A 72089-nucleotide genomic window follows, 5' to 3' on the forward strand; every position below is an offset into this window, starting at 1 on the left:
CGAATTTATTCACAATCCTAGTCTTCTCCCCACTTCTCGATTTTTGCGCCATCATCAATGCCTTCTCTTTATTTATTCACTTCCTTTGGGAAGAAAAAGAGGAGAGAAACAAGTGAGGCAAAAAATAAAAGAAATAGGTAAACATGAGTGGTTTGATGGTGCCTTAATGGCCGTGTCTGTGCCTTGGTGCCGTGGGTTAGCCTTGGTGGTTTTGAGCACCGGTGGTTGGGTTGTCGGCATTTGTGGCTGTGGGCTTCCCCATCGGATGCGACGCCCTGAGCCTTTTACCGTTTGTATCTCTGTTCTTACATTACTCCACTTTATTTCGTGATATCTATTATAAATCAGCTTGTATCTTATATGTGTTGTAAGATCCACAATTATCATAATAGTTTATCTTCGATGATAATTTTGGGCTCATCACTATATAGTGAAAATCCAACAATAAAATTATGATTTTAAACGAACTAAAAAGAGTTTAAAGGAATCATTGGGGCAAAGGGTGTGGGATCGGACATCTACCCTTTCACGACACAACAACCAACAATCTATGTCGACAAAATCCAAAAAACTAACTATGATGATAGAAAAGCAAGATGACTTGCAAGAATGTCCATTCATTCATCATATATGGTGGTGGAGTTTAAGGCAAGGAAGGTGGTTTGTTGGGAGAAACTTACGTACATATTCTAACGCTTTCTGCTAACTACAGTCATATCGCTTAAATCTCGTGAGTTCAAACCTCATTCAAAATGCGAAACGTGTGATGTGAGCATTTTGAACCAGAGTGGTCGGTCATGATATTTGCTCCGGTAAACTTTATGTTTTATTTACTAATATGTTCGTGGGGTTGTGTTATCAATATTTCAATGAATTTTGGAGAAATGAGTATTCTATGACGGCTACGTTTCTTTCAATTAACCAAACACAGAAAAGAAAGGGGAAAAAATTTAAAAAAAAATTGTGGGTTATTATCTTCTTTCGTTATAACATGAAATTTTATACGTAAAACACATGGGATTCTCAAAATTTGAAAATTTGAGTCCGTATAAATTAAAATATCTATTTTGATATTGAAATTTCAAATTTAAATATGTCAAATTATTCATAAACAATTCACATGGACTGTATTTTTTTTTTTCAAATCTTATTACACCTTATATTTTAATTGATATATAGATGCAATGTGTCGAAAAATGATATCATGTATTTTATTAAAAAAATTCAATGCGCTGTACATGAAAAAGAAAATGCACAGTACCACGGAATAAGTTACGATCAATAGCACTTCCCTAGTTGTAAGAAATAACAATGTAACAACACCGCTACCACAACAACAACTTGTCTTAATCTTTTTCCGTTTCTGATAGAACAAATGTGTGTTAAACTTCACACCTATGGAAGAGTATTTCTTGACATGCCAAGTTTGAGTTCCTTTTCACTCTCATGATCAACGTCCTCGTCCTCCTCCTCAATATAACACCTCGTAGTCAATGATTGATATTTGACTTTTTCACGAGGGTATAATTTGATCATGACCAGGTAGAAAACTATTGAGAGCACGGTCAACAAGATCAAGTACATTCCGAATTCAATGTTCACAAGTGCCTTAGCCCGGTCGAGGACCCGATCACCGTGGCAGAATACAGCGTCACGGCCGGATACCGTCTTCAAGAAACACCCTTTCGGTATCCATTGCGGCGTCCACAGCATGATGCCGGTGACAATCAGCCAAACACCTTGGAAAACCACACTAAAGGCCTTGACAAATGAGACCAAGAAGCTCTTGGGGTAGGCAATGGATAGAAGAGTAGTGGTAAGAGACACAAATGTGAGTATTTGGAGCAGCCAGTGGTACTGTCCTTCAACTCCCATATGATCAGTTGAATGGAGGTGGAGAATGAGGAGCTGCTGCGAAAACGCAACGGCCTGGAGGAAATGGAGGAGCCCGTCTCGGGCCGGTGGGGAGATTATGTCGAAAAGGGTGGCGAAAAGGGCGTAGACGAAGAAGGAGAGGGCCATGATGGAGTGCTCGATGTGGCGGAGGTTCTTGGAGGGGATGGTTCCGTCGGGCGATAACGGTTTCCGTCTGACGAAGAGCTCCACTGATATGAAGAGGAATGTGACTAGCATGATTGCCATGGGCTCTAGGTATCTGAGTGATCTTGTTGAGAGAGGGTACCATGGGTGTGTGCGGTAGGATTTTGGGTTCAGAGAATGGTGTTTGATGCAGTTGAACATATGCCAAAGGCCTATGATCAAGAATGCAAGTCCTAGTACTACATGCCCTGATGTTGCCCCCATATTTTGACAATGCAGCCCTGCTTGTTTGTGATGCTTTTTGGTAGAGATAAATAGAGGGGTTGGGGGTGGGGTGGGGTGTGTGTATATATATATATATAGTGTACAAATACATGTATAGAAGTATAAGGTTGTTGGATGAGACCAATGAGGAGTTTACACTTTGTATGATCATCATCTTGCCTTATACTGAAAAATGAAGCAGTTAAAAGGGACTTGCTGACAAAGGAAATTCTGCTTTAAGGAAGAGTTGCGCATCATTGTGACTTTTGTAACGTGTCTCACCAAGACACGTTTGAAGATGGTTGTAATTGTATTTCTCGTCCCGTAATTTAGATTAATATATTTTCAGATTCATTGCTCAAGGAAAAATTATTCTCGTAAATTTAAAAATTATTATGTTTAATTTATTTACCAATTTCCGTTAAGAAATTGATGAAAAATACCACATGCAAGTTACACGGTCGTTTTTTCCCAACAAAAGTCAAATCTCATACTGAAGCTCGCAAGAAAATTGAAATGAAACTTCTTGCAAGTTATGAGAATTTTTTTTTTTGAAAATTCTATAAGTAATAGGACTAAAAGCATATAAAAACTAAGTTACGAGACAAAAAATATAATTTATTTTGCAATTATGAGACTATTTTCGAAAAATTTATATATAATGGGACTAAAAATGTACCGAATTTATGGACGAAAAATACAATTTCTCCTTACTGTTGAAACTACTATTGTTGTTCGTATTAACGTATATGTTTATTCTACTTTGAGTGGAGAAGAAATTGAAAATGCATATTTATTAGAGGATAAGGAGACCAAGTTTAGAGAGTTTTGTGCGAGTTTTAAAGAAGTGTGTTTTTCACTTCTTAATTCAAAAAGTATTTTTGAATTATTTGAGATGCCATTTTCTTCTTCTGAAAGTGTTAAGAAATACCAAAAATTATTTTGACTTTTTGTAAATAAATTCAACTTTATTTTTTACTACTTTACTCTTATTGTAAATAAATAATTTTAGTTTATTTTTAAAATTTTATATTTAAAGTTGATATTGAAAATTTAAAATAATTTGAATAATTTAAAAATAATTAAATTTACACTTTTACATATTAAATATTTTATTTGCTATATTATCTAATTATATTATTTCTTTTATCATGAAAAGTATTAACTAAATAGCTATGATTAATTAATAAAATGATTTTCTTTTTGCATTCTCATAAATTTAATTATTGTGTATGAATCAATAATTATATTACTCAGTGAGAGCATTATTAAATTAAACATTCACTTTTCTATTAATATTTAAAAAAAAAAGTTTAAATATGAAATAGACTAATCGAAATAAAATTTATTATTTTTTATAAAAAAATTATTTATTGATAAATAAAAAAATGCAGATATAAGCAAAAGTAGTATCTTAACAATGGTGACGAAATAATCTTTAATCAATCTGCTTTTTACTCGTTTTTACAAGCAATACCTATTTTTTATTCTTTTCCAACTTTTAACTTTTTCTATAAAAAATCACTTTTCTAAAAATAAAAGTTTTTCCAAACACTCCGTTAGTACTAGCGATGGCAACACTGGGTTGAGAAAAATTGTAATTTTGATTTAAAAAATATAGAATGATTTGTAATATTAGTTTCATACTTTCTGAAACATTCAATATTAAAATTATTAAAAATTCAAGAAATGGTTTTAATTATTTAACTAATTTGGATGATTAGAAAATTTTTGTTACGTATTTTTAAAATAAATAGATTATATATATTCTTTAAGCCACATTATAATTAAGAATTTAGATGTAAATAAGACATGCTTGTTATATATTTAATTTGAATATTATTTTTATTTTATAAAAAAAATTGAATATATATAATAAAAAATATATTATATATGATCATATCAGTACCATATCGTATTTAAATTTTTTTAAAAATATTTCGTATTGTCATTATCTAAATCGTATAGTGTTCGTGTCCTTACGTCAAAGATTCGAGGTAAGACTAACCACATCAAGATAGTTGTGAAAGGGCAAATTCGTCCTTGCATATGCAGACACTTTTTGGTCCGAGGTGGGACGATCCTATTGGTTGCCTGACAAAATCACGTAGGAGTACCTAAATTTCCCTTTTTAGCCCCATCCTCGTATTGGAACCTCACTCCTCCTCTTCGCTCACAAATGAAAAATCGAAGTGTAAAGTAACAGAACAGAGCGAGAAGAAAATCAGGAGCCAAAAATTTCAGCAAACAATTTTGTAGAAACCAGAGAGAGAGAGAGAGAGAGAGAGAGAGAGAGAGAGAATTCTCTCTCAATCTACTTCCGATTCTCGGATTCTGATGTTTGTGAAATACTTCGTCTGATACATAGATATATCTAGATTGATTGATTTACAGTTTTTTGGTGATGGCGTGGTGTATAAAGAGTGTGAATAGATCGGCGTCGTCGGCGTTCTCGCCGGACGGTGTGTACATGGCGGCGGGGACTATGGCGGGGGCGGTGGATCTGCAGTTTAGCTCCTCCGCTAATTTGGATATATTCGAGCTCGATTTTGTGTCGGATGATCGGCAGCTGATCTTGGGGCGCCCGCGAATTCTGAGGAGTATTCGCTTGGCCTCATTGCTGGTGGCCTCGTTGATGGAAATATTGGTCTCTGGAATCCTAAGCCTCTGATCTCGTGAGTTCAAACCTTCTAGATTCTTTGCTGTTGTTTCCGGGTGATAGAGTTATTTTTGTTCTGTTGAATGTGTTCGGGTGTCCATCCATGCGTTTGATGGAAGTATGATTAGCGTTGTGGTTATGAGTTAGGACATCCGAATTGGATAATGTGAGATTTGCGATTGCTTAATTTTGTGAAAATGTGCATACGCAACTAACCTGCGTCTCTGTTTGTAACTTCTCTTCTTTCTCTTGTTAATTTCCTTCAATGTAACCGAATGCAGGAGTTAGAATTCTGTTGACTGATTCTTTTTATTCTAGTGGACGTCTTATTTTTCATGTAGAGTTACTGACTCATACAATTGTGGTTTCATTTGATTATTGCTACCTTTGGTGGACATTTTCCAAGTGATGAAGATTTGAAGTACTTCTGATGAATTTGTTTTTGAGTCATGACTCTATATGCATGTCTTGTTTTTGTTGGTTACATATGAAGAAAGGAAGTCTGTGATTTTTCTGCTCTTCAGTCTGTTCTTAAGATTTTTCTTGTGCTTGCTTATTGTTGTTTTTTCTCCTTCGGATGCCATATTATTTTTCCAGCCTCATGCGATGGGGAAAATGCTGCATGGCCACAATTAATATGGATAAATTCTTCTTATTTAGGGTTCTGTGACTTGCGTCCTATTTTCTGTCATCACTAGTGTAGTTAAGGACTTCTATGGCCAAAACTCTGAGGAAAATTGCTTAGAGTTTTGTAACTCTGGCTACTTGGGTTCAAAATGAAGTGATATTGATTTTACATATTTCAGTTCAAGTGGCTTACTTAAAATTAGTTTTTCATGGTCACATAAATGCCCAACTTCCTCGACTATGATGGACATTTCTAATATGGCTGTTACTACATAAAGAATTCTTAATTAATTAATTTCTATTCCCTCCTCTGCAAAACTTTGGGGATAATTGAACTAGCACAGAGTTTTAGAAGAGAGTTAGAATAGTATAAGATTGCTCTGATTTTTATGTTTTTGCCCTCCTTTGGAAATAACTTCCACTTTAGGGAATGGTATCTTATTTGGAACATACTAAGAATCAAATGGGAGAATAGTTTGGGTTAGAGTTAGGTGGAGTATTAGATATTTGTCTGGTGAAATATTGTATAAAACATTTAAAAGCATCTGGGGTGTCCTGATGCAAATCTAATTTAGAAGAATCACTAGTATTCTGCAAATAATGCTTGAGGAGTAAATATTTGGTTCTAGAATTTACGGTTTGTGCTACTATGGGAACGCATACATATATGAAGAGAAACATAGTCCAATAATGAACAAGGACACAGTGAAGTGCTTGTCACACTCGAAACAACATCTAAGCAGAAACTAGTCTAGTGATGCTAATCTGTATAAGCACTAATTCTTTATAGCCACTTTCATCCAATTGTTAGTTTGCATGCAGTGGCTTTACTCTGAGTATGATTTAGTGCTTGATTTGTGTCAATGTATTTCGTAATGCGATTCATGTCATCTTCAGTGGTCCACTATCACCTACCAAATAGCATGCTTTTAATTCTTTTTCGTCAGAAATCATGCTTGGTTGGTTATCTAGTGTTATGTTTGATATTTATCTGGATCAAGATAATACCCCCTTGTCCTAGTATTCTGGGTTGAATTTGACATGATATAGAGTTTTAGATGAAAGTTGGAAAAATAAAAATTTGGTGTGTCTTTACACTATTACCTTGAAAAGCTAGTGCCGAGAATTGGTGGTGCACATCATAGCTTTACATTGGAGAAAGTTTCTTGGCGAGACTTTCCATTTTGGGAAATTGTAGCCTTATTCTGTGAAGGCTGCAAAGAGGAACCAAAACTATAAATTTGGATTAGAGAGTAGATTGTTACTCACAAATGATTCTCTTCAATTTTTTATTTGAGTTCAGATACCTCAGTCTTGTTGCAGCTTAGTATTGCTGCTGTCTTAATTTTTTTCTGATCCATATATTGACTATTAGTTTTATGATGTTTTTTCTGTTTCCAATCCCAGCCCACATAATAAGGGTTCTGATACAAGTGAGAATGCTTTTGTTGCGAGTCTTTCTAGACACAGAGGGCCTGTAAGTTTGTGCTCTTTTTATTCCTTATTTCCTTTGCATTTTCGCCTTTACTTGTGTATTTGATGAGTTATTGTTGCTGAGTCGGTTTATAATACACTGCTCAGGTTCGTGGCTTAGAGTTCAATTCTCTTTCTCCAAATCTTCTTGCCTCTGGGGCTGATGAAGGTGATATTTGTATATGGGATGTATCCAAACCATCAGAGCCAAGTCATTTTCCGCCGCTCAAGGTGTGCAATTGATTAATTTCTCTGGATTTATCTTAAGACTTTCAAAGTTAACTTTGCATAGAACTATTAAGCAGGAACTTTGTTTGCCAGTTTCCATATATTTCTTAGAAACAGATGCCGGGAATATATATAACTGAATTTAGAGGTGACTCTGGTCAGTTTGAGAGGTGAATTTTTGTTATGGCTATAGGAGTGAAAATTCCTAGCTTAGAGGATTTGAAAGCTCAAAGGATGGAGGTCTCTTAAACCTACCTTGGTACTCTGGGTTCATTTCTCAGTCAGTATTCCTGAGAGCTTTCTTACTGGTATGAGGAGGATTTCTATATGATATATGGAGCAAGGAGTCATTTGCCTCCTAAAAAGTTTCTCCAGATATCTTGAACCGTCTTGTTGTTGTGTCTGTGATGTCTTGTCGCTAATATATGTTCCTGAAATTGACATAGTTTTGATTTTATTTATTCCTTAAGGAGATGAAGGTCTTTCCACCCACCTTGGAACGCAGTTAGGTTCCTTTTCTTGTTAGCGTTCCCTGGAAAGTATTTTTAGTTGTCTGAGGAGGACTTTTATATGATATATTTGGCAAAGGAACCATGATGTTCTTGCCTTCAAAGTCAAACTTTACCCCTTAAAACTTTTCCTCGGAATTTTTTCCCCGTCTTATTTATGTGTCTGTGATGTTACAAATTGTGTTTTGACTAATATATATTCCTAACATCTACATTGTTTTGATTTTGTATTGGATATTGGATAAGAAAGAGAGGAAACCTATTTGTACTTCAAATGCAATATTTCCTCCAGTCCATATTAGTTGAGTTTGCCTAACCTATACTCATCATCCTCCCCTCCTCTTTCTTCTTACCAAACAGAAAGTCAAATATCTGATCTTCCCCGAAACCCTGAGCTCCTCCAATTCGTTCTCCAACCATCCATCCAACCGTACCCATAGACTTGATAGATTGAGCACAGTACAAAAGCATGTGCCTTTTTAAGGTTTTAGTTCATTATGGATGAAAGATATTATGTTTAAATTAAATAGCTGGCCAAACTTTAGTATCTTAATATGTTCTTTCTCATGTCAAATATTTTATGGCATTGTGGGCTTGAATTTTGCCTGATCAAACATTTTAGCATAATAACCTTGCATTTGTGTCTCCTACTGAAGTTCCCACTCCAATTTAAAGAAAAGGAATAACCCATAGCAAGCTATACATGGGAAAATACAAAGGAGTTTTATGTACTTGCAGTAAAGATATGAATCTAAGAATACAATGGGTTGCCTTCTCCATTCTAAAGAGTTCTTAAAGGAACTGATTTTCCTGTGCTTACAAGATCTTCGATCTTTCCTTTATTATTCCTTTGGAACCACTTGTTCCAGGCAATAGGATTACAGCTTCAGCAGCTTCTGTGGTCCTCTTTCAACGTCACTGGACCTCAAACTTTAGCGTATGTTTCTGAAATTTGCTGGACCTATCTAGTTGGAGTATTTGGTAGAGCATATCTACTATGAAATAGTATGTGAAATCCATCACATGAAGGCTGGAGAATTTTGCAACACCCCTATAATCGTTCATTCGGAGCAGGAGAACTAATTCCATGAGGAAAACATATTTTGAGCTTTGGCTTTGGTAAACATTTTCAGAAAATGGCTAAGATTATGACAATGATTTAAAATAAATCTAACAAATTGTAAGTTCTGAACTGGATATAGTTGTTGGATTAAATGGACAGTTGAAGATATGTTAAAGGCAACAACAAGAACAGAAATAGAAGAAAGAAAGAGGAAACCAGCAGGGTGGCAGGGAAAGAAATTTTCTTTTCCTTCCCTTTTCTTCCTTATTTTTTCCTTTTCTTTTTGACCAGAGGGAGACTCACTCTCTAAAGAGAAGGAATAGAAATTCTTGAAAGAAATTGGACAATATAATTTCCAAGTGGCATATTTAATGGAATGGTACCATTGCAGCATTCTGGCCATTAAACATCTCATTAATTTCAAAAAGCCAAATAAATTCTTTAAACTATTCATTTAGAACCCTGAAGTGCTTTAGCTCATTTTTTCCCCTCATCTTCTTGCTCCTGAATTTCAATCTAATATCCCTAAATTTTAGGTCTATTTGTCCGTCATTTCATATCCAAGACTCTTTAATGGCAACTCAGACTTATTTAACTGTTCCACAGGCTACTGGTTCTGCAACACAAGGTGAAATTTCCTTTTTGTCGTGGAATAGCAAGGTTCAGCATATACTGGCCTCCACTTCATATAATGGGACAACTGGTAAGAAGGATGCTGTTCAGTATGAATTATGCCCTTGACTCTTGCATTGCATTTGAATAATAGGCATATCTGTAATTTCAGTGGTGTGGGATCTGAAGAAGCAAAAGCCAGTAATAAGGTAAAAATAACTTCCTATGAAATGTAGATGCTGGGTTGTTAATATTTCAACCATTGATATGTACGGGGTTCCATCCCCATGTTCTGATCTTTGATATGGCCACATTGCAGTTTCTCTGATTCAGTTAGAAGGAGATGCTCTGTTTTGCAGTGGAACCCAGATGTTGCTACTCAACTCATTGTTGCTTCAGATGAAGACAATTCACCTTCTCTCAGGGTAATGAATGCATTAGCTCTTAGTTGAGCTTCTTGGTATAAATGCTATATATCGATTCTGCTTAAACTTACTATCATTGCAATTGACTGATGTCATATTCAGCTGTGGGATATGCGGAATATAATGTCTCCAGTGAAAGAGTTTGTAGGGCACACCAAAGGTATGGCATCTCTCTGGAGTTTCACTTCCAACATTTTAGAAAGTTCTGAATTCACTATTGTTTGTTGATCATTTATTTCTGATTTCTCAAGTAGATTGTATCTTTTTATGGCTTCATGGTTTGAAGGTGGAAGTGGTCAAGTTTTTATTGTTTGCAGTTCACTTTGTTGATTATTTATTCTTATATTCTCATCCTTCCACTCTTTGGTCATTCATCTCTACTACTCAAGTTCCTTCTTTTGGAAAGATAGCTATGCAAGAACCATAAATATTTTGGAGCTAAGTTGTTTAACTGTCATATAGATCTTCTACAGAAAAGCAAACATGGAAAATCTAGCATCGATGTAAATCGGTTTCTCTTCAATTGATAACATAATTTTATTGTTTCTTCTTACTGATCATGGAAGTGGGAGTAATAGCACTAAAGTTTTCCTAAAGTCACATTATGTTGGAAACAGATTTTTATCCCAACTAAATTTCATCTGCTCCTGTCAAAACAGTCGAGCTTAATAGGAGCACACCCATTGACTCATAAGATCTAGGCTTGACTATATAAATAGGTTATCATTTACATCGTTTGGTGTATGGTGTTGTCTAGTGCAAGTTCTGCCAAATACCCTTCTGTTACCGATCACATAAAGGAGAGACCACTGCTCGCCATAATTCTTTGTGAAACTTCTGTTAAGTGGAGGAAACTCACAATGAACTTGAGATTAGTCACTGCAATTGAAATGTGTCGTTGCGTTACATTGACTGAGGCTTGACAAAATTTTTATGCTGGCTGATCCGTGCTAGCGTAGTTGAACACTCTTAAGTTCGTTTACTACCAGAGAATTGGTAATGGCAGGACCATTTCATATCAGCATGATCCTATAAACACATGAGATACTGTAGCAAATTTGTATCCTAATGCATTTCTGGAAATAGGGACATGTAATTTCTTGTATTTGTGGGCCACTTGTTGGAAATCAAATGTTGATTTTAAGAGTGTGATTACTACCTGCCATTAGTAACTTGTTACAACATTACATATCCTGGATTAATGTAGAAATGTTGTTTTTACTGCCATCCTCTCTCTCCCTACTTTCTTATATTATTTTCACTGCATACTTGGGGTAACTGATAGGGCGAGGTTCTTGTTGCTGCCAGCATCTGTTACCTTTTTTTTTTTTTCCCTTTATTTGCTTAAGTTACTTTTAGCTCTTAATCACATCTTTGTTATTCTGATGACCATGCCTTTGATTCATTAATAATTCGTTAAGTTATACCTGTGTAGGCATTCATTTTGGTTTATATTTATGCATCTCTTGCATTCAGGTGTCATTGCGATGTCATGGTGCCCTATTGACAGCTCTTATCTGCTTACCTGTGCCAAAGATAACCGTACTATTTGCTGGGACACATCATCTGGAGAGGTGAACTTTTTTATTGCCTAAGTTTCTTATGCTTGTACATTTTATCGTAATTTCGTTTTTCTTCATTCTTTGAGCTGCCGTTGCCACGTGGCGGTTCTATATGATGTTTTCTGTAGATTGTTGCTGAATTACCTGCTGGAACGAACTGGAATTTCGATGTGCATTGGTATTCTAAAGTTCCCGGAGTCATATCAGCATCTTCATTTGATGGGAAAATTGGCATTTATAATGTAGAGGTTATTTCCTATCCCCTGCAACTCGTTCGATATGTCGTCTGATCTTTCATATAGATTGTTGGTTTAGATGATGCAGTGAATGACAGAAAGGTGGACTTTGATTAATCTTACAGATCTTTTTAGGTAGCCTCTTGGGTTAGCATTTAATAACAGATGGAACAAGTATCTTTTTCATTATAATTTCATTATATCTTTCTTATTATGCATCAGAATAGAAGTAGTCTTAGAGAGACCTGACTAGTTAACTACAGGCATTTTTTGGCTTTTTTGGCCTCTCCAAGATGGAAGTTATCTTTTCACATAAGGCAGGCAAGAATCAAAATTTGATTACCTGCTTGATTGAATTTGTGCTTATGTTCTGTGATAAATAGAGCATGAACTAGTTATGACAATAATTCAGAGTACCAGAATATCTTCTCTATTTACTTTTCTTGGACTTGCTTATTCATTTTTCCAACATTTATGAATTTTCTTTCTTCCTTGTGACTGTGATACCTTTTCAAAATGCAGGGTTGTGGTCGTTATGGTCTTGGAGAGAGTCAATTTGGTTCAGGTATCACATTTCTTAGACTGTAGAAAGTTTGTGTTGGCTGCCCCATCTACATGGAGAAATGTGAGAATGAGTTATTGTTCCAGCAAAAAGCTCCTAGCATCCACGAAATGCATTAATTAGGTCATGAATATTTTCTCCATGTATAGTATTCCACCAAAACTTTCAGCTTTTGCCCCTAAGACTTGTGGCAGGAGATACTTGATGTTCCCAGCTTTAAGAACATTTTAATAACATGGTATCGCTCACTTTAAGTTTTAAGAAGCAACAGCATTAAGTTATTTTTAAATCCTTCCAAATTTGTTCCTTAATTGCCTAGTTTCTCTATGAATTATTTTTTGTATATTATCTAGTTTGCTGTTGGTTAAAGTGATGTCATTTTGCATGTTCTTGCAACAATATCAGCAAAGTGGAGTTTGATGTCCACTTGGGGAGAGTAGTAATAGTGAGGATGATTTCTCTGGTTATCCATTTTTACTGAAAAACTTAATAGGTGTGATATTTCTGGAGAGTTTTTCCTTTATTGTTTCACTATTTTCACATCATAGTGATGAGATGATTGTCATAGTAAAGTTGTCTAGTTATGCATGGCCAAGTTGGGCATTTACTAATCAGTAGTTCCTTTAGATCATCATGTCTTGTTCTAATATTTACTTTTTTCTGTTATTCTTCCTGTAGTTCAATTTCTAATTAGCTATTGTGTCATGTGGTATTATTTTCTCCTTTCAATGTGTTAAATTTAGGTTGTTATTATTATACATTTTATGTCTATGCAGCATCATTCAGGGCCCCAAAGTGGTACAGTTGTAAAGCCGGAGTAACATTTGGTTTCGGAGGCAAACTTGTTTCTTTTCACTCTACTGAATCTCGAGCTGGATCTTCGGAGGTACGCCGAGGAGTTTTAAATTGTTAATTTCTCTCCACATACTTTACAGTAACAAGAACTCCTTTTCAGGTCTATGTGCACAACTTAGCTGCGGAACATGGTTTGGCAAGTCGATCTTCTGAATTTGAAGCTGCACTAAAAAATGGTGACAAATTGGCGCTAAAACTTTTGTGTGAAAGGAAATCTCAAGAATCTGAGTACGTCTTCTTTTTCCCGGGCTTAGGCTATTATTAGGTGTGAGTTTGGCAATATCTTTTCTTTCCCCCTAAAACTTATTATCCTAATCAGATCTGATGAGGAGAGGGAAACATGGGGCTTCATGAAAGTTATGTTTACCGAGGATGGGACTGCAAGGTCCAAGCTTCTCTCTCATCTTGGTTTCGTTCTGCCTGCTGAAGAAAATGGCATAAATAAAGAAGTCTCGGAGCAATTGAATGCTCTTGGTCTTGATGAGAGACTGACTGATAAAGAAGGATCTTCTGGAAACAAAGAATCTACCTTATATGCAACTGACAATGGAGAAGATTTCTTCAACAACCTTCCCAGTCCCAGGGCAGATACCCCCTCTTCAACTTCCAAGAATGAATTTACTGTTCCCGACTCGGTAAAGGAGTCCAAACAAGAAATAAATGACCAAGAGGAGGCTTCTGATCCTTCATTTGATGATGCTGTACAACGTGCTTTGGTTGTTGGGGACTACAAGGGCACAGTTGCACAATGCATTTCAGCAAATAGATGGGCAGATGCTCTGGTCATTGCCCATGTTGGTAGTGCTGCCTTGTGGGAGCGCACACGTGATCAGTTCCTCAAGACAAGTCATTCTCCATACCTAAAGGTGGTAAAATAGTGCTGCTTGGATGTCAATTCGCTGAAATTCTTTCTGTGTTTGTAATTGTGGGTTCATATCTTTTTGCTGGTTGTTTATATGGCTTTATCTAATATGTTGTACCTCAGGTTGTTTCTGCCATGGTAAACAATGACCTCATGAGTTTAGCGAACACAAGGCCCCTAAAATCATGGAAGGAAACACTTGCTCTCTTTTGCACTGTAAGTCTTTTTGCTCCTAGCAATGCAAGCTGTGCATATGATGCTTCTAAGTCTAGTTGCATCCTATGCAAACTTTGATCAGTGAAACTTCATATTCTAATGGTGAAAATACTAACTATTTTTAGTTTCTGGCCCTGTAATGACCTCTATATATATTTTATGAGTCAATTTGGCATGTGCCATATCATCCCATCACTTAAATCCATATTCTACTCATTTCTTTTTTAAGAAATCCAACTTGTCAGCTTTGAGCATTTTCTTCAATGTCAATAAAACTAATAAAGTGTGTTGTCAGAGATATCAATAAAGAAATGCAGATGGATAGGCATGTAGGAAATAGATGGATAAGTATATGTATTTGTGCATCTGATGAACAATTTTCTAGTCAAGCACAAGCTAAAATTGTGGTCAGTGTGTCATGAACTGAAACTGAAACAATATCAAATGTATGGGAATAAATTTACAGCTTACATCTTTGGATGCCATGTCAGCTATCACATTTATAGTGACTGAAGTACTATCCTACTTTCCTGATACGCCATTTTGTGGTTACAATAGACTTGGCTTTTAATGTTGGAAAAGAGCGAATTGGCCTTCCATGGTATAAATTGTATTATCATATTTTTAAATGTATCTCTTCTGAGTTCGCATGTCTTACTGGAGCAGAGTTGTAGTATAGATAGAACCTGAACATGTGATTCTGTATCTCTGTGTATTTGGCACAAGCTTTAGCGCCTGATGATTTTCTCTTTAACGTTGTTTTGCACATTCGGTCATTCAGTTTGCACAGTCAGATGAGTGGACTCTATTATGTGACACTCTTGCTACAAGACTCATGGCCGCTAATGATACGGCTGCGGCAACACTGTGTTATATATGTGCTGGAAATATTGATAAAGCAGTGGAAATGTGGTCAAAGAATCTTACAACAGAGCATGACAGAAAACCCTATGTAGACCGCCTCCAGGTAAGAATACATTGGTTAAACGTCATTAGATGACACTTTATGGCAGACAGTGTATATGACTTGTACGCTATAAATCTATTTTGAAGGATTTAATGGAGAAGACTATTGTCTTTGCTTTGGCTACTGGGCAGAAGCGATTTAGCACTTCATTATGTAAGTTAGTTGAGAAATATGCTGAAATATTAGCAAGTCAAGGGCTTTTAACTACAGCGATGGAGTACTTAAATCTTCTGGGAACCGAAGAATTGTCTACTGAACTTATGATCTTACGTGATCGTATAGCTCTTTCAACTCAGGCAGGTGTGTGTGTATGCTCTCTTTTGCTCTACTATTCTCCTTATTAGTGTTTGCAACTTTTGTTTTCTGGTGAAAAGTTCCCCACAAAAACAAACCACCTCAAACCAGATTGTGCTGCCAGAGAGTTATCACGTGGCTTTCATAATTCAGTATGGCCATCTGAAAGAATCATGTAGGCATATTGAACATATACATTTTCTTTTCAGCTGCAGCTAACAGGCTTCAATCCTCATTTACGGGATGAAAGAATGTTTATCTTTCCCCACGTGTGGAGCAGGAGGGTCAAATACTTCAGCATCATACACGCATCATTAAAGTTCTAATAGAACTATCTCAGAGTTGTTTCTTTGGTTTGATTTTTTAAAATAAAAGTTAAAATAACTTGAGCATAGAGGTATTTCCTGTCTCTAGCAATACAGAAATGGATGTGGTGGAAAGGGCATTTTTGCTCGAGTATTAGGTCGTTACTGAGTCTTACTTGTATACTTTCCCTCCTGAATACTTGCACATATTTTTCGTCCATATTTTTTATTCTTGTCTCAACTTTGTTTATAAATTTCCCTCAAAATCCTAGTAGGACAGGTAGGGAACATTTTGCTGAACTTACTTTCTGGCTTCAATTAGCATGAAATGGTCAATCTTTATTACTCTTTTGTACTTTCAAATTACCAACAAATACAAATATTGCTACCAAATACTAACTTGGTCTTTTATTTGTTTGATATTGTTTTTTGTTTTTACTGCAATCAATATAAACAATGTGTGTCTCTATATGGGATTATGAATATGTGATGCTGTCTTATCAACGCATCACTATCAGACTTCTTATTTATTTGATGTCATTGTTGGTTTACTGAAACAAATGTGCATCTCATTTAGCTCTGTCTATGACTATAAGTAACAGCATCTTGTGAATGCCTCTGCTACAATGGTTTAAATGGTATAGCTTTAAACCTCTATCTGCTAGGCTTAATGTATCCAAGCGCTGCTGTTTAAAAATGTTCTGCAGATAAAGAGATTGAGAAGACTATTGCTTATGACAATACTCACCTACGAAGTGGATCTCCATATAGTGCTGATCAATCAGGTTATGGTGTTACTGATGCCTCTCAGCGTGGTTATTATCCAGTATGTCTTCCTGCTTCTCAATGTCCGAAATGCTTTTCTGGTCGATTTCTGATTCTTACTTTGAAACATTGCTTTCATTTCGTCGCCGTCAGGATGCGGCACCACCATCCCAGACACAACCGACTGTCCCAAGCAGTCCCTATACTGAAAATTATCAGCAGCCATCTGCTGTTCCGTTTGGCAGGGGTTACAATGCTCCTCCCACATTTCCACAAGCTAGTACACAGCCTTCCCTATTTGTTCCTTCTCCGGCAGTTCCACCTCCAATGGTGATAGTCTGATTTGATTTATTTTGTGAATGAAGTTGATTCCAAGTGTTTGCTCGGACTAGTTCGGTTGTTTTTGAATGGATATGTATGTGTACTTTACAGGGAAACTTTCCTCCACCTCCTGTTCATTCCCAGCCTCCTGCGAAATTTGTTCCTGCAAACCCTCCTATGTTGAAGAACTTGGAGCAATATCAGCAGCCATCATCTTTGGGTTCTCAGTTATATCCAGTATGCTGCTGCACCTATTACTTGGTTTCGTCTTGTACATTTGACCATCATCCTGAGCTTGCCTCGTGTGAATTACACAGGGTGCTGCTAACTCTAACTATCAAGCTGGTCCTCCGGGGGTTGCTGCATACGGTGCTACCTCATCTCAAGTTGGTCCAACTCCCAGGCAAATGATGCCCCAGGTCTTGGCTCCTACTCCAACACCAAGAGGTTTCATGCCAGTCAATAGTTCAGGGGTTCAAAGACCAGGGATGAACCCAATGCAACCTCCTAGTCCTACTCAGCCTGCTCCAGTGCAACCACCTTTTACTCCTGCTGCTCCCCCACCAACTGTGCAGACAGTTGATACTTCAAAAGTACCTGGTACCAATTCTTTTCTCAGATGCTCCTCCATTTGATCTGTGTTAGGGATTACTTCCTTACGGAATTTCTGCAGTAGCGTGCTTTGCATCGTTTTTGTTATTTTGGTAGAAGAGGTCTATTTCTAGAAAAAGCAAACAACAGTTTGAAGATGATTGGCAGTTCTCTCTTAATTCTTTTTGTCTTTGGGTTAGAAATGGGGAGAGCAGAATTATTCAATTTGGGAATTTTATTCCTCTTTCTGTTTCATGTTGGATGACCACTATGTTGCTCACTGCTGCAGACTACTTAATAAGGCATGACCAAATGTTGGCCAATAGACAACGTTTAGATCCCCACTTGGTAAAGGATTTAGAAAAACCTGACAGTGTTTCTTCATGGAGAAAATGACAACTACGTGTCTGGGGTTGAGATAAATTCACAGGAAGAATGCTATACTACAGCGAGCATCCCTTGCTTGCTCTTTACAGGTCCCAGTATTAGCATTTGGGTCCGCAATCTTTGATCCATTTCCAATTGATGTCCATCCCAAAGGATAGATAAGGAACCACGACTGAACTATGATTTGTAACGAGACCAAGTCCCATAACTTTCTAGAGTCCAATTTAAGAATTATGAAACATCATACTACTCGTTTCATGTGTGCCTTGAGCTATGGTTGGTTTGGTGTATTCTTTCTAAATTGACTTGATTTACTTGGATGGTTTCTTACCTAGGTTGGTCATGCCAATTAGGTCAGTCAAGTGACTCAAGTCTATTCTGGTTCTCTGGTCTTGAGGATTGAGACAGCTTATTTCATACAACAACCTGTTGAAGAGAGCCAGATTAAGCAAAACTTTATTATCTTTCGTCTTTCATTATGCTTAATTACCTCCCTCATGTTTATATATTTGTTCCCAGATTATGCTTTCTCTTGCCAAACAGGTTTCTGTAATTAGATTTTCTTATGCTCATTGGAAGACACATATGCTTTATCTTTAAGTTGAGGCACAAAATATTCTATTTGCTTGGCTCAACAGCAGCACGAAAATTTGTATACATCATTTTCTCTCTGGAATGACAGTGTCGAAAATTCCTGATGAATATTATTTATTTTTTAAATCTGCTACAGCACAACAGAAGCCTGTAATTGCAACTTTAACAAGACTATTTAACGAGACAAGTGAGGCATTAGGAGGATCACGAGCAAATCCAGCTAAGAAGCGGGAAATAGAGGACAACTCAAAGAAGCTAGGTGCCTTGTTTGCGAAACTCAATAGTGGAGACATATCTAAAAATGCAGCAGAAAAGCTTGTACAACTCTGTCAGGCACTAGACAATGGTGATTTCGGTACTGCCCTTCAAATTCAGGTAGCAGCCAAGAAATGCCCAATAGTTCTACCTTTTTCATATACGATCAATTGATTGATATGAAACTTTGTGTTATGATGTGGTATAGGTGCTTCTCACGACAAGTGATTGGGATGAATGCAATTTTTGGTTGGCAACACTCAAAAGAATGATCAAGACCAGACAGAATTTAAGATAAATTATTAGATCAACTCCTCAACTTGCAAAACTTCTCGTTAGCGCCAACTTTTAGTTGCGGAATCATGTTTAACCAAACATTTGTACACAAGAACTGACAGCCATTCCCATAGGGCATGCAGGTTTTGGTTTTACCTTTATCCTTCTCTTTTACCCCATGCTTTAACTTCATCCAATTTCTTGAGAGCAGTTTGAGAAAGGTAGTAGCGAGGACAGTCATGTGATGGTTGGGTTAAGATATGTATACATCTTTATCTTTAGCATGCACTGTTGTAATGTCTCCCAAAAGTCCGGCTTTCAGAACTTCACGTATCAATTTGAGTGAGGCCGTTAGATTGTACTGTTGATTAGATCAATAAAAACTTCCCTTCTTTTATGTTTATCTTGGTGATTTTGCTACAACAACATTGTAATATCCGAAGTTACACATGGTGTCCGATAGTTGGATTGTGGTTCTGTCTTCTATTAGACTGTGTATAACCTGGTATAGTTACATTCGCTAGAGTTGTTGCCTTCTATGCTTGTTGAATAGGTCTATGGTTGAAACTTAAACTGTTCTTTCAGGATCAAGAACCTTTCACTACGGAAATGTCCGTCGCAGACCCCTTTAAAGTGTGAGTCGATGACATGATCTTTGTAAAATCTGTTGGTTGTAAATACTTTTGATGCTGCTAAATCTGAGGGCATTGCATTTTGGAATTTCCGTTTGTTGTTGTTCCCTTTTAATTTCTGCCCCTTTCCTCTGACTTACAGGCAGCACAAAACTAAGGGTACACTCTGTTCATGCTTTCGAGATTAATCACAGCAAACCTCTTAACATTTCAGAAAGTCTCAAGAATGCAACACTGAAACCCAAAAGGAATTGGCATTTGACATCTAATGACATGTAAACATGTCTAGAGACTATTCTCTCAAATGGAAAATACCGTAATGCATCTGCAATGATTCCATATGGATCTTCAACTGTTTTGAGGATTTAATTAGTTTAATGCTAGTCGTCTTTTACGCAAGCCCACTTATTATCAATAATATTTTTATTTCGTATACATTACACACTCAAAAGCTCTACTTATTAGGCCCTTCATATAAACACTAACGAATAACAAGGCTCGACCTGCAATTCCAAAGGCCCAGAGGATATACTAACAAATAAATTAAATCATTAGCATTTATTCTTATTATTAAAGGCGTTTGAAGAAATTCAGTTTATTAATGTTTGTTCACGCAAAATTATAGGAATGTATATGATTTGTTTTTTCCCTGTAATGTAAGGATCTCATTGGTGCACTGGAAACAAGAGTAGTGTACAGAACATGCACTATTGAGATACGGCCCTCTTTATAAATAACAACTGTACGTATAAGCTTTTTTTTTTTTTTTTTTTTTGGGGAGAGAGAGGGTATAAGCTTGTTCAAATTATAAAAAAGATATTTTTTTTTTTTTTTTTGTTTTTGGGGAGAGAGAGGGTATAAGCTTGTTCAAATTATAAAAAAGATATATGATCAATTTAATCATCCAAAACCAAAAAGAAAGAAAAAAAAGCTGGATGCTCACTTCAAAGTAATTTAACCCATATAGAATGATAATCTTGCTTATTATTTTAGATAGTTACTGATAGGGAAAACACAACCATACTAACTCTAAAGGACGAATTTGTCCTTAAAAAATGAGAAAAATCCTGAACGCACCTAAGGATTCATGCCTTTCACCTTTGGGTGTATGAGTTGTAGATCTCCTAGTAACTTCTATCCTCAAATTGTGCCACGTGGTCTAGGTAAATAGCAAATAGATGATTTGGCCTTAAAAATAAATTTATGTTACTTCACTTATTATAAGGAACATTTACTATAGTTCACTGACATTAAATATTCCAATTTGAATTATTCTATCTCAATCTCAAGCTATCTAAAATTATAATGCACAAACACTCCAAAAAATTATTCGATGTTGTGCCAGACACATGTCAAACACGACATAGTGTGTTCAAAAATATAAAGAAAAGAACATGGCATCGACCACTCCACGACCACACCTATTGGCGTGCCCGACATGTTTAGTTTATATATATATATATATATATATATAATTTCAAAAGGTTTTAGGTGGATTTTTAGGGGGAAAAAACGAGTTTTGTGTTTAAGAAAAGAATTAATTTGCTCCACTTGAACTAAAAGTTTAATGATGAAATTGCTAAAAATTCGAGAGAACGTCATTGATGCGTTCAAAAAATACACGAGTTCAACGGATATGGACTATGCTCAAAGTTTGGGCTAAAACGAATGCAAATCCTGAAGGGGAGACCTGCAAAAAAGGCATTAGCACTCTGACGCTCAAGTCAATCTCGAATTTAGAAATAAATAATGTAAATACAAATTATGATGAGAAATCAAGATGAAATTCGTAGGAGAAATTATAATCAGAGTGCAATTCGAATGCAAAAACAAGAATAGAGAATGGTTTTCCAGATTGTAGAGGGTGTCCCCATTGAGGGACTGAACTTGTATATATAGAGGGGGCATCCCCCTCTGCTGGGACTCTGACATTACCTTTATCCTCGAAAAAAAAGGGCGAGATATGTGGCAATAAGACAGGATTCGATCTTATTTTCAACTGATTAGCTCACAGCAACACGTCTTTGCCTGGGGAGGACTCCTATTTCGCGGGGAGTCCTTTCTAGGTTTAAGAATCTTGGGTTTTGGGGGCGCCTCCCTTCTCCTGGGCTGTCCTAGTTGCTAGAGGGGTCCTCCTAAGGCTGCCTATTAAGTGTTCTTGGGCCTCTCATGACTTTGGCCACCTAGGATGTTACGGACCGACCGTGTGAAGGTGGTTACGAACACACGGCACTTGACCTTGGTAGTGTAACGATGGAGAAGGGCAATATTCTCAAAGCATGAGAGGTGTTCCTATAGATCCGTGGTTCCATCGTATTCCGGCAGGCCGAGCTCCTTTCAGTTAGGGGAGTTCTTCTGCCATGATTTCCACACTGAAGAGGATACCCTGTTGCTTCTCTGAGGGCATCCCCACAATTTGGTACTGGACGTCTTGGAGGCCTTTTTACAGGCATTCTAGACGTGCGAGCCACTGAGGAGGGACGTCCTGCTGTGCAGGGGCAGGGGATACCTTTTGACTCTCTTCCTTAGGGGCATCCACGTCGAATCGAGCTACTGCGTGGCCTGGGACTAGTGTCACCATTTGCTCCCGTATAGCCGTCGTGGTCATCTGTTGTATGGTCCACAGGAGTTCTTGGGGGAGCCCCCCGAGGAGGTGTCTAAGGAGGGAGTATGGTGTGGAGGCTCAGTCAGCGGATCAACAGATCTGGGGGGTCTTGGGACCATCGCCCCACTGGCGGTGGCCGCCCTTCTAACGAGACTTAAGGATGTTTCTGCAGCAACTTGCAAAACCTGAGCATTGCCAGGTGCCTCTACAACCTTTTGCTTGTTTGCGGAGTTGCTAGGAATGTCCGTTGTTACTCACGTTTTCAACTCTGTGTTCCCACAGATGGTGGCAATGATGCGTTAAAAGACGCACGGGTCCAATTGATACGGACTATGCTCAAAGTTTGGGTCGAAGCGAATGCAAATCCTGAAGGAGGGACCTATAAAAGAGGCATTAGTACTCCGACACCCAAGTTAGTCTCAAATTTAAGAATAAGTAATCATAAATATAAATCATGATGAGAAATCGAGAAGAAATTAGTAGGAAAAATGGTGATTAGAATGCAATTCGAATGCTAAAGTAAGAATAAAGAGTGGTTTTCCAGATTGTGAAGGGTGTTCCCATTGAGGGATTGGACCTGTATATATAGAGGGGACGTCCCCCTCTACTAGGACTGTGCATACTACCTTTATCCTCGAAAAAGAGGGCGAAATATGTGGGGATAACCAGGTTTAATCTTATCTTCAATTGATTAGCTAACAACAACATGTCTTTGCTTGGGGGATGACTCCTTTCATGTGAGGACTCCTATTTTATGAGAAGTCCTTTCTAGGTTTAAGAGTCCTGGGTCTTGGGGGCGTCTCCCTTCTCTTGGGCTATTCTAGTTGTTAGGGGGGGCCTCCTAGGGCTGATGTGGTCCAATGTGGATGCTGACCTCGAGGTTGATGAGATGTCACGTGGGATAGTGGACTGCCACGTGAGTGGGTCTTTTGGGCCGAATATTTGTCGAACTTTGATCATGGTCCGAGCAAGGGGATGCCTTCAGCCTCCTACCTTTGCCAATCTTTTTTTTGGGGACCCCCCCTGCAAGGCCGTCTATCTAGTGTTCTTGGGCCTCCTAGGATGTTACGGTCTCTTGTCCCTTTCTTCTTTTTGGATCGCTTTGGCCTCTTTGGACTAGCTTATTTTTGTGCACATCAGTCATGATGATCTAACTAATTTGAATTATTAGAAATTTCTCATTGCGTAATTTTTAAAATAAACTAATTATGTATATTTTTTAAGCCACATTTGGTTAAAAATTTAGATGTACGGCATGCTTATTTTATATTTTATCTTAAATATTTTTCATATTGCATATTTTAATTTTATGAAAAGTTCAGAATATATATAATAAAAAAAAATATCCTTGTCGTGTCCTAATTCTTTTATATTTTTTGTGTTGTCGTATCATGTCTCTGTATCCGTGTACATGGATCATAGAACTTAAATATTGAAAAATTTTAGTTAAGGACCCCCCAAGAAGTCTAACGAATTTTCTTTTCTCAGGATCCATACATTATTCGAGTAATGTGGAAGACATCTCAACTCTCGAACTTGGATACAAACTAATTGCAACTCAGATGCCCATATGTAGGGCTCAAGGTGCACAATGGGCCAGATCGGGTTGGCTCAAGACTAGCACGGACCAGCCCAAGGAAGCCCGACCCAATACCAGCCCACTACTGTTCATGACGGGTCCTGATGTGGTCCTGTGGCTTTAAATGAGCTCCAATTTGGTCCATTTATAAACTCATGCCCAATTCATGAACCTGCTCAATTGATGCCCGAATAGGCCTGAATATATCTATTTTCTTTTTATTTTTTATGCAATAGAGGTTTTCTTTTGAACAATTACTTAAACTTATGGTTGTATTATGAAATAAAATAAATAATAAATTAAATCACAGAAAAATCATAACTATAAAAAATAATAGTTAAGATTATATAATATATGATTATATATATTGTGCATCCCTAAAGTATACTACCTTCATCAATTACCCCCTAAATTAAAGAAACCTTCAATTACCCTCCTACCTTTGTGATAATCCTTTAAATTAAATGAAAAAGGACAAAAATGCCATTGACTATTAATAATATGCTATATTCACTTAGTGCCTTCTATAGTTAAATATATTAATCAATTTGACTTCAATTTTTTATTCATTTATGATGTTAATAACATGAGCGTTAGCCTATCTTGCAGTGACTCCAGATGAGTGAGACTCACGTGCGGAAATATAGAAGATCTCTTTTAAGATCAAACAATCCATCGAATTAATATTGGATTAGTCACATATTGATAAGATCAATATTAATACTTTTAAATTAAAATAATTTTATAAACTTGTATTTGTGCATTACACTAAATATAATTTTAAAGACAAAATATTGCAAGTAATCGTCGAGCCTATTGTTTTGGATCCAAATGTCAAGTGAGGTAATTCGGGAGTTAATGAGGTAATTTTTAATTTTTTTTTTTTGTCTTTCTTTGTAATAACTCTATTTCACCCTTTGACCTAACTTTATGTCCAACATATTAGGCCTGTCAATTAGTGCGTAATATCTGGACCCAGATCCAAACCTATTTTGATAGTTATGACCCCTATCTGTACCTAATATTTTTATATTAGATCAAAATTTGAACACATATATATGATAATATATTTTTTTTATTTGGGTAGAGCCTACACTTTAAAATACCAATAGGTAAAATTTAATATTTTAAAATACTTCTTTATTCGTTAATTTAAAATTAATGAATTTTTGAACTTTTGTTAATTATCAATACCACTATTTATACACTCAAATTCGAAATAATTAATTTATTTAACATTAATTTATAAACATTGTAGTTGGATAAACTTTTCAAATTGATTAATATATTTAGCAATAAAGGGCATTAATGTGAATATATCATATTATTAGTTGTTAAGAGTATTTTCATCTATTTTTATTTAATTTAAAGGATTATCCAAAGATGTGGGGGAGGGGTAAATGAAGGTTTATTTAGTTTACGGGGTAATTAATGAGGGTAACATACTTAAGGGGTGCAAAATATAATTAAACCCTATAATAACTTAAATAATAATTGATGAACAAGCTTGTAATAATAAACTTAAATGATAATATACTAAAAAAAATTAAAATAAACTTTGAAAAAAATAAACAAAAAGCATTAATGAATTAAAAGTATTGAAAGTTTTGAAGTAGAACCAATAAAGATAATAATTTTAAGAATTTTAAAAATATAAAAGAGCTACCAAAAAAATTAGTTTAAGAGAATAAAGTGAAACTTATATACCATGTACTATTGTTATAAAAAAAAAAAAAATGAACCGACAAATCAGACTGAAGATCAGGTGGTCTTAAGCCACTAGGCTGGGTTGGTCCTAAATTTCAATACCTAGGAGGCTTAGGCCAACTCAATTCACTTTTTATTAGTTAAACTGAATTCTGGAGTGAACGAACGTAATTCAGATTACTGTGTTTCTTGATGTAGGGCTCTTGCACCAATCATTCGAATTCTCTACTTTAAATTAATATTGTATTCCGTATTCCATATATATATTTATATATATATATAAATGTAAAATTTCAAAAATATTAAATGAATTTTACATTATTGTAGCTTTGTGTTCTACGAATGTTGGTATATATTTATTTTGTTGAATTGAATTAATTGTTGAATCTGAATAAAGTGAACCACTTATGCCATTTGGATTATTAAAAGAATTGTGGGGGGGGGGGGGGGGGGGGGGGGGGGGGGGGGGAGAAGAAATGTGGAGGAAAAGATAATAAATAAAGAAATAAACGACCTTTTAACGGTCAGATAAGGCAAGAAACAGCTCTTTCCCAAGATTATGGCGAGGCTGTTGTCAAGAACATTCAAATCACTCAAACCCCATTCAAATTCTCGTCCGACCCATCTTCCCTTTGCAAACCCAACAGAAAAGTCGCGTAAGCCATCTCAGATTTTACCCCCATCATCATCGATCAACCCCTCGTCATCTGAATCACCATCGATTTCAGGATCTTCTTCCAGGAATTCGTGGGCTGTGTATCTGATACTCTCTACCAACTCTCCCATCAAGACTTATGTTGGTGTCACCAATAATTTCTCTCGCCGGTACGTTCATTTGCCCTATGTTTGCAATCGCAGTGTTTGTGTGTGCAAGTGCGTATTTGCTGGTCTTCTCGTTGGGAAATGATGTTTAGCATAGTTAGGATTCAAAGAAAATGCATTTTGAGTTTAATGTTTTTATTGGACGAATAATGTGATTGGAATTGTTTCTCGCATGTTAATTTATATATCTGTGTGTATGTGTTTGTGTGCAGTTAGCGATCATGATTGGAAGTTCAAAAACGAGGGAAAAATGAATTTAGTATATGGAAATGGCAAAATCAGCAACATCTGTTTTGTAAGTTTAGGGTGCATTTGGATCGATGGATTTACATTTGAGGAAAGGATTTCAAATGATCTCATTTAGAAAGAATTTGAAATCCATTAATATTTAACAAACACATAATTCAGAATTAGAATGGAAGTATTTGAAATCTCTTAAATTTAGAATTATCCAAACAAATTCAGAGGATTTGTTATTGAGGATTTGAAATTTATAATTTTAATTCCTTCATTCCAAATGCAACATTAGTGTATTTCTTCAATGTATTCTTTGTTTTCAATCTTTATCTCCTCTGATATTTGTGGTCTAAAGTGTCGTATGGAAAAAGTTTGCTTGCCTAAAACCATTTGTCGGCTTTTGGCTAGCATGAGGGATTTTTGTTACTGGGCTTGAATCTGTATTTGTAAATACTAAGTAGTGTCTCCGAGGATTTGCTTATGATCTTTCACCTTAGCTGCCTGCCCCCGCTGCCCCTTTTCCTGTTCACTAAGATTGTTACTTTTGTAGCTTGAAACAACACAATGGTGAAGTAAGAGGTGGTGCAAAAGCATCCCGTGCAGGAAGGCCATGGATTTGTGCATGTCTTATAAAAGGATTTCAGGATAAAAGTAAAGGTAAATTAGCCGATTTAGAGTTCCTGTAAGGTCAGTAGGTCACTACATACATATGGTATCTTGGTGCCACAATTCACATTCTTACATTTAAAATGAGCACTATGTGTAGGTAATATTGAGATCTGAGTGCTATTTCAACATTCTCATTTTACAAGGGAATGCCAATTTAACAATGAGCTGTGAGCAACACTCGAAAACTTCACCTTTGTAGTTTGTTTCTTTCTCTACTTGTGTTTTCAGCAGCTCTTCGAACTATGATTTTTGCCTTATTTTCTGTGCAATCTTCTTTCTACCTCAACAATATGCATATTAGGAATGACTTTGCAATTTAGTGTCTATCAATCTTATGGTGACAGTCATTCTCATAAGATATGTTATCCTTGTAGCTTATGAATTTGAATCAAAATGGAAGAGCTTTTCTAGAAAATTGCCACGCAAAAGAAGTAGCAAGAATCTAGAGAATGCAGACAATCCACAGATCTTGCTATTACAACACAGATATGCCTCTCTAAATCAAGTCAAGGATGTCATTGATTGTAGCCATTTGGAGATAGATTGGCGCTTGGATCCGATGTAATCCATCAACAGTGAGTCTACTTTATTCAAATAAATTGTCAGTTAATTTCGATTTACTCTTTAAAAATTTATGGCAGCATATTTTGGCCAGTCTATGTCATGACCAGTCAATTAGACAAGGTGAAAACAGAATTTGGTGTTGTTTTGGTTTAAGCGGAAATCTGACGACCAGATGAACATAATAGTAGTTTGCATTAAGTATCAATTACCGAACTGCTGAACATGCAACATCCGATGTGTATATTCTTTTGTAGATGATTTTAGATAAGCAAGTTGCCGCTTGAGAAGCATTTATGGCCTTTCAGTCTTTCTAATCTTGCGATCCTAGTGTTTGTGTTTCCTGATTGGAGGAGTTTCTCTCTCACACAGAATAAAAGGCATTTGATGCACTTGCTTTACCAAATAGTTCTTGATTTGGGAAGTAATAATGAACAGGGTTTCAGGCTCCAAAACGTTTAGATAAAAGTATTTGTATAACAGGATGCACATACTAAGGTACCAAAAGCAAAAGTTTGGTTGACTAAACTACAGCTCCTAAGATATCCAATTATTTTGTTATCATTTTAACCACTACTTCTTCAAGACCCATCTATACTTCAATTGAAGCTACTACTTATTGTCTATATAAATCCTTGAATGAGTACTGAATTCTTCATATCCTGTACAATCGCTTCTATTACTGGAGTGGTGAGGAGATAACATAGGAAGTGAAAAGCTCAAAATTTGAAATTATGAACTAGATCCACAAACAAATTGGGATATCTTTTCATCCATGATGATCTTGAAAGTACTAATTCTGTCAAGTCCTTTCTCAAATAACAGTTCCTTTTACCGTCGGGAGTATGCCTCTATTGGGACAGTCATAGTAAAATTAGGATATTAGGGAGTTCAAATGTGAAAATACATCCTCTTTCAATCTTTTGAAGAGCGGACTTATGTCATTAGTCCAGTTTGCAACTGTTGTTCTCAATTCTGTAGAAAGATTCATCAAATTGTAGTGATTGTATCAGGCCCAACATACCCTAAGTTGTTCATGACTTTATTTATTGGATTAATAACTATGAATTTTGTTTCTAGAGGACATCCTGCAAAGCGGAGGCACATGAATTTAGTAAGATATGTTCAAAGTATTAGCAGGTGATCTCATTAAGGTGCCTTTGCAATATATCCACACCTAGTGCCTTGTTTCCTAAGTCAACTAAAATGAGGAAATAGTTTGAATGAAAAATGAGAGGCTGCTGTTAGTGACATTCCATTTATCGAAACAGGCGGAGCATGTATTTCTTTAATCAACATTCAAACTTGGATTTTCGTTGGAGATTATATGATCTGATGCAGACATACCTGGTAGTATAAACAGTGTGATTCAGAGTGCCCTCTTTGGAGCTAATGATTGTAGATAGCAAGAAAAGAAACCAGAACGTGTAGCTTCTCTCTCTCTCTTTCTGTAATTTTTGTGCGAGTCCATAACCTACCGACTTAATTGAATTCTAATTCACTGCCACGATTGACTGCTATATATCCTGTTCAAGAAAGCTTAGAGCTAATAGTAAGAGTCTATTAGCTGAAAACTCCTTGCTTGAGGATGTACATACAAATCTTTCAACAATGACTATATTCAAAGTTCCTGCTTAGAGCTGTGGTTAATGTTGTTCTGCAGGCCTGTGGCTGCAAATGAAAAGACGGTGGGTGGTGCTGTGAAGTCCTACCAGACGAGGAATGTCTCTTCCCAGTCCCCGTTGCTGTACATAACTCTGAATTTATCTGAGTACCATTAGCAAATGAGTGGCTTGGTCCAGACTGTCTGGTTCACAAACCAGAAATGGAACAAGATGGTTTCATGATAATAGGTCGATCGATTTGTTCAACTTGTCCGATGTCCGTTTAATGTTATGGTGAGTTATAATAATTGTAGAAGAATGTACTGATAGTAAAAAACACAGAAATGGAACAGGATGGTTCCATGATTATAGGTCGATCGGTTGCATGATTGATTATAAGAGAACTGTTCTTAAATAATTATGTATAGAAAAAATAATTATGGCATTTTGTATCGCAATTTCACAACTGAAAATGCAAATTGTAGTTGATTCCAAAACTAATTTTATTCTTAAAGTTGATGGAAGAGTTAAAAATAATTTAATGAGCATAGGTAATTAGATGAAAAATATTTGCGGTGGGATTATAAGCTATAATTTTATTGAAATGGGGTTCCCATTGAATTTAATCATCAAAAGTGATTATGAAAAAAAAGAGTCGTATCCCACAAGAAATTATGTTTAAATTTGAAATGAGATTTTGAATTGTTGGATCATAGGGCTAAAGGGGCGTTTGAACTGATTCCTTTTATTCCACATCATTGTACCTTCAACTGATTCACATCTTCATACACTTTGGAATTAATGAAATTTAGATTTTATTTTAGAACATAAGCTCTAATTTAGACCATAGAGTTTATATGATGTTAGTAATAATAATATTTATAAATTGAAATTTTAAAAAAGTTTGTTATTAATAGATCAATCATTAATTCATGCTCTAAACTGTTAAAATGACTTAATGTGAATTTGAACATCATATGATACTTAAGGGTCAACTAAGGTTGGCAATCGAGGGGGTACGGGTGGACTTGGGACCCGCTTGCTTGTTGTAATATTGAATATTCACTGGGATAGGTCTGACCAGGTAGATTCGATTCTTTTTTTTAATATATAAATTCAATTGTTCCACAAATATAAAGAAAAGATAATTTTAATGTATCAATTACAAATAATATTGTTCAACCACCTAACTCAAATATTCAAATTCAAAGGATAAAAAAAATAAAGAGAAAATCTCAAATACAAATAAGATTAATAATTCATAACAAGCCAAACAAACCATAATTTGTAGCAGTTTTAGAACCCGAATAATTCATATCGATAACACATTAGTAAAACTTCGTCATCCTCCTTCTCGTATTGTTAAATTAGTTAAATTTGGGCTTGAGGTCCTTGAAAAGGGTAGGGCAATTAGTTAAATTACATACAAAATATATATTAAATTGGCTTAAAGGCAATTTTTATCCCCTAACTTCAAGTTATTTTTGTTTTAATTCTCTAAGTTACTAGGGTCTCAATTTGGTCCCGTAAAACTGAAAACTTCTCAATTTTGGTCCAAATTTCGCCGGAAAAATGAGGGGCTCGCCCGAAAATGTCACATGCCAAGCATGTGACTTTTTAAATTGGGAGTTGGATTGTGATTGGCCGGAAAAAATGATGTGGCGCAAACGTGGCGCCCAGTTGGAAATTAAAAAAAAAACATGACTGACGTCGATTAATATCCACATCAGCTGATGACATTGATTTAATCCAACAATTCGCCGGAATTTCTCGTCGCCCCGAAATCGCCCGCCAGTCGCCGCCACCTTCTCTCTTCAACTCCGCCTCCGTTACTTGGAATTTCTGGCCACCACATATACCATTCGATTCCCCATAACAAGGAGAACAAAACCCCTCAACCAATTTTGAGATCCGACCACGACAGCGACTGAGCTTTGAAATTGACCGCCGCGGACAATTCCCGTCGATTTACCAGCGACAGGACGACCCACGATCGCGGATTGGTACCATTGGATTCGTCTCCTCACTGCGGTTCTAATGGGACTAGTCTCATCCATTTTCATAAACTAGGTGCAAAGATCCATCGTTTGAAGAACTCGATCGTAGTCCGCCGCGACTGCACCTTCCGCCGGCGTTTTCTCCTTCGTCTGAACGAACTACCAGATCGAACGGCCACCGTTGAACGCCTCTCGTTCTGGCGAATCTTTTGAGACCAGTCCTATTGATTTTGGTCACCTCTGTGCAAAGATCCGACAAAAGCCCACCTCCGCCTTAGCCGACGGTCGCGCGTACAATTCTCCACCGTCTGACGGCGGATTTCAGGCGGAGTACCACCACTGAGCTAGCCCTACAATGGCGGACCTTCCTCTCCGATTAGAAGTAGCCACAGGAGCCTCGACGGAATCGGCCACCTTGGAAGCTAACACGGTCAACTCAGGCAACTCATCTGAGTTGACTCACCCGGTCATGCAACAGGAACAACAGCAACGCAAACAACTGACGTGAATTAAATATCCACATCAGTCATGTTTTTTTTTTTTTTAATTTTCAACTGGGCACCACGTCTGTGCCACATCTTTTTTTCCAGTCAATCACAATCCAGCCCCCAATTTAAAAAGTCACGTGCTTGGCATGTGACTTTTTTCGGCGAGCCCCTCATTTTTTCGGCAAAATTTGGACCAAAAATGAGAATTTTTCAGTTTTGCGGAATCAAATTGAAACTCTAGTAACTTAGGGGACTAAAATGAGAATGGCCTGAAATTAGGGGACGAAAATTACCGCTTATTAAATTAAATCTTCCATGGGGTTCTTTATTTACCCGACATTTGCCCCGAATTTAGCAAAATTCTAATCTTTAGAAGCCTCGGTCCGTCTCGATCTCCATTTTTTAGACCCAGACTTGCCCCATTAGGGAGGGGTCGGAGACCCATTTTTTCAAATTTGATATGCATTAAATATACTGAGATCTGATTCTATACTCTCTTAGTTGTAATCTATTCATAATCTTTTGAATATTAGAAAATAATATTAATAAAAAATAATTTATTATTTTAAGAATTTATATCAACATATCTTAGTTTCTGAATGATAAAAAATTTTAACATAATTTTAGTGTTTTATAAATTAAAAGCATGAATTTTTATTAATTTATATTATTATGTCAATTATAAGATAATTCGTTTGAGGTAATAATACATATTTTTCCACATATATACATCATATTAAATACAAAACACATATGAAATATTTTAGCCTTTGTATGTGAAAAGTAAATGAAAATCTACAGTTTATAGCAATTATCCTTTTAAAAAAAAATTAAATAAACTGTTTACATTATATTAAATTATCTGTGTCTATTACTATGGGAACAAAATACCATAAGATTTTATTTATGTCGAAACTCGTCTAATCATTATTTAATTTGATCATCGTAGTTCCATCAACACTTTGAAAATTAACTATAATGTTTATTAGATCAAATATTATAATTGGGCCACCTCCAGAAAATCATCTATTCATGATAAAATAAAAATATAAAATTTAATTAGTAAATCACTGTACTCTTTAACTATAGGGATGTCTGCACAAGTTTATTTTAGTTAACTATCAAAGTTTTGTTAAAATTAAGTTGGAAAGTATTATTTTTTTTTTATTTACAGTCCCTATTCTTGAACTGTTTAATTTAAATTATTTTAAATCAAAATTATAAGTAATTTCTTGACGACTGGCATTTTGCATTCTTGAACTATAATAGTTTTGTACAATGCAACGTTAAATTATAGAAATAGCACTCGACCCCCTTCAATTATATATTTTTGTATCGAATGATTTTTAAGATGCATTATAAATTTTGATATGCAACAGTTTTTGTTCAAAAAAAAAATATTTATTCAATAATTCAAATTCTATAGCATCAAAGTTAATTCCTTCTACAAATTAATTTTTTTTAATTTTAAATTTATTGGACTATTGTAATTTTGTTGTGCTCCCGTACATATAAATTATCATTAATGAAAATAGAAATTATTAAACCTTATGTAGGTGACTATGAAGTAATTAAATGATTTGGGGCGAGAAATGAAGTGAAGGCCACCAAAAGAGTCACTCATTTACAGGTTGAACTGTGAAGTTCCTTTGAAACGCGGTAACTTTGAATCGATCAACCATTCACACTAACAGATGGATACATTGTCATGTCAAATGTTTCCCTTCCACTAAATTTCTTCAATACCAACATCATTGGTCTTTGGAATTCCATTGTCAGTCTTCGTCAATCCCATCTCGATTGCCCAAACCCCATCACATAAGCACATATGCTTGTGTTCAAGGTTACACCATTTGTAATAATTCAAGAATCTTGATGGGTTATCTTTCATGTAAAGCAGAATCATCTATCTCCACCGCTCTTTCCCATGCCTCGACATCAACCGCCTCCTCCAACAAATTCCGTCGCCGCTCAGATAAGAGAGAGGAGAAGGAAAACCCCGTCAAAATCCAAGAATTCAACTACGAAGATCTTGAGCTAGCCACCGAAAATTTCTCAGACGCGCAGCTCTTGGGCCGAGGCAGCCATGGGCTTGTCTACAAAGGTGTTCTGCAGGGCGGCCGTCTCGTGGCTATCAAGAAACCCTCAAGAACTGCCCGAAGATTGTCAATTTCTGAAAACCCAAGTGAGTTCGAGAATGAAATTGATATTCTGTCCAAACTCCAGAGCCCAAGGTTAGTTAATCTTGTTGGGTTCACCAAGAATGACTCCCAAGATCGCCTTTTGGTGGTTGAGTTCATGAGTAATGGCACTCTTTATGATGTCCTGCATTCGAACCCACGGCCTCCCACTTGGGGTAGGAGGATAAAATTGGCTATGCAAACTGCAAAAGCCATTGAAACCCTCCATTCTTTGAGCCCACCTGTAATTCACAGGGATATCAAGTCTGCTAATGTTTTGATTGATAGGAATTTCAATGCAAGATTGGGGGATTTCGGGCTGGCGTTGAGGTGTGTAGATAATGATAAGTTGAGGTCAACTCCTCCTGCAGGGACAATGGGGTATTTGGACCCCTGTTATGTGACTCCTGAAAATTTGAGCACAAAGACTGATGTTTTCAGTTTTGGGATATTGCTTTTGGAGATTGTTAGTGGGAGAAAGGCGATTGATATGGCACACTCGCCCCCTTCGGTTGTGGATTGGGCCATTCCCTTGATCAGAAGAGGCAAATTCTTGTCTATCTATGATCCAAGAGTCGTTCCACCTAAGGACGCATCGGTGAGGAAGACGTTGGCATTGGTGGCTGCAAAATGTGTGAGGTCTTGTAGGGAGAGAAGGCCATCCATGAAAGAAGTAGTGGAATGCTTGAGTGAGTTGAGTAAGCTGGTTCCAGTTTATTCTTGGAACGGTGTATCCAATCCTTGCTTGATGGTGGAGAATGTCGGTAGGCCGGTTCAATCAACGAGCGTTCGGGTGAATTCAAAGAGGATGGATCCTGGGGATGCAAAAGTTGGAATACCATTAAGGAAACCACGCAGAGTGTACTCAGACTTGGGGGTCCGATGCAATTTGATGGACTTGATGTCTAGTCTTGATAGTGAGACTAACTTTCATGTCGAGGACGATGGATCAGAACATAACCTGGAATTGACAAAAAGGGCTTCAAGCCTTAGGTTTGAAAGTCATAGGTCCATTGGCAGGACTAAACTCCGGTCCATGGTTCTTGGCAATGGTGAACGAAAAACGTCTTCCTTAAAGAGAAACCACTCAGTTAGCAATAATTCAGATACGTTCCTCGGGTCCAATTCCATTACTCAGGCTGCAGAATTGACCGTAGTATGTCAGAAAACGTAACGACGAGTTATTATCAAATAAGGCAAAGCTCAGATACGTAAAATTCTCTTGCTTCAGGATCATAGTGATATAGATTGTTCATGGCCTTCAATTGAATGGCCTTTTGTGTTATCAATCATCTGTTTTGTCATACTTGTTTGGGCACCTGGTGCATTGCTCATGTTTATTGTTCATTCTTTAAAGCCAGTGATGAATAACAGTAAAGGTTCTTATGTTGTAATGAGCCTCTTCTTGTATTAAAGCTTGAATGTCTAGTGAGAGTTTGAGACAGATGGTGTTTCTTTCCTATTTGAACACACAGATCTTTACGTTATCATGGTTGGTGAGCTACATTCAATACATTACAAGACATAACTTAAGATGCGGGCGTTTTTAATAATTGCAAGACTTTATTGCTTTTCTCGTTGTTTGTGGTCTAAATTTGGTAATCTTTCTTCATTAGTACTTAATTTGTCTTCTCCTTTGCTGGCATGAATCTTTGAGTAATTCTCAAGCTTCCTTGTTGTCATGTTCTTCTCATGACGTTGGCACGCCCCGTTGGCTGGAAACGAAGAGTTTACGTAGTTTATTAGCTCTATGGGCTTCTCTTTTTAGCCAACGGCTTTTTAAGTACAAACTCATGAAATTCAAATTAAAGTGGATAATATCTAGCTTCATGGGACACCAATCGCGTTGTAGGCCACATCATTTAGCATCGTATCTGGGAATAACTATATATCTATTTCAAACCCCTCGTTTGGACTAACTAGCGGTCGCGACACGTTGTTCCTGTGTATATATATTAAATAATTTTTATGCTTTAAACTATATTGTAAAAATCAGAATAAAATGTATAAGTCAACATATATATTACATTTTTTCTTTAACTAATTTACCAGTTAATATAAAATTCGAAAAGTTGATGTGTCTGTAGCACATCTATTGCTTTTTATAACTAACTATAAAAAATGTAGATAATCAAATATCATTTACTAAAATCTTTTGTCATAGGAAAAAAGATAATATAAAATTGATCACGATAGAAAATAAATAATTTTGAAAGAGAACATTTAGAGCAAATAAAGAGAAAAAATATTAACTAAAAAAACTAACTATTTAAATAAATAAGTGGGTGGGGAAAAAAGCATATCAGAAAAAGGGAAGACATCAAAAGGGTGTTTTTCCTCAATATATAGTATAGATTTAGACTAATAATGCTAGTATACGTTCCACATTAGTTGCATACTAGAAGCTTGCACGCTTTATAAGCCCGAAGCTCCTCGCAACACCGCATCATTTGGTGTCATATATAACAGCGAGTCTATGTGTTCACCCGAAACCTCTTGTTTGCGGTGTTGATGATGCTAACATGCATCCCACGAAGGTTGTTTATGAGGAGCTTACACGACTTATAAACCCTAATACTTTCTTTTCTCAACAAGACATTTTTTCAGAAACGAACTAATAACTTGCACACTAAAACACCGATTGTGATGCATGCCGTATTACCTCATTTATGTTGGAACTAAGCTTTGAAATTTTCTAAGAAGATTGTCAAATTCTTTTCAACACTCTATTTGAACTTAATGTGCTAGTTTAATTTAATATTTATCTGAGATTTGTGACCCGTTATTATAATAACTTAATTACAATATTTATAGTTGTGCTTTTATAAGGTGAATTTAATCCATATTTTACCGTTACATTTTATATTTATGTGCCTAACGTAACATTGATTTTATTATGAAATTATGAGTTTTTATTACAACAGTTAAATTCTTAAAAGGGCCACCAGGCCCACTACATTTCTTCATCCTACACATTGGCAGAAGTTTCCATATGAGTTCTACAAATACTTCTTACATTCCCACAAATATTTAAAAGTTTAGGCTTAGGTGACTATAGACTCATTTTCCTCGTGATCGTGCATGTGTGATGAAACACTGTTGTGAGCTAATAGAGTTTTGATTCTATAGTCATGGTCAATAGTCGATATTAATATGTATGAAGACGATTCTGATGATTTTAGGACATCGACAAGTATTATAATTTTTCATCAGCGCATCTAATTTCTAATTTCAAACTTATATTTTATCACTTTATATATTATGATAATTTGTACTAATACTTTATAGATAAAATTATTCTGAGAAATAATTATAAGCACAAATCACCCAAATTCACAACAATTTATTTATTTATTTCCATTGTCGTCATAGTTTCTTGATGTTTTTAACACCAGCTTGTGTAAATCTTAATCTCTAGTTGCAGTGAAAAATTTGCACTTGAGAACAATATATAGGTCTCACTATTTACACAGCTATAATTCAGAGGGAGTCTGTTATAATTTATCTGTATGTGTAGATTATAACGGGTTCTCCTGAGATTTTCTATAGTTACAATCATTCTCTCGTTGATTGAAAAATTACAACTATCCTATGAAATTAGCAGTCATTTAACAAATGCCCCCTCGTGACATGAGTTTTTATATCATCGTGAAGTGAACTTGAATGAGTATTTAAAAATAGTGAAAAATTAAATGAATTTTTATAATATAATGGAATAAACTTACATGAGTTTTAATGGTACAATGAAATAAATTTAAATAGGTATGTATAATGCCACAAAGTGAAGCCTTGTTTTGTGGTGGATTTTGACAGTAGTCTTTCTTGGACTAGTGACCAAAATTTTGTGAGATGATCTAATTCAGATTTTAAAATATTGAATTATTTGCAATTTATGAGGTTTTTTTGCTCTTAGTAATTTTTTTAAAGGATAAATGATAGTTGAATTGGAATGTAAAAGTAAAAATAAAATAAAAGAATCTGACTCGTATCTAGTATTCTTATTTGGTAGATAGCACCGGGCTTATGGTCGAAGAGACCGGGGACAATGAATATATTCATCTGATTGATATTTTTATTTTATTTAATATATATGTGTGTGTGACGTGTATATATATTAAAAAAGTTTGTACATGTGATGTTCATATTAAACGAAATAGAAAAATTCAATAAAAAATTAAAATAGAAACTTCAAGCCGTACATCTAGTATCTTTATACTAGTGACTTCTTTTTTTGTTTCGTTTGTTAAACTGTCAAGAATGTCAAATTGAGACGTCATTGATCCTCCTCTACTTAAACTAGAATTCGAGTAATTGGTCTGGGGTATAATACAAAATTAACCCTAGTCCAGAATTGTGTTGTCGAACTATCCAATCTCATCCTAGTAAGCTTATCAAAACTCAAAAAACACAATATAGAAATAATAGGAAGACCCCCGTTATAATCCTCGAATGCTTAAATTAGTGGGTTCATTACGAGATAAGAATAAAGTAGGTAAGTTGAGTCAACAGTACATCCCGACGAATTTTTTTTAATATTTTCATATTTTTCAGGGAATTTTTTTATACTAAAATTTTAAGGGTATTAAGTGTATTTAACCCTTACAATTATAACGAAGCATTAATCAAGTAATACATATATTTTATTTATTTGTTCATGCTAATCAATTAAAATTAAAAAAATATTCCTAAAGAAAATCATTATAACAATATTTAAGATAATTATAATTCTTTTATTTTCCATTTTTTTTAAATACTACAAAAACATAAAATTGGATACATCCTTACAACAATAAAAACATGTGAATTTTGTGCTGCAATTAATCTTTTGTTTGCATTTTAAAGTTTTGGTCGGCCAAAAAGAAGGGGAGTTTGAGACGGAAGTAGTACAGTTGATAACAAAAAAGCTTATTTTAGTTTGAAATATATCTCCATGTTCTACATGATTTTTTTTATACATAAGAAAAAAGACAAATATGTCACATGACTGTGATGGTTTTTTCCTTTTTTTTCTTTTATCAAATAAATGCGGAGTCGGAATCAAACTATTATAACTAGCCCAATTAAAACAATTCAATCAATGAATCTAACCGCTATGAAATATTCTTTTGACGAGATATGGCTGAGACGTACACTGCTCAACTTAATTAACATAATCCGCCAGCATATTATCTAATAAGTCAGGTCCAGTTTTCGTTCGGTTCAAGTATTATCGGCCCATATCTTCGTAATACACCCATATAAAACGACAAGCTCTGCGTTTCCAATAAGGTCCGTGCTCGTAATAATCACCATGGCCCCACCAACATACTAAACATTACTCATCAACTTAGTTACCGTACGCCCGAGCATATTAATTATAAGTCAGGTCCAGTCTTTGTTCGGTTCGAGTATTATCGGCCCACATCTCCGTAAAACACCCATATAAAACGATGAGCTCTGCGTTCCCAATGAGGTCCGCGCTCGTAATAATCACCATGGCCCCACCAACATACTAAATATTACTCATCAACTTAGTTACCGTACACCCCACCAGCATATTAATTATAAGTCAGGTCCAGTCTTTATTCGGTTCGAGTATTATCGGCCCACATCTCCGTAAAACACCCATATAAAACGATGAGCTCTGCGTTCCCAATGAGGTCCGCGCTTGTAATAATCACCATGGCCCCACCAACATACTAAATATTACTCATCAACTTAGTTACCGTATGCCCGACCAACATACTAATTATAAGTTAGGTCCAATTTTTGTTCGGTTCGAGTATTATCGGCCCACATCTCCGTAAAACACCCATATAAAACGATGAGCTCTGCATTCCCAATGAGGTCCGCGCTCGTACTAATCACCATGGCCCCACCAACATACTAAATATTACTCATCAACTTAGTTACCGTACGCTCCACCAACATACTAACTATAAGTCAGGTCCAGTCTTCGTTCGATTCAAGTATTATCGGCCCACATTTTCATAATACACCTATATAAAACAACAAGTCATGCGTTCCCAATGAGGTACGAGCTCGTAGTAATCACCATAGACGCACCAACATAATAAACATTACTCATCAACTTAGTTATCGTACGCCCGTCCAGCAAATTAATAAATCAAACTCAATTTTTGTTGAATTAAATATTTTTGTCAGCCATCATCATATTATATACAGTGAAAAACACAAAAACTTCAATAAATTTCAAACTCATCACAATCAGATAAAAAATTGAACACCTGACCACGTACCAATATATTACTTGTAGAGGATTAAATTCTCTTGTCTAATATGTGAAGTTGGATATCTAAACAATTATTTAGAGTCATAAAACTTGAAAAAATATCAAGAAAGTCAAACAGTCAAAGGTCTACAAGATATTTAAGTTCAAGTTCAATCAAAGATATTTAAGTGTTTTTGTTTTATTGTTTCGTGTATTTGATGGTTCTTGCAAGGTGCACACGTGTCGTGCTTAGATAATTAATATTTATTTTATTTTTAAAAAATAGTTTTAAAAATTATAAATATTTTATAAGCTTTGAATTGTTTAAAAAAGACATAATTAATCATAATTATTTATTTAAGTACTAATATAATAATTGTTATATGATTCCTTAAATAATTACAATAAGTTTTTTTATGAAATGTCTTTAACAAATATATAGTTTCACGGCAAAATTGTGAGACTTATTGATTCTATTATCCTTATGTATATCTCTCGACTTTTATTTGTTTCGCGTTACTAAGCCATTTATTTTTATATTATTATTGAGATATATAGTTCTAATTTTAATTTTTTCTATGAAAAGTTTTGAGAAAAATATATTTCTTCGATTGTATAGGTTGTAGTAAATTATATATGTATTTCAGTATTAAACTTATCAATTTTTTTAGCCAACCTAAAAAATTATTTTTATAATTTATGTATTCGAAGTCAATATAATAACTTATTAAACCAAAATTTAAAACATTAATGTTCTCTTAATTTCAATCTATTCGAGTAATTAATATGAAAATAAATAAGAATAGATTTTTTTGTTCATGTCTTTTATTCAATTTTGACTCAATCTAATTCATTTATGTAACTACATTCTTTTATGATCAAATTAAACAATTACTTAAATTTGATCAAATACTTAACAATTCTTCCATTATTCTCATTATTATTTTATAATCCATACTCTTTTTTTAAAAAAAAATCTTACAATTAAAAAATGCAATTTTTTTTTGTAATACTCTTCATTTTAGAAAATATATAATCAATTATTTATAAAAGATATAACGTATCATGCATCTGAATTAAAATTTATCTTATTGATATATCTGAAATTGCAATTATTTTTTTCTTTTAGGTAAACAGTTCCGTAAAATGTGCATTAGAGTTTCAAGTGGTTGACTTAATTTTGTTTTAATCAGAGTGTTAATTTACGACTGATCTTGCTCGAATTCAGCGATCTCAAAGATTGACCTTCAAACTCCTCCAAGATCGAGTACTGGATCCCTGAGAACGAAACAAACGTTAAGCTCGTCGGGTACGTCCCCAATAACGACCCTTCGATGCTCAAGTTAGTATGATCAAGGTGAAAATGTTCGATTAGAAGAGTAGATCGAAAAGTCTATGAACCAGTTACCTCAGAAAATGACGTCTCGGGGTATTTATAGGACTTATGTGGATACTGTTGAATGGGCCACGTGGCCTTATCCTAATAGCCCTCATCCTCAATCGGACGGTTCTCGTGTCGGGGTCTTCAAGTAGGCATCCGGATTTGGGTGCAAGCTGGTTTGCCCCGGTTGATTAGAAGGACGCGGATATGAGGTGTGCAATGACTAAATTACCCTTCATTAAGGGTAATTTAGGTATTTCGTTCTGCGCGTGGATGACACCCATCAACAATGATGTTTTTCTATATTGTAGTATTCTTTACGATTTTTCATATAACTAGAAAAAATTTACTTGCTAATGAATTTAGCAAGGAAAATTAATAACTTGCTACGAATTTAGCCGCCAACCATTTAAAAGATATATTAAATAATATAAATTAGCAACGAAAGTTTTATTTATTAATTAGCCTGACATTGATTTTGGCATCAAATTTTCCATAGTTATTGATCATTTTTCTTATAGTGTCATAAGTATTTCAAAATAAAATAAAATAATTAGAGTAACAAGTATGATTGGTCAATTATGGTTCATTTAAATTTTAATATGTGCCAAGCCGATAATTTTTGTACATTTATTTATGTCCTATTAAATGACCTAATTAATAACTATTTTTACAATACCTATTACATTCTTATTAGTAACTATATATCTCTCTATATATATATTAATAAAACTATAATATGCAATATAAGAGTTTTAGAAAATCTCTTCTCCACTCACATTTTTTATAATAGTATAGGCAAAGTTTATCTATGATTATGCACATTTTTTTCTTTTCCTATTCTTTTTTCCGAAGATGGATATGTGTGTTGATTGTTTAGGAATAATATTTAAAATTTGTGTTACAGATAACAAGGAGCATTTTCTATCATATATAATTGAAAAAAATTAACTTTTGTACGCTGATATTTTGTTCTATTAGTATAGAAGGAAAATTTTATTTTTGGTTCCATATATTAGGTTCTTGATGCAGGTCACACAGTTCGGATCGGGTAGCTGAACCTTCCTGAGATTGGGTCATTGAATCTATCTTCGAGTTTCCTACAAGTGGATCTTAAGAACAGAACGCACGTTAAGCTTGTTGGGTAGCCCCCAACTAAGGCCCTCCGATACTTAAGTTAGAAAAAGTGGAGTCGAAAGTGATCAGTGAAGAGCTAGTGAGATTAGAAAACGTGATAAATGCACTTGCCATAAATGTTCATAAATGTTGTTATTTATAGTGTACGGTACCGCATGACAAGGTGCCACATGGCATCATCTGGGTGTTAGGTGATCTTACAGCTGTTAAAGCGGTCGAGTTCGCTGGTCTGGATAGGGCGACCTGACCCGCGCCTTCACGCGCGGATCTTGTTCTCTGCTGCAAATTTCTTTAAAAAATAAAGGCAATTTAGTCTTTTAGTAATTATCCTCATCAGTTCTATTCAATTTTGGTCCCATTCATTACAAAAATCTCAATTTCAGGATAATATCTTTTAATTTGATTCAATTTTGGTCCCACTATCAAATAATTGACAAAATACACTAATTGTCTTTAAAGTTGCACATGCCAAATATGTAAAATTCTTTTGCCAAATATGCATTTAGTGATACCATGTCAGAGGCATGCGCCTCTTTAACAGCAATTAACGTATACTGTCGATTATTTGATGGTGGGACCAAAATTTAGACAAATCGAAAAATATTGTATTGAAATTGAGATTTTTATAATGAATGAAATCAAAATTGAACATGACCTAATATACGGGATCAATTTTTTATTTTCCTATTATACAACTGCTAGTGTATTTCAGGCTAACTCCTTTTAATTTTTGTCTTGATAATTTTTATCTATATCACTATCGTATTAAGTTTTTCGTACGTAGATAAATTACTTTATTTTACATAAAATTATTACGAGTTGATGGTGACATGTAATGTTTGAATCAGTAATAATTAGATTTTATTCCTATTTGGAGCTGCAATAAATTTAATTCAATTTATTTTTCCATTCATTAAAAGAACTAACCCAATTTATCAATGATGTTTTAGTTTGATGATTGCGACTGATGCATGACCAAATATGATGTTGCGTGTATGAATAATATGGATATATTATTATATTTTATATAAATTTATTATTTGAATATTATTAAAAATATATTATAAATATTTATTAATGTTTTAAATTATAATATAATTATTTTTCCTATCCAAATTAAAAGAAAAATAATTTTAATCAATTACGAGTCTAAATAGAACTTTTGATTTCATATTCGTGGTCCCTCGACCAGATGGGTTCACATGTTTGCCAAATCGGCAGCTACCGAATTGAATTGAAAGTTTGGTTAATAAAAAATTTAGTACACCAAAAATTATCGATTTAGTTAACGCGGCTTAGTTTAGTTAACGAAATTGAGCTCATGACGTTAGAGGTCATGGGTCCGAACCTCGGCTTATACACTATTATTAATCAACCATCACTATTATTATCATTATCATTATTTTCAGATTAATTCATAGGAATCACTAAATTTCGACATAAATTTATAAGTGACAAAGCAAATTGCATAATGCATAATATGTATCTTGATATAAATATAAATAAAAAATACATAAAAATATCATAAGTCAATTACTTGTCAATTTAAAAAAGTTATAACACAAAACAAGTATATATATTAAAATATAACATAAAGTTTATATGTGCCATATTAAATAATAATTTTAATTATAAAAAGTATTATAATTTACTAAGTTGTTAATTAAATTTATTTTTACATAAAGATTAAATGTATAAATAAAAGTGCCAAAATTTATTATTATCCAAAATAAACCATATGATATTGATTAATAATTATAATATATGGTTAATTTTAAGTATAAAATTGATAAAGTATCGAATAGGAAATTAAATGTATAAAAATTTTATAAATAAAAATATATATAAAAAATAAAAAAATAGAAAAAAGCTCGCGAGCGGATGAATAGAGAGAATTACTCCAGCTCGAGCTCAAGCTCAAATTCAAAATCGAGCCAGCTCACGAGTTGCTCGACTCATCTGCTAGCCCTACTCCTTACATCATTATAAATATATATATCAAATACTATGTTATATATATATATATACATACATACACGTTTAAATCCTTAGAGTAAGGGAGAAGAAGACAAAAGAAGAAAAAACAAAAGAGAGAGATGCTGGTGAGAGGAGAGAAAGAGGGAAAGAAAAACAAAGATAAAAGAGAAGAAAACAAGAGAGAGAGGCGTGCAAGGAGAAGAAAAGAGAGAGAGGCGTGCAAGGAGAAGAAAAGAGAAGAGAAAGAAGACAAGGGAAGAGAAGAGAAGAGAGGAGAGGAGGAGGGATTTTGGTGTTTGCTTCCATTTCTATCAAGATCGACAAATTTCTACAGCTGATTAGGTAAGTTTTGTTAATCTTCTTGCTTAATAGCTGGGTGTGAATCGGAATTGAGGAAGATACACTAATAAAGATGGAAGGAAGGCAATAGGAGAGGCTCTGTTTTCAAACAGCCTCTGTAAATCGTCATTATTTTAAGATATATCGGTCCGAATTTAGTGATTCCTGCTTCTTTCAAAACCTTAGGATGTTTACTAAAACTTTGTAGTTTTGGGCCAGAGCTTAATCCGTCGTTTTAATGGGTAAAAATAAGAAAATATTCTGTTGCTCTGTTTCTGCCGGAAATCCGACACAGTATATTTAAGATCTTGTAACTGAAGTTATACTGGTTCAATTTACATAATTCTTTTTTAAAATGAAACTAGACACATAAGAGTTTATAGTTTGAAAATATGGTGATTTTTGGAAGAGTATATGAATTTTGGCAGAATTGTAAAGTAGTGGGTTTGAATCTGTTGCAGTCTGAACCAGGCTGTAATAAAATTTAAATAAGTCATTATATATAAATCCAATTGGTATGATTCTTATTGTGAATGAAACTAGAGACGCATCAGAATATGTGATGTTAAAATTGCACCTTGATCAATTTTATTTCTGTTTGGGGAAAATTTATAAGTTGAGACAGAGATGCTGTTAAGGAAAAATCAAGTGAACGATAAAAACAGATTTTAATAAAATTAATTCCTATTATTTGAAATACCAATAATAAACCATTGGAAAGCTTATTATGTCTAGTTTATTATACTAAAACAGTTTTGAAAGTTAATAATTATAATTAAAGTTATAATTTAATTAGTGAGCAATGCTCATATTGTGAAGATTACAGATTCAGGGGCGGTAAGGGTAATTTTTAAAATATAAGCACTTATTTTATTATTACAAGATATATACAGATGGAAAGATAATCGAATCTACTTTATATAGAAGAAAACGGAATAAAGATCTGAATCTTGTAGAAGGAGATATTCAGAGATTAGTGAGATGTGTATGAGTATGATATAATGTTTTATGAAGAAACTACAATGTTATCGATTCATTGATTATACATTTTATAATGCATTATAGGAGACGAGAACAACGTTCAGAATTGTACACATCATTCTACTATTTAAATAGTTGGGAAAGTGAGGTAATTATAGTTAATTGGATCTATATATGTATCTACTTGTGTATCTGTGAACTTGATCAGAAATTGTCATATACTTAACTGAATTATATGATTGTCTCTTGAAATAGTTGTTATATGTTTTATCTATGGTTGTGTGATACATATGGTGAATAAAGTTGAATTATGAAGATGACTGTAACATGCTTTTAATTGATTGATTTCGTTGTTGGATGAAATTGAATGATGGAGTTGTTGTAATGATTGCGACACATTTTCTATTTGATTAACTGGAGTTAAATTATGAAGTAGTCATTGTGCAGATGATACACTGAGATAATGTCGAACGGAGTTGAATTATGGAGTTGTTAAAACATGAATGGATTATTGATATGAAAAGATGACTTATGTAATCTGTAGCATATCCAACAGTTTACGATGATGTGATGTGATTGATGACGAGTTGTGTGTTGTCATGATGATGCAATATATGATATGAGAAAAATGAATTTATAGCTAGGTACCTGGCGCGAAGGATATTGCGGTATTTCGGATAGCGGGGAATATCCTGTGTTATTAGCTACACCCTGGCATGGTGTGGGGGTGCCATGTTCAGTGTGATGTCCTGTGTTGGGATTGCTACACACTTGGCCAGTGTGGGGATATCACATATGATGGGTGCTCTGTGCTGTAGATTGTATGATATTGACCAAGATGACGAGAGCCGCCAAAACCATTGAATATGTTTCAATTAGGTTAAGCGGGGCCCAAAGGAATGATTAATAATTAAGAGAATTAAACTTTAATGATGTGTGAATCATGTTGTCGATAGTGTCTGATTTCACTTGACTATTGGCATTATTACTTAGTGATTTCATGAAATTGTGACAAGTATCAATTAACTGGTGTTGTTGAAATTGCAACTTCGTGACTATGAAAAGAATACTGGTTTATTGTGGTCATGGAATAAAATTGGGTTTATATTATACGTGCCTCTATGTGTATATATATAGGTTAATTAGCTAATACTTACTGAGTTGGCAACTCATAAAATTTTCATATGTTTTTTTCAAGAGATAGATCGTAAGCTAGTGTCAGCCATATAGGTGGGTCAGCAGTGCCTGGAGCTTTAGCTTCATAGATACAATAATGTTATACCAAAAATATTGATGTAGTATTTTTCATTTGAGGTTTATATAAATATTGATGAAAGATGAGTTATCTTATCAAGATAAATATGAGTTCATTGGGGTAATTGGATGTGACCTGAAGGGGTGTCACATTAGGTTGAATAGACACCTTCATTTCTAAAGTCATGATGGCATATGTCTAGAAAGGACCTTTATTTTCAAAGTATAAACAAGCTGAATCAATAATCATCTAAGTCCTAAAAAGACCCTAAAATAGGACCAAGGGCACGCAAAGCATGGAGTTGGAAAAATAACCAGGTAACTATATTTATCAAATGCAATTTATATCGAGTAGTCATTCATCTACTACATGCAGCTATATATCAAAGCAACAAAAGCAGTCAATCATGAAGAAATTCATAACATCATAACAAAGTTCAGCAGCATTGGCACTACATTGCCAAATAAACACCCAACATCATTAAAAAAATATTCAGATCACAGGCCCAATATTCAAGGGGCACACCCGCCCAACATCCAAATTACTTGATAGTCTCAACAAAATTCTTAGAAACACCAGTATCCTCAAAAGTAGGTTCAACTTTCGCAGCAGTCGAATGGGAGGGATCAGGGCTTAGACTAGCACTCAGCTCGGTATTTGGAATTGGAGCTTCAGTAGGGGATGCTGGGTCGTAACCTTCGACAATCATAGGCTCCATAGAACAAGGCACAGTTGGTGCACCTTCAGGAGCAGCAACTTCAATTTTGATCCCTTCTTCCTCAGCAACTTTGGGAATTAGGCACTCTCTTGCCTCTTTATCTAATGCATCAAGGGGAGTGCGAGGTAACAAGGAATCATCACTTAAGGAACTTCTACCTCAGCAGAAATGTCTAGATAGTCCTCGCCCTTCTCATCCTTGGTTATGCTTAGGAGGCTTGTGTCAAAGCCCTCTTTAAAACCATCAAATGACTGACCTGGCTTATGCATCCAGCCCAGGCAACCACGAGCTCATCATATACCTTCATGTCCACCAAGTAATCAAACACCGGACTTCATGAAAACACGGGCGTCTTGGACCCTACTGTTCGCCACCACTTCCTTATACTCATCATTAGTATAGAACAATTTTTTAACTTCGTTAACACTTGTCTTGCAAAATGCCTTGCAATCCTTTTCCCTGGAGGCCAGAAGCTCCCTATGCTGAGCTTCAAGCTTCTCATTCGGTTTGTACAATAGGTCCTTCGTCTCAATCAGTTCCTTCCTCTCCTGATCATGCAGCTCTTAATTTGTGGCAACCGATTCCTGGTAACTTTGATATTGGGCATCTCATCTATTCCTTCAACTCCCTCACTCGAGCCTTTGAGAGTCACACCATGTAAAATCTGGCCCTCCTGGCTCACAAAGCATCAGAAAAAGAAAAAGACACAGCAAAAAATTGAACAAGAAATCCTTATGCCCATGTGAAATTTGGCCCCATGAGATTCCATCTAAGGCAAAAGGCTCAATGAAAGCTTCATTTGGTCCATGAGTAAAAGAATATGCGGTACAAGTCATAGGAGAAGCCGCCCGTAATAGAAAAGAATTTTCATGAACATTCCAGTTGGGGCAAATGATGGGAGCAGGATTCGCAGACTCCATAGGAGATTCCCTGGTAGCCAACCAGGCCTCCCTCATCTCTTTCAGCAAATCTTCCATCACAAGAAAATCTATTCATAGTTCAAGGATGGGTGGAAACAATGATTGCAACAGAGTAGATATGTATTTTGAATGAAGCATCCATGCTGTGTAGCTTTTAAGTGGTTTTTAAAGCCAACTCTTTACATTGTTCAAAATGAAATGGTTGATTGAGTCATGACCAAGGTGCTAATATTGATGGGTTTCCTTTATGGATTTAGTTTATGGGTCACGACTCAGTTGGCCATTTAACAACCAAAGAAGTGAAATAAAAGATAATTAGAGAGGCAATTGCATGCTTAAAACTAAAAGCTTGATCTTTCTTATTGTGTATCATGAGCTGGAATTTGTTGTGGTATCTTACTTACACTTGGTCACTCTTTTCAGATAGCTACTCCCGAGGATGGAAATTATATCTTGCCATGCTGCAAACCATTGTTATATTGTGAACTTTGGAGGCGTAAAGGACTTGAGTTCACGTCGATCCAAGCTTCCCATAGTAAGACAAAGAAGGTTTTTTTGCTTTGTAGTAGAATCAGGTTTGGGGTCTTCAAGATACTCTCACCTAGATAGTTTAAAGTTAAAAAGACTTGACCAACACCGATCTTCTAGAACAGTTTGTGCTCTTAACAGTTACGATAATGTTGATTCAAGTGTTGTAACTGGAACTAATAACTCATATGTACTTGATGAAGAAGAGGGTGGAAGCAATGTGACCGATAGTGGTAGGTCAATTCCCAAGGTCTCAATTCCTAGTTTGCCGGATGAAGACAATGGTGACAATGTAGCTCTCATTAGCAGCTGTTTCTGGGAATGGAAGCCGAAATTCACTGTCCATTATGAAACTTCAGGTTCAGAGAATGTAGGTTCCCCATCGGTGCTTTTTCTTCCTGGCTTTGGTGTGGGATCGTTTCATTATGAAAAACAGTTGAAAGATCTTGGTTGTCATTATCGAGCATGGGCTCTAGATTTTCTGGGTCAGGGCATGTCATTGCCATGTGAAGATCCAACGATGCAGTCCAAGAATGGAAATAAGTATATGTTAGATCAAGAAAGTAGTGTTTGGGGCTTTGGGGATGAAAGTGAGACTTGGGCCAAAGAACTAGTTTATTCAATCGACTTATGGCAGGACCAAGTGCGTTATTTTGTCGAAGAGGTACCCTGAAACTGTATGGACATTATTGTTTTTGAGTTACACCTTTTTTACTTTTTGAGCACCTGATAAGTTGTAACTAAGTTAAAATTGATGCTTTCTAAGTTTCTTGATTGCAAATAAACTTTTTAAGCCTGAAAGCCTAGCACTTAACGCCTTTTGATTCCGCTCTGTGCAGTACTTTTACACACTTTCTTGTTTTCGAGCTGCCTATAAAAGTTTTATGTTTGAAGCTATTGTCCTCATCTGCGCAATTTCTTATAGGACTTCTGTTATATTATTGAATTTTTGAGTTTCTGTCTGCTATTTTCTTACCAAGAATGCTTCCTTCGATATACACTAACTTGCTTGTGGTCCTTATTTCTGTATTTTGTCTCTTTAATCAAGGAATGTCATGCTAAACTGATATGTTTTCATACAATCTTTATATGTATTCGTAGTATCATAGATGGCTCATTGTAATCTTATCTATCTCGAGATATTAACACTTATAATTAGAATGACTGAATCAATTTGGTGCAGAATGAATTACATTAATGTGCTGATATTCCAGGTGATTAAAGAGCCTGTTTATCTAGTGGGAAATTCACTTGGAGGGTTTGTGGCACTCTATTTTGCTGCATGCAACCCTGAATTGGTGAAAGGTGTAACCTTGCTCAACGCAACTCCTTTTTGGGGATTTCTCCCTAATCCTGAAAGATCCCCAAGATTATCAAGACTCTTTCCATGGGCTGGAACATTTCCTCTCCCTTCTGGCGTCAGAAAGTTTATAGAAATTTTGTAAGTTGAGGAACCTATTACCTCTCCCCGCCCCAAATATTTGAAGAGAATTTACTGTTTTTCTTCTTAAAACCCATTGATTTTCATCTGTATGCATTTATCTTCCTAAATTTAGTATACTTTTTATCATTCTAGATGGCAGAAAATAAGTGATCCAAGAAGTATTGCAGAAATATTGAAGCAAGTTTACGCGGATCACTCAACAAAGGTTGAAAAAGTGTTTTCTCGTATCATTGAGACAACACAACATCCAGCGGCTGCTGCCTCGTTTGCTTCGATCATATTCGCTCCTCAAGGACAATTATCTTTTAAGGAAGCTTTAACTAGGTTGGTGTAATACAAATCCACATTGTGGCAAAGATATGAAGTCAAATTCTTATTTCCATTTCCAAGTTAAGAATATCCAGCTCTTTTATGATCATAGGTGTCAAATGAACGGTACACCTATTTGTCTCATGTACGGGAAGGAAGATCCATGGGTGCGGCCTGTCTGGGGTTTGCAGGTCAAACGCCAAGTTTCAGACGCTCCGTATTATGAGATAAGTCCTGCCGGTCACTGCCCTCATGATGAAGTACCTGAGGTAAGTTAAGCTAATGAATAAAACTTACATAAATTGCATTAATAAAGCGGAAAACATACATTAATGTAATTCATTTTGCTATGTTTCTGAAGTGTTGTTGTCTTGGGGAAAGGGTATTTTCTTGATAAATGGATTGGGAAATTTGATATATATGTTGGAGTCAGATATTTTTTCAAAAATATTTTTAAATGGTCGGTGGTATATCGAGCTTTTAACGATCGGAATATGAATGTATATTTATAGTTGAAGTAATTATTAAATATGTATAAAGATGTATATACCTACCAAGGTTTTGTTTGTTTCCTTTTTTGGTCTTCTGAAAGTAGCCAAAAACATCCTGCATGTTTGTCGATATTGTTCAGTGTTTTAACTTATTTTTACTTTTCTTATGCAATACAAAATATGCTATCCAACATACGAAAAACTCTAACAAATGCACACAATTATCTCTATATTTCTCTCTCTATTTCCCAAAAACGAAAAAAGATAGAGCCCGGTGAGAGAAACATAGAATCAAACACCTTATAGTATTTCGAGAAAGCAAGGTATGCCTTAGTTCACTTTCTATGTATGAACCAAAATAACTCAAGTAGGTGAACCAAACATAGAGCCGGTGACTGTTGACCTCTAGATAGACGGATCTCCCCTATTGTCATTTTACATTTTCTCTTCATTTACCGTTTATATTTTCAGGTTGTGAACTTTCTTCTGCATGGTTGGATCCAAAATCTGGAATCAAACGGTTCCATCATGCTGCCATTGCTTGACGGCCCAGAAAACACTGATTGTAATGTCACTAAGGACTTGGAATTTATAAGAGAAGGATCGCGAAAATCAGTCAGGGTGCGATTCTATGGCAACAAGTTGTCCGTCTGGAGTTGGCTAAGCTCTCATTTGAAGCCTAAATTCGAAGAAATGATTCACTGAAATAGTACATTGTTAGCTGCCATGTTGAAGATAATGTAGATTTTGTATATTGATGTATTTGATGACTAGTGTGCATAGAAAAGATTTTTCCAATAGCAGAAGTTGTAGATTTGTTGCTTCAAACTTTGATTCTGTAGTATGAATTACATCCTAAGTTTTGAGTTTGTAATGATGCTGCAAAATTGGAGCTTTTAGGCTTAGAGCTTCAGGTTCTTCTTGAGGGCATTCATATTAAGGGGCTTTGGTTAGGGATAACTCCAGGCAGGCGTGATAAGAAAAGTTTCAAAACTGCTGAAGTTGTCCGAATCAAAATGAATCTGTTAGGTATGGATTGGTCACCAACTCCAAGAGATATTACAGATAAAATAAAATTATTACAAATCTTATGGATTGAAGAAACTCTTATACAATTTATTACAAGCCTTAGAAAGATAAAGAATAAACCAGAATCAGAGATAAATGATGCATGTAACAGAAAGCGGTAAACAAGGCTCAATTAGTCTAGATCTAGAGGCCACAAAGGCTAAAGGTCAACAACCCTAGAAATATCACGGTTGCTAATTTCACAGAGCCACCAAGGCAAACTACACAGGCTTTAATTTCTCAGAACCACCAAAGAATGCCACAAAGGTTGTAATCACAGTGCCACGAAGGTACGGCCACAAAGGCTATTAGATTAACCTAGTGCTTTCAGGTTTTGAACATGAAGAATAGGTTAAATTAGAAATGGGTAGAGGAAGAAGAAAATAATGCTTTGTGTCAGTTATCCCCCAAACCATTTCTGCACCAGTCATTTAAAGAGATTGGCCATTAAATGACCGGTAACAAACATCGGAGAAACAAAAGGGGAACCCAATGGGTCAGAGAGAGAATGAGAGAAAGAAACAGACGCCGCTAGGGATTAAGGTTAAGGTTATGAGGAGTGAGAGAGAGATCAGTATTTAAAGGGGTCAACAACCGAGGTAAACCTGGTGGGTCGGCTAATCGGGTTAGGTGGCCCAATTAAGGGATTGGGCCTTGTGAATAATTAGCTATCCAAATGAATTTCTTGGGCCTAGGCCATTTTGGTTTGGGCCATTTTATTTTACATTTTTCACCTTGGTCCAACCAAGATAGTGGATCTTTAGAGGCTTTCATCACTGTCTTTCACCGGGTCCTTTTGCAATTACCTGCAAGAAAAAATGTTAGGAGCCAAGACAGTCTATAAGTTAAGAATATTAAGACAAGTTTTAAATTTTTCAATAGGTAAGCATTTAGTGCCCATATTAGCTGAATTTTCTTCAAATGTAATCTTTTTTAGACTAATTATATCTTGGTTGACAATGTTTCTAATAAAATAATACTTGATATCAATATGTGTAGTTCTATAATGGAAGACAGGGTTTTTGCATACTTGGATTCTTGATTGACTATGAGAGAAAACATTAAGTTTTTGTTTTAGAAAACTAATTTCTTTAGTTAACCCTTTAAGCCAGATAGCTTCTCTAATGACTTCAATTGCGGCTATGTACTCAGCTCAGTGGTGGAAAGTGCAACAATGTTTTGGAGTTAGGATTTCCAGCTAATACAAGTACCACACAAAGTAAACACATAACAAGTAGTTGATTTTCTACTGTCTCTGTCATTTGCATAGTTTGAATTAACATATCCTATAAGTTTAGTTCCTTTAAGATTTTTAAAGAATGTTATTCCAGAATCAACACTACCTTCTAGATATCTAAGAAGCCATTTTAAAGCTTCCCAATGAGGAATTTCGGGATTTGACATGTATCTACTTAAACAACTTATTGCATATGTGATATCAGGCCTGATGCTAATCATTAAATACATTACTGAACCTATATCATTTGAGTATGGAATATTTTTCATGCCTTCCTTTTCACGATATGATTTTGGGCTCTAATCTTTACATAATTGAAAATGTAAAGTCAAAGGAACAGAGGAGGGGTTTGATTTTGACATAGAAAAATTTTCAAATACAGTCTCAACATATGATTTTTTATTTAAGAAAATTGTGGATTTTTTTCTATCTCTTTCTATGGATGCAGGGACGGCGTACCATGACGGTTAATATAGTAATAAAATAAAATCATATACACTGCAACACCAATGTTTCAGCTCACCAAAAATATTCCTTATGGATTTTTCAACCGCCCCTACTCAAATTTTTATTAGGAAAGATCTTTTTCACTCACATACAACAATTTGTGCCACTGCGACACCAAAATTTTTATGTCAATAATATACCAAGTTGATTTTCTTTATTTACTTATTTATATTTTTTAAATTTGATATTTCAGTTTATATATTTTATTTATGTATAATATATTTTAAAATATAAAAAAATTATTTATTATGTGCACGCAGGAATGATGTGCCATAATGACTAGTGATTATACAAAAAAACTTTTTGTTATACCCATTTATGAATGCCCTAATTTACCCTTTAGTTCATTTCTTCTCTTAAAAAAGAATTTGGCCAGAATAATAATTTGAATATATATATTTCTTTTATTTCAATCCACTACTCCACATTTTTCTCTAATCTTAATTTTCTATAGTACTTTCATATATTTAATAAAAACACAATTAATTTGTTTATTCTCATAAATTTCTTTGTTTATCACCCACACTATGATTCTTTCTCTTCACAAGTTTTTTTTTCCTTTTTATATTATTAAATAATAATTCTTTTTATATAATCGCAAGACCGCGCAGGATGACCCTAATTTCATAAATCATAACCATAAAAATTATACTTAAAACTAAAAAAACTCACCGCAAGATATGCTTAAATTTTTAAATTTTATAAATTTAAATTGGAAGTATTACGGAACTTTTGATGTGTCTGGATTTAAATTCTATTAAATATGTGGATATTTATCTTATTTTATGTGAATATTTATATTATTTTATATATATTATTGTAATTTGATTGAAGTATCGATTATAATTTATTTATTATTCTTAATTACACTGATATTTGATTGTATTAATATATTACTCAAATTTTTTATATGACCAATTTAATTACGTAATTTTCAGTTCAAAAAAATCAAAAAATAATTTTTAAGAAAAATAAAAATAAAAAGGAAAATAGAAAAAGGGTTAGGAATGGAACCACGCGGGAGTCACGTGCACAATTTAGGGTTCACTCACCTCCTCTGCTTCGGCGAGTTCTTCTATGTCATAGCCCTTCTTCTCTCACAGAAGAAGGCAGAAGGAGAAGAACATATTACATACACTGAGTGATATATACGCCTAGAGAGAGAGAGAGAGAGAGAAGAGAGAGAGAGAGAGAGAGATGGGGAAGAGAGCGAAGAGCTCGAGGAAAGGAAAGAAGGCGTGGAGAGCTAACATCAGCACCGAAGACATTGAGGATTACTTCGAGAAGTCCACAAAGGACGCGCTTTCTGGCGGTTCTTTGGCCGATGTTCCCAGTGATTCTCTTTTCTTCGTTGATAAGTCCAGAGGTATGGAAACCCTTGAATTTGCTGTACATACGTCGATTCTTTTTTTATTTTTTTTCAGATGAAACGGAAAAAAGTATGGGTCGCTCTTCTTTAACTTGAGTTTATTTGGGGTTGAGAGAAATAATGGATTGTATATGTTGTAATTTTATTGGCGGAATTTCAAGCTTTTAGAGATAGTTGTATTTGGGAGATATGATAAGACGTTGGAATTTGGAATCTGTTTTATTTGGTAGAACTGCCCCTGAAGAACGATTCCCTAAATGAAAGACGAGAATTCAATTTGGTAGCTTTTTTTCTTTCTTTTTTATTCTTTTTAATTTGTGTGGTTGGTGGGAGGGAGTGCAGACTCTTCAGGTATTTGATTTTGATCTTTGTTGTGTGAGCGATGTGAAGTTATGACCTGCATTTGCTGAAGATTTTTGCTAGTTGACCAGAATTTCTAAGCGGCTATAGTAGCATTAGGCACTTACAAATTGCTCTGCAAAGGGGACTTGTGCCATCTGACATAAGGTTCTAATTGGTTGTTTTGAGCTGATTGCTTTGTGTTTTGTTGATTTAGACTTTCCAACTTCCGGCTGATTTTTCATCGTAATAATAGATAGTTCAAGCTGAATTTTCTGGAAATCTTTTTGCTGGAGTATTGCATTTCATAGAGTTACCCAAGTCACTTGTGGTTCTGGCTTGTTTTTTAGTGACTTATTTGATAACAGAATACTCAACTAAATTCCACTTTTCATGAGAGTTCTGGCTTGTCTTTTAGTGACTTATATGCTAACAGAATACTCAACTAAATTCCATCTTCACTAGTCACTGGATCTCTTAGGAATGTCATCGAATTCGAGATTTATATGTTCTTTTATGTTGGCAGATCTTTCTATCAAGCGAAAGATTGAGAAAAACAGAGAAAAAGTACTGCGGTGTGATAGTCTGTTGCAGAGAAACCCTTTTGTTAAACCAATTCCATCCTCTATACAAAAGAAGAAGAAATCCAAGAAGAATGGTAAAGCTGTTCACAAAGATAAAGATTGTGAAAAGGGCTCTCGGGGCACCCTGAAGGTTAGGACTGGTTTGGATATGATTATGATGATGCAAATAATTATATGGATAGCGTCTTGTTTAATATTTCTTTTCCAATCATTTCAGGAAGAAAGTGCAATTGATTCTGGCATTCTTGATTTATGGGAAGAGAAAGGTAGTCTTTTTTGTATTTTGCTTGTTCCTGACGAGTTGGACTACCAAATGCCATTTATAATGGATAACATCATTTTGCTTTTCCAGGTGAAGACAATGCCAAAATTAAAATGGTAAAATACTATCTGCCTTGTACTTTTGGTGCTTAATTCCAATTTTTTTGGATTATATTATAGCAGAGTGGTTCCTTATAGTGTTTGAGGAACCATCATCAGAAGCATAATGGGTGTGCATATGCGTGTGAGAAAGCATATTAATTGTCAATTGGCTCTATATGCATAAAAAATGTCTAATGTAACAATGTAGTTTAATAGAACATGAGTTTTTGTCCACTTTGTGGATTAATTAGCAATTGTTAATGGCAGAAACATGCTCTTTCAATCCCCATCCTGAGAGCCATCAGGTTGTGTTTTATATTTGATTTTTCTCTTTTGCTTGTTCGTACTTTTGATTAAATGGACAGAATCTCATGTTCTCACTGGTGCTCATAGGATGCATTGGCACGTGCAGTTGCAGATGAAATGCAAAAGATATATCAACAAGAATTGGGGCCTGAGCCTATTCCTTTGGTTGTTCCTGGGGAAGTTGTTGATGAAGAAGATGTCAGTATCTCATCCCCTAGTTATCAACTTTTCGCTTGAATGAAATGATCACCAGTGTCTATTTACTGTTACTTATTTGCTTATGAAATGTGCATTCACTTTCCCTTTATATTTTAATTGTATCAGAAATATTTTCTGGAGGCAGATGGTGGAAGTGATGAGGATGTTGAAAATGAAAATCAGACTGATAATGAAGATGCAGATGCAGAGAAGAGGTCTGATTCATTCATAGCTTTTGATATCTTCTCTAATCTTCCTTTTATTTTTTATTGTTCTACTAGAATAATTGGACCATGCAGTTTTGCTTGTCAATTATGATTCGTCGGGATTTGGTATCTAGATTGAGAGGTGGTGATGGAGATGAAGTCCTTTTTTCTAAAATAGATCCAAAGAATATTGACTTGTTACCAAGTATAACTAGTCTCTGATCAGGGCGGAAGTCTTTTAGTATTACTGATTTATAATACCTGTCATGCAATCTCTTTAGCATACACTGCATGCAAGTAGTACGATGTATTTGTTATATTTTACATGTACAAGCTCTTGGCCGTCACATACCCCACACTTTTATTTGATTTTAAACTATACAGGCCTCTTAAAACCAAAAGGGTAACACGAGTTGAGTTGAATCGGAGGGTTAGGCGAAAGGAACAATTGAGAGCCGAAGCAGAAGCCAAAAAAGTGGAGGAACTCTCAAAAGATATCGACAGGTATGAAAATGGCAAAGCTCTGCAGATATCCACTAGTTTCAATGTTATTGTGTTTACTAACTTCAAATCCACAAAATGGATTTCCTTGTGCAATTAGTTTAACAGATATAATGCAAGAGATAGCAAAAGAGGATGAAGAGAAACATAACAGACATCTCCGTCGGATGGTTGCCAAACAAGAAAGGTTGAAGGCTCGTCCACCTCGCTTAGGAAAGTACAAGTATGTCAGTGCTGATGAGCTATTTCATTTTTTTCACTTTTCATCTTTCTGCATGCCTTAACACTAAATATTGACTGTGAGCAACCCAAGTATGAAGGGTAAGTTTCTAACTTGTCGAAACTTACCGAAAAACACGGGGATGAACTACTTATGAAGTTTTCTTCTCGTTGCACATATTTATTCCACCATTATCCAACATTTTCATTAACAAAGGAACGAGAAGTTCCATGTCTGGATAATGTTGCCATTTCTGTTATTAAAAGTGTTGGTATCTTGACACGAGACTTAAGTACATTTGTATCTCTGTTTCAGATTTGAGCCTGCTCCTCTCCAAGTTCTCTTATCTGAAGAGAAAACTGGTTCACTTCGTCAGTTGAAGGTTTGTAGTTTAATTTTGTTTGTTTGCTTATTCCAACTCAATTAGCTCTGAACTCCATGTTCAAGTTTTCAACTGTGACTGACTGCTCCTTTATATGTGTCCTTTTGGAGATCAGGGCTGTTGCACCCTTGTGAAAGACCGCTTTAAGAGCCTCGAGAAAAGAGGATTAGTTGTCCCATCAAAGAAGAGCGGCAGGTCAGTTAAACTCTTGTCTGTCAAACACTTGTACATTTAATTGAAATGTATGTTTACTGTGAGGTCTTCTATTAAGATTGCTGTATTGAATACTTATGTGTCTGCCATTATGTACTGTGCATTTCATGCTTGTTTTTCGGGCTGTGCAGAGTATTATATTATGCCTATAGTTGTCACATTACCACAAACTGATTGCTTGCTGCCATTCTGCATCTAGTGAAAGGTTCTTGTGGTGAATTAACTATTAAGAACAAATTCTCAAGAAAACAAAAGGGTTGATCAAATTCAATGCATGCTGCTAAACTATTTCAAGTAACAGCACAACGGTGCCAGAATTTTATGTAGAATTTTCTCGTTAGGATTTTCTGGTATACTAATAATTGGCGTGATATTTGGCGTCCGTGTGCAGGAAGTAGTGGGCTGGCTTCTCATAAACCTGAACTGATTCAGGGGCTCCTCTCTTCAAGGTGAAGGATGCAGTTGAGAGCAGAATACAGTAGATTTGCCACAGTGAAGGTCTCACACATGGCTGCTTCAGAATGCAGTTCAGAGCTCCACAATTTTGTATACTGTTGACCAGGAGAAATCCTTATCTACTTCATCTCTTTCTTTTATATATGAGAAAATGTTAAAGATTGTTGGAAATCAGATGAGAAGACAGAACAGACATGTTTCATTTTAAAAATTGAATCTAACGTTGTGCGTTCTTTGGACATTGAATCTGGTGGTAGTTCTGCTTAAAGCATCAGGGAATTGAAATAAAGGGTGTGTTTGCAAGTGCTAAAAAATAAGCACTTATCAGCTTATAAGCTGAAAAAAATATTTGTGTTACAGTTTCTGCAACTCTTTTTGACTTAAGTCAAAAGCTATAGTAAAATAATAAACATTAAATTGTTCAATTTCAAATATTCTACCTTCATTTTTTTAATTTTTAACTTTAGTTTTTAAACACTTTTACTTTTATTATATTATTATTATTTAACTTACATTCTTATAATTTGTTTCCACCATAAAACTAAAAACTAAAACGTCCTATATTCAGGTCTCGGATCCAAAAATACGTTTTTAACAATTTGAACTTCAATTATTTTTTAATCTTTTACTTCCATTTTCCTATATATTAAATATTCATTAATTCACATTGTTCTCTGGAATGGATTGTGGTGGTCAGAATAAAAGCTAGGCCCAACACATTGTGGTGGTCGAAATTGCGACAATCCTAATCAACTCAACAATTATAAAGCAAGCAAATCAGAACCATTCATTTAACAAGTAAAAAATTAATATTAATATAAATGAATGCCAACTTAAACATCACAACTTTCCTCTTTTCATTTTCAATTACATAAATTTATATTTTAATTTTAGGTCCGCCCACACATGTCTTCAATTAATCCAAAGAACATATATATTTTATTTTTTTAAGAAAAAATATTAGATAATATGTATATATATATGTATGTGTGTATATATATAATCAATCAACTGTTTACTATATAAAAAAGAAAATCCCATTTTCACATCTCTTTTTTTTTTCTCTCATTTTTTATTATTTTCTTATTTTTTATACTTTTTAATATTTTATTAATTCAATTAATATATTTTTAAATACTAATATTTTTTTAAAAACATTAAATTAATTGTGCGCACCCATATGAGTGTACAACATAAAAGCCGGAAATGGATAGTCTTTTCAATTTTATTATTAAATCAACTTTTGAATGGAATAGTAAGTTAGATTATCTCAATGTGTTTGAATAAATTAAAAATATTCCAAATTTAATATAATTATAATATTTTTTAATTATTTAAAAAATTATAAATACTCTTTCAAATAGAACATATTAATGTAGCCTTTAGAAGGTGAGGTACAAATTACTATTTTACCCTTACTAATTTTTTTAAAAAGATTAAAGAAATACAAAAAAGAAAATAAAATAAATGAGGGTAGGTAATAATCCAGTGCCATATTAGTCAACGAAACTATTTTAGAAAATTCTAAAAAGAATATAAAAGTATAATTTATAATTCAAAATGATATTTTGATTAGTTTATCATAAAAATTTAGATAAAATCCTAATGAAAGCTAATAAAATAGACTCATTGTTAGACGAACACTAAAATTAAAAAAATATTTATAATTTTTCAAATAATAAAAAGGTATTTCTTTTTTTGAGAGAAAGTCCGAAATTTTATTCCAATGAAATAAAGGCCAAAGTACATACATAGCCATAGCCATAAACTCTAAAAACTAAGGAAGAACAACCTAAAGAAGTAAAACAATCAAGCAACCAAACTACACCCCGACCAACGGAAGAAGTCGAGAAACTCGAGAGATAATAGATAGTGCCTCCTCCCCTCTACCCTCAAAACATCTAGCATTACGATTTGCCCACAAGAGCCAACAAATGGTCAAGAAGTAAGTGAATTTTGTCCTGTCAAGAGTCCTACATGCCCGCCTCAACCAAGCCTTAACTTTATGAGAGTCGCTTGTTGTGGCACGATGTGGAATCTGGGACAAGGCCCATGTGAGTCTAGCAAAAGAGCAGTCCGCTAAATGTGCGTAATGTCGTCTTCATGAAAGTCACATAAGTTACATGAACTGTCCAACATTAAACCCTCTATGTCGAAGGTTGAGAATGGTTAGCAGGGCTTCCCGATAGCACTTCCAAACAAACAATAGAACTTTTGGAGTTGCCTTTGTGTCCCAAATGAAACTCCAGTCATGCCTTCCGCTATGCAGAACACAACCACCTATTTCGAAGCTTCATGGTGCAGGCGCGAAGCGAGCAAGCAGGTAGGCACTTCTGACTGTGAAGGACCGCTTTGGATCATAGTGCCACCCTAGCCGGTCAACCAAACCTGACTCCACTTTTGTCTATAGTATGCAATCTGCATCAACCTCATCAAAAGTTGCACGCATGAAGTCCTCCCACCATAGCCCATCGCGAGACAAGAGCGAAGACACCCTCAAGCCCAACGACACCGAGGGTGAACCAGGCAGAAGGATGTCGGTCGAGGAAGCTAGGGATGTGCCACGATCCGGATCATCCGTCCATCTCCTACAAACCACCATGACCCCTCCACCAGCAACGCCCGGGCTAACATAATAAATCACCAAGTATAAAAGCCATGACCCTTCTCATCAGTCTTAAGAAAAGAACCATGAGGAAAGTATCTGGCTCGTAATATTTGGTGCAACAAACTGCCTGGATTAGTAACCACCCGCCATGCCTGCTTATTCAAGATCATGCTATTAAACTCTTTCAGACTTGTAAAGCCAAGACCCCATCACTCTTGCGACAACACAAGTTGCTCCAAGAGAGCCAGATGCCAAAAGAAGTTGGCCGACATACTCTCAAGCTCTCACAGTACTAAGTCCGAAATTTTAAAGCAACTCATGGAATATGAGGAGAGAACCTGAATAACTGACTTGATCAGAACTTCTCTCCCGATCTGAGAAAGTTTCTTCGCTTTCTAACTCGACAACTTCTACCTAACCGGAGTTTTAAAGCCCCAAACAACTCCTTAATTGACCGACTGACCATAGTGGGGAACCCCAGATATTTCTCATGTTTGACCACTATAGGGACCTCCAGAGTAGCCGTCAGTTGCTCCTACAACGTCCTTGGCATGTTCTTACTAAGCACAACAATTGATTTTTGTGGGTTAATGAGTAGAGCCGAGCCTTCCGCGAAATGCCGCAAAAGTTCTCGCCATTTGCTCCTCGGTCTTAGTTGTGCAGAAGATTAGGGTGTCATCAGCAAAGAATAGATGCAAAACTGGAAGACCGTTCCTACTGATCGAGACGCTGCAGATCCGCCCCAATAGCTCCTCGTGCCAAATCATACAACTAAGAACCTCTGCACAAAATAGAAACAAATAGGGAGAAAGGGCGTCCCTTTGACAGAAGCCCCTCTCCGGTTGTACATTCCCAAAGTGAGTACCATAAGTATAAAAGAATAGGAAATGGAAGTAACACATAACATGATAAGGGACATCACCCGAGAGTGGAAACCTAATCTAAGGAGCACTCGTTCAAGGATATTCCACTCCACGAGGTCGTAGGCTTTGCTGATATCAAGCTTAATGGAGACATGACCTGTTTGATCATAATACTTGGTGGGCTAAGTAATGGTTAAACTCATGGGATAAGAGAACATTATCAGTGATAAGGCGACCAAGCACAAAGGCCGATTAAGTGGCTGAGATTATACTATCAAGGAAGGGCTTTAGGCGATTATCAATGGCCTTAGATGCTGTTTTATTACGCAAACTAATCGGCCGAAAATCCATGATAGCCTCGGGGTGGGGACATTTAGGAATCAAGACGATATTACTAACATTCAAGCAGGGGTCTATAATCATGTTATTAAGAATATGCAAGACATAACTAGTTGTATCGGGCCCTACAAAGTTCCAGACTTTTGAAAGAACATAGGAGACATACCGTCCGATCTTTGAGATTTAAGAGGATGCATCTGATCCAAAGCCTGTTTGACCTCGGCTAGGGAGTATGGGCGTGTGGATTCGTCATTCGTAGCTATAGTGACCAATGGTTCCACTACTATAAGATAACCGTCTATCACACTGGGATCTGGTCGGGTGGAGCTGAAGATATGGCAGAAGTAGGCCTCAATTAACATGATCGCTAGAGACGAGAAACTACAACCTCCCTCATCCTTCATAGTTTTGATAGATTTTCGACGTAGACGTTCAGTGGCCTGGACATGAAAAAAGGTCTAACTTGAAGCGACCTAGCTTTTGCTTTAGAGGACTCGATAACCGTAACCTCCTTGAGCTTACAATGAGTAGAGCTGAGATCCCAGATCTACCTTGTGACGTTACAGAAGGACAACCGATTCCACTCCGTCAACCTAGTACCTCATTCAACAACCTTATTACAAGGCGACCCTAGACTAACACCCAAGCCAGACCCCCAACTTTGTGCGACCACGTCAGACACCTTCTCCAACCATAGCCAAGCTACCTCAAAGCAAAAGGTAAGGCGACGACGGTGGACCTCACCTACTACAGGCGCATCCAGGTCCATCACCAACACTGCATGATCTGAACAAGGCTCAGTTTCATGGGAAACCAAGCCATTCAGGAATAAAGAAGACCATTGCCTATCACTGCACGTTCTATCTAGCCATTCCTGAACTGTGGCAGGGTGGACACGATTATTACACCACCTGAACAGAAGTCTTGTGAAGCCCAAGTCGCTTAGCACCCAATCATCTAAACAATTGCGGAAGTCTTGTATCTGCTATAACGCCCTAGCATGAGCTCCCTACTTCTTATGACGATCCAAGATCTCACTAAAATCCCCCATGCAGAGCCATGGTCGGACCGAGACCGTCTTGAGATAACGAAATAGGCGCTAGGATTTCTTCCTTTTAGTTGCCTCTGGATGCCCATAAAACCTTGTAAAGCGCCAATGTTTAGGAGATCCATCACCTGCAACCAAAGAGTCAATATGATGATTTGAGAAGGACTAAACCCAAACGTCCACATCTTTTCTCCACAGCAGAAAGAAACCACCACCTTTCCCCCTGGAATCCATCGCCACACCAAAATAGTTCAATTGTTGCTTGATCAATTCATGTCTCCTAGAATTAGACTTGGTTTCGGAGATAAAAACCAAGCCAGGGTTGTGAAGCCGCACCAGCTCCTTGAGAGCATGAACTGTTCAAGGAGACCCCAGCTCCTTACAGTTCCACGCTATGAGTTTAATGGCTCCTGGTGGGGGGCGAAGTAGCCTCCGCCAATAAAGTTTTTGAACTCTCGTCCACCAGGTGCAAACGTCGCTTGCTCAAACTAGCCCAACATTCACCGACTCAATAACATTGGCAGCCTTAGCTGAGAATATTAATGGAACAGTAACCAACCTACCTAGTTCCGAGCTTTCTCTCAAAATCGTTCGGCCAACCATTGCTGAATCACATTGGTATATTAGAGTTGAGGGGACAACCTCATCAGACGTCTCATCCTCTAGCATAGCATAATCCATCCCGTCCCCCTAATGAGTGCCTCCAGGAAAGTTCAAAGCCACCACCTTCTCCGAAGCAACCTCTGCCCGTCGACCGTCCACTTTAACGTCATCCTCCCAGACTAGCGACCTGCTTTGGCTGTTATTAACTTGTGACGTCACTCCAATCACTCCCTTGCCCTTGCCTTGAAGCATTGGATCCCTCTAACATCCTGGAGAACCACTAGGAGACATGATCACGAACTCCCCCTGGAACCACTGCTTGCAACCATGGCCCATAAAGAGGTTGGCCCCTGGGTCAACGAAATCATCAACAAACTGCAGCTCACAACACTTCGAAACATGTCCAATGCGACCGCAAATATAACAAAAGTTAGGGAGTCGCTCATAGGAAAACTGCATCAATAATTCCTCCCCTGATATCAATTGAATCTTAAGCGCCCTCTTCAATGGAACATTCACATCAAAGCTAACCCGAATGCACAATGTGACCCCCAAGAACAGTCTATCTCATCCTTCTCCAATTCGCAAAAACGCCCGAGGTGATTCCCAACCAGAGTTGCAACCCCTAGATTCATCATACTAATTGGCAAATCATGGATGTGCACAAAGAAGTTGCACTAGTTTAGATCGATATTCATAGGATTCTCATTCTTCTTGAATCTTCTAAGAACCAATATGTTCTTCTCGAGGCTCCAAGGACACCCCTCTAATGCCAGGTTATGCTCAACAATGTGGTTGAATTTTAATAGAAATCTGCCACCATCCAACTGCTTGATAGCCATGCCCTTAACGGTATTCAACATACTACCAATCGAAGTACTTAGAGCATCAAACTTAATGACCCTGTTAGAGAGCAAACGTCCTACCAAACATAACTGATGCTCCTTTGAACCCACGTGCTAAAGACCATCTGGAACGACCATACCACACTCCTCATCCTCAGTTAACGAGAGAGCACTATGCAGCCGCTGCACCTCCGACTCCATACAGACGCAAAATTAAGTGTGATAGCAGATTTTCTAAGCACAAAGTGAAAACAAATGGAAACTTATGCTAAGGCAAACTTGCCACCACCTGAATCCCCAGTCGTCGACCAATTCCCCTAATCAGGCTCACGCTACAGACGAAAAGAACTACAAAACAAGTATAAGAAACACGAAAACCAAGAACACAACAGAAAAATGGAAGACATAAAAGAAACGAATATAAAATCCATAAGAAAAAAGTGAGATAAAGAGAAAACAGAATAAGAAACAAAGAATTTGGCATCCCAGGCTGTCCACAGAAACTTTACGATCAGCACCACCCTTGACAACGTGGAAGGCATGCAAACTTCACGGGACAATGCTGGTAAGAAGAAACCGCACCAGCGAACAGAGAAAGAACAAAGACCAAAGATCACAAGATCTCTCATTTGAGAGAGACTAAAGAGGTATTTCTAATTATATTAAATCTCAGCAGATATGATTGTAATCTACTTTAGTATCAAAAAGTTCAAGGTGGAAAATTAAGAAGATATCTCCTAATATCATACAATATGTTAGGTAAAAGTAAATTTATTCAATCCTCCTATTTTATTTTATTTCTTTTTTACTTTGTAGCATTGAGAAAAAACAAGAGAAAGACTACTAGTATAGCAACTCCTCTTGAACGTGATCTAGGGAATCGTCCACCATGAACAATACTAGATTTGAACCATAGATCTTAACCAAATGATAAAATCTATCGTTAACGTCCCATTGAAATGCGAGGTGAACCAAAACTACTTAAAAATAAAGCTTATTATCATAAATGAATGCATATATAAATCAATTTTCAACTTCTTACATTACTTTATGGAAAAAAAAAAAAAACGTATCATTTCACTTGAACTACCAGTTTAATACTTAGTAATTTCAGTGTTGGAAAACTTAAATTACCAAACGTTAACAAGTTCATAGAAAAGACAACAAACAATGCATGGAAAAGAAGACACATTTGGAAGCACTTCTGAAAGGAAAGTCCATTTAAAAAAAAAAAGGATAATTACATTTTATTTTTTAAAATTTAATGTAATTACGAATAAACCCTTTTTAATTTAAAAAATTATACCTAGTATTTCTAATATTTATCTTCATCTAATAAATAGATTTATCTATTAGTAAAATTTATGAAATTTGTTGACATCAGTAAAAAAAATTAAATGAGAATTCATATTTACCCTTGATCAACTTAGTATAGATTTATTGTAGGTCAAATAATTTTTTTCTGATCAAATTACTTTTATAAGGGCGATTTCCAATTGCAGTCTAATTATCCTTTAGAAAATATACTTTTCAACAAGTGCACTTTGCAGCCCTTAGTATATTTTCTAAATAAAGTACGAATTTCTACTTCTTAAAATTTCAATTAATCTTAATCACTGAATATTTAATATTTTTTTTTTCTTTTCAAATGGACATTCATACCTAAAAATCCATCTAAAATGTGTTTTCAAATAGCCTCTTTTAACTATGAAAGTCTACCTTAAAATGAGAAGAAGGAACACTCTCATCCTACATTTTATCATGATTGAAAGGGTATATTTCTCACAAAGGAAATACCAACAATGTTGTCTTATTAATCAAAATTGAGCAATCTTTTCACTAATTCAAGAACAAAATACATTCATATTTTTGTAGAGTTTCAAACATAAAATTCCATGTAATATCAAAAAGGGCTCATCTCCTTTTTCCTTTTCATGAAATAAATGTTGTCCTAAAGTCTTGCTATGCAATAAATCACTTGTCACCAAGAAGTCTTAGCAATAACATGTAGCAGTATAGTTTTGCACAGTTGAAGGTTGACATTTTGTGCTGACAAACAGATAACAATAATAAAGAAAACCAAGAAAAGGGCATTCTTAATGTTTCCTCAGGGTCGGAGAATCTAAGCTAAATCCTAATCAGGTAATGAAAAAACACACACAACACACACTCAGCTATGAACTTTTGACAGTTCTTCTGGAGAATATCTCCTTCTCTGTCCCTCTCCTTTTTCTTCTTCATAGATCTTTTGTTCTCTCTCTCTCAGTCTCAGCCTACCCCACTTCAGTTCTGATAATCTTCACCACTTTGAGAGATTGCAGAGTGGCTGTGTTGTAATCTTCAGGTTTTGTCTACTCCTGCTGATTTCTATATGTTTCTTTTTTTTTTTTCCTTTTAAATGCTAAAAAGAAGGGGTTTTTTTGTTATTAATGATGATTGATATTTGTATGTTTGATTTATTTAGCCTATTTTATGCTTTCTCTGCGGGTAATGAAATTTATTGAGGGGTTTGTGGACCTCTGTGGAATTTTATGCTATGGGCACAGCTAAGATTCTGCTCTCTTTAACTTTTTCTTGGTGGGCTCAATTTTCTTGAATGAATCATTTTAGTGGAAAACATTCATGTTTTGATTGGGAAGTTTCTTGATTGTTGGGGTTTTGGTGTAAAATTTAGGCACTTTTCAAATGATTTTGTGAAAATTCTGCATAATCTAGCAAGAACATTTGTTGTGCAATTGTGGGAGCAACTACTTATGATTTAGAACTGGTGGGAGGGTTATCTTGGTTTCTTGAGGGATGAAAGAATATATGGATGATGGAGAGGTTGAGCTTTCAGACCGTTTACTTCTTCCGAATTCGGATTCTTCCAGTAATATCCAAGCATCACTCTCAGCAGATTCATTTCTTGATGATTTGTTGAGAAATGCACAAACATGTACTCACACTCACACTTGCAACCCCCCGGGTCCGGATACTGCCCACACCCACACATGCTACCACACTCACACACACGTTATCCCGTCTGAGGAGGACAACGACCCGTGTGATGAGAAAAGCCCGGTTTCAAAACGTCAGAGGCCTTTGGGGAATAGGGAAGCTGTTAGGAAGTATAGGGAGAAGAAGAAGGCCCACGCGGCTTATTTAGAGGAGGAAGTCAAGAAACTGAGATTGTTGAACCAGCAGTTGATGAAAAAACTGCAGAGGCAGGCTATTCTTGAAGCCGAAATCGTGAGGCTCAGAACCCTTCTGCTTGACCTTAGTGGAAAGATCAACAATGAACTGGGAGATTTCCCATTTCAAAAACGGAGTAGTGCTATCACTACTTTCAAGGAAGGAGAATATGGGATTCAACCAACCGGCATGAACGACTTAGCCTGTGGCTTGGCAGGTTCATCCTTTCCGTCCAATGGTGTTGACGGATGTGGGAAAACAATGGCTGCTTGGGAAACCAATTGCCAGCCCGCTATTGTTGATTGTCAAGCTAGCAGGAACTACATTGAAAGTGCAGAGAAACGGTTGCAGGATTCGCTGGAGACCTTGGTTTCATCTGCGCCCCAAGAGGAGTAACCAAAGGCAAGTTGCACTATGATCATAATGCTTAAAGATCTTGTATGCTAGAACGGTACATAGTTTACGCTTGATATGCATTGTGCTACAGAAGAAGAGTTTGTCTATAGATATATACATGTCTACCTTACATATAAAAAACCTCTGTACTACCAAGAAACAAGTATGACAAAGTTGGATAAAAACAAATATACGTGGTTCGTCCTAATCACATCAGACAGACTGTGTGCAATGCCTATGTGGTGTTTGTGTTCATAGACTGCTTAGTTATGTCTTACAGACGTTGCATTCTCGTCGCTCCTTAGAACTGAAACCATCTACTTGAATGCCATAAATAGTTCAAGAACCGTGTGTTTGTTGCTGGTATATGCATTTTATGTGTCGAATACTAGTGCAGTTTGTTGGCTGTTAAGTGTTAATGAGATGATCAGCCATGGCATTCCATCACCAGATGAGCACAATCAAAGCATCTCCCACATAACTTCCAAGACATTGATCCCTTGTTCATTATATTGTCATCGGCATATATTTCAACGAATCCATTTTCGTTTCCTCACGACAACGTCAATTGAGCTCAGTTGCATCTTGTTTGTTTCATAGAATTGGAAAATTTTCTGCCTGAAGCTTTTGCTGTCAAAGCCCCTGTTTTTCAGACGGCAAAAACCATCTCAAATCTTGGCTCATGTCTTTACAAAACAGAGTTCAATGGAGTTTTGAGTCTAGTTTGAATTGGGTTCGCAAAAATATCGAATGTTATCATGCAATGCGTGCATTACACTTATCGTTTAATTATCATATAGTTGAAAATAATTAACCAATCACATGACAGGTGAAATGACAGTTGTAACACGATTCGGTTTGATCTGACCTGGTTCGGACAACAAACTTTTGATGAAGTGAATCATGTATACTTGTCCTCGTGGTTAACTGCATGGTCACGTACTTATATGTATTTTACTAAGTATAAAAGTATTTATATAACAATATCATTAATATATTTTCTGTATTTTCAGTACGTATGACATTTTTTTGTAAATAATAAGTATTTATTAAATATCTATTATACTAAAACATTCTAAAAAATATATATTGCAAATTTGTAATTAATTTAATATTTTAAAACAATATTTCTTATGTAATAAAACTTGTGATTGTGTGTGCCTGTGTGTCCTTTTCCCATTAAAGTTTCATTACAGTTTATTAGAAAAAAATGCAATTTCAGTCCTTCGAGTATAGGAGGGTTACAATTTTGGTGTTGTTGAGATCAATATCAGCAATTTGGTCCTATATTATAATGAATTGGCAATTTGAGGACAATTTTTTTCCAAAAATTCATATATTGACTGCAAAAACTGCATGTGATGTGCACGTGACACGTGAATTTGGGGTTTTTTTTTTTTCCCCAACTGTCCTCAAATGCCCAATTTTTTTTAATTGTGGGACCAAATCATCAAAATTAATTTCAACAAGACAAAAATTGCCGGCACCTATCCTTAGAGGACTGAACTTGCAATTTTATCCAATTTACCAAACATATGAATGAGTTATAGAAAGTTTTCATTTAATCTTTTTCTTATTCCTTTTTTGTACCAAATACATAAATAAAATAATAAAATCATTTATTATCTATCTTTATTCCATTCGTAAGTTCATTAATTTTTTTAGGGTATATTGCAACTACCTCCCTAAGGTTTGGTATAATTACAAATATCCTTTCATTATTTGAAAAATTATAAATGCCCCCTTAAATAGAAAATAATTATGTGGTCCCTTGACAGTGAAATGTACAATACTATATTACCTTTGTTGTATTTTTTTTAAAAAAATATTAAAAATATTTGATGGTGGGTAAAATTAATAATCTATATGGAGTATTAGTTCATAAAAATATTTTAGAATTATAAAAAATATATATATATTTATATTTAAAATTCAAAAAGGCATTTTGATCAGTTCACCATAAAATTTGGATGAAAATTCAACAGAATGGGTTCGTTGTTAGACGAACATTAAAATTAGAAGAGTATTTATAATTTTCTAAACAACGAGATGGTATTTGTAATTACACCAAATTTCAAAAAAAATAATTATAATTTACCCTATTTTTATATTTAAAATTCATTCATGCATACCCCATCCTTATTATGGGCTTGTAGGAAGTTGTGTTGGTGAGCAGTTAAGTCCTTCTATAACCCTTTCAAGATGGGCCTCTTCAGCTGTTTGGCTTAATTGAAGGAATGGGCTTTTTTACTAATTGAAGGGAACTGTTCTTTGTTTTTGTTTTTGTTTTTTGTTTTTTTTTGAAAAAGTTAATTTTAATCCTACTAACTTTTATAAAGTTTCGTATTACTATAAATATTTTTTTATTTTTAAAAAATTATTAATATTTTTATTATTTGATAAAATTATATAATTCTTGACCAAGGTGTGAAAGTCTTTGTCCTTCTTTTGTTTTTATTTTAATTAAAAAATTGTAAAAAAGAAGTTGCAAATGTGAAATTTTCATTTTGCCCTTTTAGTCCATGAAAAAGTTTTAAAATTTCCCTT

At 35.5% G+C, this 72089-nt stretch overlaps 7 protein-coding genes across 9 annotated transcripts; 6 read left to right on the plus strand and 1 right to left on the minus strand.

The window, feature by feature from the left end:
* On the minus strand, window positions 1396-2142 carry LOC105172136. Its single transcript, XM_011093476.2, has one exon. The coding sequence runs from the start codon at window positions 2140-2142 to the stop codon at window positions 1396-1398; it is 747 nt and encodes a 248-aa protein (XP_011091778.2).
* On the plus strand, window positions 4473-19351 carry LOC105172137 (protein transport protein SEC31 homolog B). Its single transcript, XM_011093478.2, is given in 23 exon segments — window positions 4473-4886; window positions 4889-4979; window positions 6998-7067; window positions 7172-7294; window positions 9470-9566; window positions 9648-9684; window positions 9795-9900; window positions 10003-10060; window positions 11377-11474; window positions 11591-11710; window positions 12221-12263; window positions 13037-13146; window positions 13216-13343; window positions 13435-13981; window positions 14101-14193; window positions 14975-15160; window positions 15247-15460; window positions 16467-16585; window positions 16678-16854; window positions 16957-17082; window positions 17163-17445; window positions 18554-18792; window positions 18881-19351. Coding segments are annotated over 23 exon segments (3333 nt in total). The 5' UTR covers window positions 4473-4708; the 3' UTR covers window positions 18971-19351.
* LOC105172138 (structure-specific endonuclease subunit slx1) lies at window positions 25941-29779 on the plus strand. 2 transcript variants are annotated; one of them, XM_020697153.1, is made up of 4 exons: window positions 25941-26296; window positions 27081-27187; window positions 27574-27760; window positions 29424-29779. In XM_020697153.1, exons 1-4 carry the CDS (start codon window positions 26031-26033, stop codon window positions 29539-29541), a joined length of 678 nt encoding a protein of 225 aa, XP_020552812.1. In that variant the 5' UTR covers window positions 25941-26030; the 3' UTR covers window positions 29542-29779. The 2 variants fall into 2 exon arrangements, with proteins under 2 accessions (XP_020552812.1, XP_011091781.1); XM_011093479.2 differs by having other exon boundaries at window positions 25946-26296; window positions 27574-27774.
* LOC105172139 (serine/threonine-protein kinase-like protein At3g51990) lies at window positions 33467-35491 on the plus strand. The gene has a single exon (XM_011093480.2). It carries the CDS (start codon window positions 33725-33727, stop codon window positions 35201-35203), a length of 1479 nt encoding a protein of 492 aa, XP_011091782.1. The 5' UTR covers window positions 33467-33724; the 3' UTR covers window positions 35204-35491.
* On the plus strand, window positions 44894-52627 carry LOC105172140 (pheophytinase, chloroplastic). Of its 2 annotated transcripts, XM_011093482.2 has the most exons (7): window positions 44894-45077; window positions 46140-46203; window positions 49372-50140; window positions 50691-50917; window positions 51053-51244; window positions 51342-51498; window positions 52192-52627. In XM_011093482.2, the coding sequence occupies exons 3-7, from the start codon at window positions 49388-49390 to the stop codon at window positions 52423-52425; spliced, it is 1563 nt and encodes a 520-aa protein (XP_011091784.1). In that variant the 5' UTR covers window positions 44894-45077; window positions 46140-46203; window positions 49372-49387; the 3' UTR covers window positions 52426-52627. The 2 variants fall into 2 exon arrangements, with proteins under 2 accessions (XP_011091784.1, XP_011091783.1); XM_011093481.2 differs by lacking the exon at window positions 46140-46203.
* LOC105172224 (uncharacterized protein At2g40430) lies at window positions 55585-59915 on the plus strand. Its single transcript, XM_020697259.1, has 12 exons — window positions 55585-55898; window positions 56767-56954; window positions 57042-57090; window positions 57177-57230; window positions 57455-57492; window positions 57581-57691; window positions 57818-57906; window positions 58282-58401; window positions 58499-58621; window positions 58934-59000; window positions 59116-59195; window positions 59605-59915. Exons 1-12 carry the CDS (start codon window positions 55730-55732, stop codon window positions 59609-59611), a joined length of 1095 nt encoding a protein of 364 aa, XP_020552918.1. The 5' UTR covers window positions 55585-55729; the 3' UTR covers window positions 59612-59915.
* LOC105172141 (basic leucine zipper 23-like) lies at window positions 67959-69753 on the plus strand. The gene has a single exon (XM_020697055.1). It carries the CDS (start codon window positions 68772-68774, stop codon window positions 69540-69542), a length of 771 nt encoding a protein of 256 aa, XP_020552714.1. The 5' UTR covers window positions 67959-68771; the 3' UTR covers window positions 69543-69753.

This window comes from Sesamum indicum, linkage group LG10 (assembly GCF_000512975.1).
Source record: "Sesamum indicum cultivar Zhongzhi No. 13 linkage group LG10, S_indicum_v1.0, whole genome shotgun sequence".
In the NCBI taxonomy this organism is placed as follows: Eukaryota; Viridiplantae; Streptophyta; class Magnoliopsida; order Lamiales; family Pedaliaceae; genus Sesamum; species Sesamum indicum.

Coding starts and splice junctions, on each gene's coding strand:
- LOC105172138 (XM_020697153.1), top strand. CDS start 26,031: ATGGCGAGGCTGTTGTCAAGAACATTCAAATCACTCAAACCCCATTCA. Junction 27,188..27,573: donor ATTTCAGGATAAAAGTAAAG/GTAAATTAGCCG, acceptor TTATCCTTGTAG/CTTATGAATTTGAATCAAAA. Junction 27,761..29,423: donor GATTGGCGCTTGGATCCGAT/GTAATCCATCAA, acceptor GTTGTTCTGCAG/GCCTGTGGCTGCAAATGAAA.
- LOC105172139 (XM_011093480.2), top strand. CDS start 33,725: ATGGGTTATCTTTCATGTAAAGCAGAATCATCTATCTCCACCGCTCTT.
- LOC105172224 (XM_020697259.1), top strand. CDS start 55,730: ATGGGGAAGAGAGCGAAGAGCTCGAGGAAAGGAAAGAAGGCGTGGAGA. Junction 57,692..57,817: donor AAGTTGTTGATGAAGAAGAT/GTCAGTATCTCA, acceptor TAATTGTATCAG/AAATATTTTCTGGAGGCAGA. Junction 58,402..58,498: donor CTCTCAAAAGATATCGACAG/GTATGAAAATGG, acceptor TTGTGCAATTAG/TTTAACAGATATAATGCAAG.
- LOC105172141 (XM_020697055.1), top strand. CDS start 68,772: ATGAAAGAATATATGGATGATGGAGAGGTTGAGCTTTCAGACCGTTTA.
- LOC105172140 (XM_011093482.2), top strand. CDS start 49,388: ATGGAAATTATATCTTGCCATGCTGCAAACCATTGTTATATTGTGAAC. Junction 50,141..50,690: donor TGCGTTATTTTGTCGAAGAG/GTACCCTGAAAC, acceptor CTGATATTCCAG/GTGATTAAAGAGCCTGTTTA. Junction 51,245..51,341: donor TTTAAGGAAGCTTTAACTAG/GTTGGTGTAATA, acceptor TTATGATCATAG/GTGTCAAATGAACGGTACAC.
- LOC105172136 (XM_011093476.2), bottom strand. CDS start 2,142: ATGGCAATCATGCTAGTCACATTCCTCTTCATATCAGTGGAGCTCTTC.